Source organism: Scomber japonicus, chromosome 13, assembly GCF_027409825.1.
Source record: "Scomber japonicus isolate fScoJap1 chromosome 13, fScoJap1.pri, whole genome shotgun sequence".
NCBI lineage: Eukaryota > Metazoa > Chordata > Actinopteri > Scombriformes > Scombridae > Scomber > Scomber japonicus.
Genome location: NC_070590.1, coordinates 26,587,892 through 26,643,874, shown reverse-complemented (window position 1 = coordinate 26,643,874; position 55,983 = coordinate 26,587,892). Strand labels below are relative to the sequence as shown.

Genomic DNA, 55,983 nt, shown 5'->3' with positions numbered 1-55,983 from the left:
TCAGCTGTTATGTTTATCCCCTGTCAGATTAAAGCTGAACACATATATTTAACATGTAATGTAACTGCAGCAGATACACAGTCTGAGTCCACTTAATCATCATTAAGAAAATGTTTAATCTGGTGTGAAAAAAACAAAAGAATGAATGGACAACCCTCTCTACATCTACTCGATTAAAATGGAGGCTTTGCCTTTTATTTATCTGTTGCCATGGTGAATCGTGGTATCGGAGCTCCATTGATGATGGCTTGTTTCATTCATTTCCTCCACTCTTCACTCAAAGTGAACAGTAGTGCTGAAGAGCTTATTGAACTGATTAGCTGTTCTGGAAACCAAAACCTGGCTTGTTTGTGATTGCAGACTCGAGTTGAATACAAGGTGCTGTAAACTGGCTGTTAACTTGTTTTAATAAAACTGTAAAAAAAAAAAATATATATATATATATTAAATAAGAATAGCCTAACCAGTTTTGGTACTTTTATCACTGTTCATATCCTTCATGATTTATATATATATATATTTGGAAGATGTTTTATTTGTTTATTGGTTTTCCATGACCACACCACACCATGAACAAATCTGTTAAAGCATTAACTTATTAAGTGGGAAAGGGACTTCTGCTCTGGTTGTAATACACAGTGGTTTCATTACAAAATAATTCATCAATAAATCAAGTCTAACTTCAATACAACAGATCCATTCAATTATATATTATATTATATTATATTATATTATATTATATTATATTACATTATGAAAACTAATTTGCCTGCCTTGTGAGATGAAGATTAACTCAGTAACCCAACATCATAATAATGGAAATATATACCAAAATGAGTTAAATTAGTTTAATTATAGAGTTATAATTAAATATAAACACAATCATTTGTAGTAGATATGTATTTGAAATTAACTGCAACTGACTCTTGATTCAGTTTGCATTTATAATTGATAGAATGATTTGATGATCATTTAATATCCCTTTTATGAATAAGCGTCTACTTTCTGGTTGATTTCAGTTTGCTTTCCTTACATTTCACCCATGAAACACTCCAGTAATCGCTTGTTGACCTTGTACAGATATATTTTGAGCTCCAGCCCCCAAGTGAATGAACAAAGACCTTCAACTTGCCACTGGTTGAGACAGGAGTGCAACAAGGTTAGTGTTCTTGTAACAAATGTTCACTGAATCTTTCCTCTTTGTATTTTTCTCACATGGTTGCTCCTGGCTACCTTAAGACAACCATGTGAATACATCTTTGTCTCCCCCCTGACAAATCATTTGTCCTGCTGCCATTGTTTTTTTATATAGTTGTGCTTATAATGCCAGATCATATTAAGTGCAGGCCTGTAGCTTGTCCCCTTCAGTATACATAAGTGAAACACTCCATTGTTACCTCCTGCTCCTTACTGTATCTTCAGCTCCTTAAAGCAAAGATATATCGTTTGGCCTCCAGGAGGAGCTAAAACGGCAGGCACAAACATTCATTTAATTGTGGAACTTACACCATCACTAATACTGAGCGGACTTAACTTAAATCCATTGATTAATATGAAATTCTGGAGTAAATGTGCAGATTTAGATGCAGATCACTTCCATAACACACACAACAGAGACACCACAGATGATCATTTTAATCTGTTACAAATGAATAAGCAAACATTTGAAGATCATATTTACAGTGAATCCAATGCAAATATCATTCATATGTTAAACATGACTGACCACTACGTGCTAGAAGCCCTTTCAATTCATCTAAATGTCATCAGATATTGAATATTATGTGGCACTGGCATTTATTTATACCTACAAGCAGTTTGATCGTTGCTGTATGTTGTTAACAGTGCATTGTAAGTACAGGACTCACTGGTTTAAACAGCACAGGTTCTGTCATTTATGAAGAAAGGCACTAAATTCAGTTGTCAAAATTCCTGTCCTAATTATTCGGACAGATAAAATAACACCAGCATCCAAACACTGGGCATTCAAATCTGTCAGCTGTTATTAATTCAGTGCAAGATGGAAGCGAACAGTCCTCTCATAAACTGGGTCATCCTTTAGATGTTCAGGAATAGCATTGTTGTAATGGTTCTAACTGAAGCAGTCAGCGTGCTTTGTTAACATGAACTGTGTCATCTAACTAGCACATATAAATATTAATGGGAATCATCAGAACTTTATGGTCTTATTGGGGGAAGGATTTTAACAACAACAACAACAACAACAACAACTGGGATTTAAAGAGAGATTTCATCAAGATACATTCTGCAATTTTACAACAAGAAGAATGGTGATTAAAATCCTGCAGTGTGATTCATTTTATATGCACAAAATATGTATATTTAAAGTAGACTTCACATTCCTTTGTCATAGTCCCAATGCTTCATTCAAATAGCTGTTAAGTATTGCACCTTCTTTCTCCAGCAGATGGCAACATCCTCCTTTAGAGCACCAGCTTGCATAATAACAGACCTACACAGCAGGACTGTAGACAAGGAAATGATTCATGGAAATGATTTCACTTGGTAAATCAAGTAGCATTATGAATCACAAGGTCTGCTACCAATTTTCAGCACTGCAACTTGATCAATATTTTACACTTCTATCTGCGGCAAGCTGAAATATTGACTGACCACCAGAGTCAGTGTGTGAAGGTTACCTTAAGCAGCCAGAACGCCTCTTAAAACAGCCTTCGTGTCTGAGCAGACATCACACAGTTTGACCTTAAGGCAGGAGGTAGAGCTATCAGTCAGAGAATGTGGGAAGCTGTCAGGAAACCCAATCAGAAAATAAGTTGATGAATCAATTGGCAAAGTCAAACAGTAGCTGCCACAGTCGGAATAGATTCTTGGCTGACAAGCTGATATAAAGAGCTCAGACTTGATTGCAGAAGATCAAAACGGATCCTGAAAGTGAGCCTGAGGGCTGTATGATAATAGCTTCACTCACACCAGGACATCCAGTAAGCCCCTCTGCTCTCTGTCTGATTCACTAGATATGTTCACTATAGGAGTTCTGTTTTGAACATGCACATTTCATACAAATACATGTGACAGAGAGTAAAATGGCAGCACTTCAATTGTTTAGATTCTGTTTCATGTAATAACAAAGATGAATATCTGCATATAACTGGATACAATGTAGAAAACCTACCTGTTTATTGAATTGTGGCACATATTTGCTTCAGGGTTTTTATTTAGATTCTACGTTCATGGGCACATACTGTATATTCTGATTCAAATCTGAAAGCTGTTAAAATGTCAGATTTATCGGCAGATGTGTAGCTTATGAAGACTTTGATGATCTGGTGCTCCAGGACATAGACTGGCCCTGTGGCTAAAGCTGCCACAACAGTTCGACAGTCTGGCTCTACACACTGAATAAAACCGATATAAGTTGCTACTTTATTTTGCTCTGTGCATTCTTCAGATAGGCAGTGGCTGCTCTGGATGTCTGAAAAACAGTCAAATAAACAGTCCAAGTCCTTTCACCTATGATTCACGTTTTAGGAGCCTAATCCGCCACTAAAACAAGACCCTTTCCAGACCAACCAGGTGGAGCTGCCTCCATGGACACTCTCTGTGTACACATTATATTGCAACAGTGTTTTGGAAACAAAATCTTGAAATGCATCCATGGTCATCTCCTCTATGCTGCCCTCCTGAGTCTGTTAGTGCACTTGCCATATTTTTGCTCCCAGGGGTTTTAGAGACCAGACCAGACCAGACTCCAAAGCTGCAGACGGATACAGAATAGTTATTGTGAATAAAGCATTTTTTTATTATTAACTAAGGACTTGTGGCAATTGCATGTCTCTGAATTTGGCTGACGAAGCATCATCCAATATCATCCGCCTCGCTCTAGAACAGGCCATTGTGCTAGTCACTATATGAAATTGAGTTGTGATCATTTTTATGAGTGTGGTCTATCACGTAATGGCTTTAGGTCCAAATGAGTTGGCAAAGTCACTATGGAATTTGATATAATTGTGAGGATTTCTTCCTGAAACAGACAGGGTGCAGTCTCCTCTGAGCATATTGAAATTCATTATCTTTCAGCATTTTTAAAGGTAGCAGATGCTTAACTGGTAAATCTCAATACATGTGATCCAGTAATGGCATATTATGTATAAGGTTAGTTTCTATATAGGAAAATAAGATCTAACTTATCAATTACAACCATCATTTCTTACTCAGAAGCCACAGAGAAAGTGGTATCAATATATCAATCATTTTTTTCTAGCAGCGAACCAGCAGTTATTTTTTTTTAACATTGCAGGCTTATAGTTTCCCAGCAGGATATTTATCCGTCATAAAACATGGAACCATAAAAACGGATGCCTCATTTGAACGCATTTTTTCATAGCGCCTGGAACCATATATGAGGCTTCGGTCTTCATATAAGCAAGATAAGCCTCAGTGTGTTTAGCGGTCAGGGGAAATTAAAGTGCCACATAGAGATTTTAGTAGCTGATCCTCATATTTAATATCAAATGCAGACACGGACTTCTATCACAGATCTTATTATGTGATATAGAAAATATGAGCACAACTTACCTGAGAGGCATCGCAGCTAAGAAAGGTACAGTCAGTAAACAAATATCACTGTATTTTGTTGGAAACAGTCATGGCAGCAATAATATATAGTTCATTTAATTATAAACAACACTGATTGCATCCTTTCCCTTCACGGTATTTTTTTTCTCCCTCATATTGCAATATGAGCATTGATTTTATGACAGTATAAAGAATGAAGTAGCCTAGTTAAAGTCTGTTGTGGAAGACATCACCACTTCCACCATCCAGTCCCCTTAAGCAATAAACTGCATTTCACTTCTATTATGAATTTTTAAAGCTCATTTTTTCTCCCTACTACTGCTGTGTTAGTGCCCCAAACCAGAATTTGTCCAGAGGAATTGAAGTACTTTAGCATAAAGAGATGAAGTGTTCAAAAAGGAGAAACATTTCCTTGACAACATAGATTACACGCAGTAGATCCTTTGTTTTTGGTATTGTGTTCTTCATGTACAGAGACTAGTGCTGCTGAGTGCAAATGAGGCTGATAGCAATATTCAATATGTAATCAATAATCACTCAAAATGTAGGGTTTAAAAAATTAAAAGCTTAAAATACATATAAATCAAAAACACAGCAGTGCTTTCAGCTAAACGCTAACACCGGCATGATAACCTGTTCACAATGATAATGCTGATATGTTTATGTCAACATACTGTATGCTGTAAATGTTAGCATGCTGAGTAGCACGTAGCACAGCTGAGACAAATGGAATCATCATTAGTTTTGCATGTTTTCCTTCAAATATTGAGTAACAGCAAAGTGTGTCTCTTCCTCATTTCTCACAATTCGACTGTCCTTCTAAATACTGTATCACCCTGTCAAACATTTAACACAGTTAAGTGTTCCTAACATCCCCCCTTTTAGATGTAACTAAATCCCTTCTGAATGCCAGATGCAGATTTATTATTTTTTCTTTATGACTTCACACAGAGTGGAACATCAGAGCACAAACTCAACAGAGTTAAATTTGGCATGCTTCGTCTTAAATGGCCCTTAGCCCCTGCAGCGCAAAGTTCACATCCCAAGCTGGTCTTAGCCAGACTGGTTGACACTGAACTGCCCTTTCTCATTCTACCAGGGATTTTGAGAAATGTTTACTTGGAAAGTTCATGACCTCTCAGATCAACCGCAGAGTTATCTTTCTGATGAAACATAGAAGAAATGACTGAGAAATACATTTATTTATTTAACAGAAGGAAAGTGCACATTAAACATCAATGTGGATGTGCCAGAGTTAGCACATTTTCATCTGTCCTTATATCAAATTAGTGATCAAATGTCATGCTTCAACAAAGAAGACCTGCTTTCCTGAAGATTTTACACATGAAAGAGTTAAAAACTGCTGAGACTTTCTCTAGGTTCAAACTGGGAGTGAGTTAAAGCCAGAGTCAGGAAACACTGACCGCAAAGGGGATCTGCTTCAATCTTCACCAATCAAAACCTCCAAATGTATCAACAAGCACTTCTGTGTCAAGACTACTTCCTCTTCTGAGAAGATCCACAGTGGCAGAAGACATCGGCAGACAGGAGATTGACATTGCTAGCTCTCCCTGGCCAGTTTGTAAAACATTTACCCTTGTGCTTATCTGACATGGTAAATATCATCCATGTTCTTTCAGTGTCAGCCAAGATCCCTCAAGCTGACAGGCTGCTCTGTGGACCACAGGGACTCTCAGTCATCATGAATATTACATTGGGTCTGTTTACATGCTTGCACATGGCCATCAATAAGAAAGCTTTGCAAAATAGCTATCATTAACTTTAGCAACTATTAAAAAAACCCAGTCAGCTCTTGTACTTTATTTTACAACCAACGGGCTCACTGTTAAAGTAAGCTGCCTTTTCACTTTGACTCATTGTTTCCTTTCATTCTGCAAACTCCCTTCACATCAACCCTATTAGTCATTTATGAGTAATTACTACTTCATGGATGTTGACCTACAAGGAGGCCATGGGAAGCAGCAAGGGTCAAGAGGCTATCGGGCATGACTGCAGAAGAAAAGGCTTAAGCCACGCCGCCGCTTGTCATATTTACATGTATCGTTAGAAGAATAGCCTTGTGATTATAATGCCGGAGGAGGAAGGTGGGTGGTGCTGGTGGCGTGTTGTGCAAAGAGGGGGAGAGGTGGAGGAGAGGAGAAGGGATGAGGGGGGTGGGGGGGTTGCCACAGCTGCAGGCCAACAGTTGATCCTGTCCCGGGAAACAGGATCAGCCAGGTCAGGGCAGGGAAGGGGGGCAAAAGGTCATGACCCAGGGGGTTGAGGAACAGACTTCACAAAGAGGTACATCTTCAAAAGCAAAGGCCCCATCGGGGGAACCGGTATAAGGTTGGGAAAATAAACCAATTTGACCTCCTTTCTCAGTGCAGGAGTTTCCCCAGGTGTTTGCTTTAACCTCTTTATTGTTGTCTGACTTGAGGCGCTGCTCTCATGTGTTTTACACTCATGCAGGCACTGCAGCAGCCAGCAGTACTTAAAGGCAGCGTACAAACTGGTATCTTTTAAGAAGAAAGTCAGCTATTTTAACATTTTATTTATATATTTTGCCTTTATGCACTCCAAATAGGATCATGCAACCTATATAATGCTTATTTCATCATATGTGTGTGTTCATGTGCTTGTCTTTCTATCTTTGTGAGGACCAATTACTTAAAGACATCATAGTGAGGACATATCTGCATAGTCTGCATTCATCACTACTTCAAAGGGATGTTTAAGGGTTGAGACTTAGTTTAAGGTTAAGATTAGAATTAGGCTAAGGTTAGAGGGCTTGAGACACATTATGTAGGCTAGATCACGGTCCTCACAACTACAGAAAGACAAGTGTGTGTGTGTGTGTGTGTTTACATAACATGTGAGGTCAAACCATGTGCTCAAAGTTCAAACACTTGTATGAGAAGAGGGTGATTGAACATCTGTGAGCATATTTATCACACCAATCACCATGACAACTAGTGACAAGTGTTAGCTCTGTATGGGCTCCATGTGAATAAACAAAGCACCTAAAAGTAGCTCGCTCACAGATTTACAGAGCACGCACAAGAGTCGGTGGTGTTTTAAACAGTTCATGTGTTCCCATGTAGATAAACCCTCGACTGAGCAAGTTAAGTACCGTCATTAAGTTGTTTGTCAGAGAATAAGCATCTGTATCGCCAGGAAATAGTTTTTGGAGGTCTCATAACTATGAAATGCCTGTTGTGTGACTTCCGAGTCCTTGGCCTCTATTTGAGTCACTGGTGGTCTGGTGTGCAGCACTCACATCCTTTTGGCCTCATGCTGAGGTCAGGAAATCAAAGAGAGAATCCACACAGACAAACAGCCGATTGTCAAGTTTTACACCTTGACCTCAGCTTAAACTTGTGACTCCCTCCTTTATGTTTGCTGCTGCTTCAGCAATCAGAGGAAATCAAGAGGTTACTGGCGGTTCAGCCTTGATAAGAATCTTGAAATGGAGAAGTTCACAGAGGGGAAAGGTTGCCGGGAGTTTAAAGAGAGTGCAGTCAGTCATGGGGAGGATTAAATAAAAGGGAAGTCGGGGCTGAGGAACTGCACCGCGATTTCAAAAGTGCACTGCAGACAAAAAGCCGTCTGTTTGCTCACTGGACTTCATATTTAAACCCAGTGCAAGGGAAGTTTAGCTTGAACTCGTCTTCACCTTTAGGAAGTCTCACGCTAAAGGCTGCTTCTTCTTTTTTTTTTCCAAGGCAAGAAAATGATTGCAAAATGGTCACAAAACTTTAGAATTTAAACAGTCTATAGACTGTATATTGAAATTTATTTTGGGCTTTAAATCAAAGATATATGTTCCATTTTCTAAGGCACATCCTTCAGGCGTTCAGTGTACATCTGGTGACCTCCTCGTGTCCTCCCTCCTTTCAGTCTTTCCTGCCTTTGTTAAGATTCAGCACTGTACTGAGTGGCAGCCAACTCAGAAGCAGAAGTTTTTGGGCAAATACAGGACATCCTCTCACTCTACTTTAATAAATATCACAGTCTTTGAGTACACAAAGTGCTGCGTGACTTTGATGTCCCTTTGGATAATAATAATCTTTATTGTAGAGGTGCAAGTGTAATATTGGGATGTATGGTTCCAGTTTCCCTGTTGGTTCCTTTGGTTTATATTAATAGGATTTGTAAGAGTGACTGATCATGCTCATAAAATGTAATGATAGTTTGTACTGTACTGTACATGACCACTGGACAAGAAAATGTATTTAAATATTTTAGAGTCATTTAGAGGAATGTAAATGTGGTTTATAGTAGTATCTAAAAGAGTATTAGCATAATATCTAACATACTCAGACACATTACTGATTTGCGCTTTACACCGTCAAATGTAAACCAGACCTGTGAACTGCAAACTAGAAAAAGAGGAACACATTCATACTAGGTCATGCATTTTAGTACTTTATTTTTGAGATATCAGTGCAAATGAACACCAAAAAATGAAAACATAAAAAATGAAATTATGTTTCAGGTCTTCACATGAAAAAATGAAACATCTTCTTTTTTTTTTGAATATTTGCTGCTACAAATGTATTTAGATGCACAATGCAGATCTATGATTGTACGTCAATCCCCCACTATAGCCCCGAGCTCTTTCACAGAGCCTTGTTAACCAGTAACAGAAAAAGAAAAAAAAAATCACAAAAATATTCAATGCACGTTTATTTTTCACACATTTTCATCAACTTGCTCGACAGTCTGTGGTTATTTAAGGACTGTTCATATTCTAAACGGACCTCTCTCTGTGATAAAAAAAGACCTATTTTAAGACTTGACATTTTCCCCCATCACCAGTAGGGATACACAGGTAGTTCCCATGCGTCTGCATGCAACAGGCAGCAGTGAGGAGAGTCAGACATTATTACACAACACAGCGCAGGATAGATTATCATTTACCACATAGAGACACATGCAAAGAACAAACCAACCAAAAAAAGATGGGCATAGCATCCTCTGCCTTTGTATGTACACTTGTACGCATATAATTCATATTTACATATCAGGGCATTAAAAACTAGGGTAATATCTTTTCTTAAACATTACAAAATAGTCATCTTTCATACTGAAAGTACTATTTACACAAATATATTTAACCATTGTGAAAATGTATTAATAATCGAAGAGACGTACTTCATAGGTATATGTATTAAAAAGATCACAAGACTAAATGGATAAAGCAGTGTGTTGAAATTTAAAAGAAGGAGCTAGATAGCAGATATCCCTCAAGACACCAAAAGGTCTTGGTGATTATTGGGGGGCAGGTACACCTATCCAGCTGCTTTGAAAACAAAGATGTACCTGTGGTCTTCTCTTTATTATCATGCAATTCTTTTGACATTTTATGAAGAGACTGCCACGAAAAAAAAAAAAAAAAAGATGTCCATAAACCACAACAGTTAAGAAATGATGAAAACAAAACCACAAACTGTCAAATTCTCAACGGATAACAATACTGACATTTTTTATTACATGCCTTTAAATTATTCTGAAAAAGGACACAGAGGACTCAGCTTCGACAGTGCAAACTCCGGGCGCTCCTTTATATGAAATGAAGAGAGAGAGAGAGAAAGAGAGAGAGAGAGAAAAAAAAAAGCTGTGCGCTTCACACTCTTTTGTGCACATGAGGGAAAGTGGTGCGGCTTTAACCAGGGTGCTGAGATAAGTTTCACAGACACTGCAGCCTTTTAACTGTTGCTCTAGAAACCTGTTTACACACAGTTGCTCAACTGTAAGCGCCACACACACTCTGTTGACCCATCTGCTCAAAACTGCACAATCTGCAAACACATTACCCTGAATTTGCACTGTCGAATATTGGCCTTGCAAGTTCAATTCAAATAAACCCCCCCAAAAAAAACAAAAAAAAAAATACAATGAGTTGTGACCATTCAAACCTCTGTTGATATATTCTCACTCCACCGGTAATTACATTATACCACACGTGAATCTTGAGGAAAAGCAAGACAAAGTATTCATCATGGTAAGAATCCTGACTGAAGCTATTGCATTGTGTGAATATTGTTTTCAAGGTCCTCCTTTTTGAATGAGTGTATTGTGTGTTATTGTTGCAATAGACCGCCGTGAACTCCCCCAGAATGACTTTATTTTGAATCTTATTTAAAATTGATGGGACTCTGTCTGTCTGAAAATGTTCTGATGGATATAAAAAAATAAATAAATAAATGTCCACTGGAACTGAGTGCTAACATTTTTGGAGTCATCAATAATAAATGTGGCTTGAAATGTTCTTTCTGAATGTTTCATGGCCAACAACAAAGAGGACGGTGGAAAAGTGATATGTTAGAATTCCGATACAAATAATAACAATAATGTGACCGGATTGTAAAAAGGAGGACTTTGTAATTGACAGAATGAAATGTGTGCTGCATGATTATCACCCTTGGGAGAAGTTAACATTGTGATGTTTGTGTCAGGTTCTTTTTGGCTGTGTCAATTGGACATTTTGCTAAGATAGACCTGTGTTGTACCATTCCATGAACTAGCTACTTAAAATTGAGAAAGCAATGCATTTGAATTTGAACTTCATTTTTCTTCATTTCTGCATTCTTTGTTATTTGTCTCTTCAAACCAATTTGGCAAGTCATTAAAAAAACAAAAACAAACCAAAACAGAAAAAAAGAGTCAATGAATTCTTTTCCACTTTGTATTTTTCTGTAGTTGATACAACTTCTAATCAGATGATTGGCTCAGCCCTTGGCTCTCGTGGCTGTGCTTGTCATTGTGGGGGGGTGACTGCGGTGTGGAGCTCAGACTGTGTTCATAGGCATGCATGTCACTGATTGGCTCTTCTTTTACTCTGACCACAGACTGGGTTCCCTCTGCCTGATCCCTCACCTCCTTCCTCAGCTGAATGCTGCCCTTCTGCAACATGTAATAAAGGATGGGGTTGGAACGTGACAGCCGTGGAGAGTCCGGGTTTGAGTCACAACCCTCCTCCTCCTCGTTCTCCTGACTACTCCATCGCACAGGGCTCTCTGGCTCCTGTTTGACTAGAGTAGGCGGGTCTCGTTTTTGGGCCACTGGCCACGGAGCTGGATGACGGCCCCAGTGGGTGCCGATAGGGCTGTTACTCGCAGGGGGGGTGGGCAATGGTCTGAGATTACTCGGAAGCCCTGAGTTGAGGGAACCATGAGGGTGCCAGCTGGGCAGGTGAAGGAAGCTGTGATTATGGGCAGGCTGACTGAGAATGCTGCCGTTGGCTTTACCATTGGCCTGTAGGACGGAAGGGCTGTGTGCCCCACGGGGCTGCTGGGACAACTCCTTCAGGCAGTTGTCAGAGAGCAGCAGCTGTTTGAGCACATTGAAGCCCCGACTCTCTCGGGTGAGGGTTTCACTGGGTGGGCTCCTGGGAGGAGCCTCCTCCTCTTTCAGACTCTGATGCTCAGGCTCTTCCTGAACAGCAGAAGAAGAAAAAATGTTTGTGTCCCTACTGTCCAATGCTCTTGGAGAGCTGGTATTATTCATATTATCAGTCCGATCAGAACAGAGGCGTCTCTTCTTAGGACTGGGGCTTGGATATTCTCTCTGTTCCTCTTTCACCTGTCTGGGCTGTGACCCAGACTGAACAACAGAGCTGGTATAGTATGTAGCAGTCTGTTGTTTAAGCAGCTGGCTTAGAAGGCCATATTTTGCTATGACCTCTGTAGGCCGTGGTTCTGTTTTTAAGTCTTGCTGAGAATCTGAGAGGGGGCTACTCTTCTCATAGCTGCTCGGTCTTTTTCTGCCACTAAAGTCCTTAGACGCCACTGAGGACGGCCCCACCTCCTCCATGAGCTCCGTTTTGACCTTTACATCCAAAGCAGGTCCATTGGAGCTGTCACAGATGATGGAGGCGCCAGGGCTCTTTTCATAGCACCCCCCTGCCACCTCCACACTCCTCCTGCCACTCCCACTGGACCTATCTTTGTGGCTCGCAGTAGCAGCGGTCGAGCCCGTTCCTAGAAGGAGCTGAAGAACGGTGCGCCTCTCTAGAAGGTTTTCAATCTGTGAGGAAGGAGGAGAAGCTTCCTTCCGACTGAAAGGCGTGCCGCTGCCTGAGGGCCCGTCGGAAAGTGGAGTGGTGGTGGTCCTGTGGACCGGAGCGTTGAGCCTTTCCAACAGGGCAAGAGGCCTGCTGGTGTCGAGCTCCGGGCCCAGTCCTTTGGTGGGGGGGATGGGCGGGGAGGAAGAAGCTGTGCCACACTGAGCCAGATTCTGTAACAGTTTACTGGCACTGAAGGCAGACTCTGTAGCCTTCTCAGCAGGGAAGGCTTTAGACTTACACAAATCCAAAGGGCTGGACTGGACATGAGGGGAGGGGTAGGAGTATGGGGACAGTGCACCACTAGGGTCATGGTTAACTGGGTAGAGGGGCTGAGCTGCTACTGGTCTATCTATGGGGCTTTTTGTCCTGGTCTCTTCCCAGGGCACTAGTCCTTTTGGTTGGCCTTGAGACATGGTGGCCATAGTTATATCAAGTGGTGATTCTTGGTTACCTATGTTTTTATTAGCCATCTCATTATTTCTGCGCTCCAGAAGAAGCTGCATAAGTGTGACTTTAGAGTGGGATTTGAGGTCTGGACTCATTTCAGGCTCTTTGTTCTTGGACACCTTTGATCCTGATGGCTCTGGCTTCCACTTGTTTATTAAAGATTCTGTTAGTTTGTCCAGGGAGGAGGTAGAGATAGAGGAGGAGGAGGACGATGAAGAAATAGCAGTGGAGACAGAGGAGACAACCGTAGAGGATGGTGAAAAGGCTGTAGTGGAGGGTGGAGCAGAAGCTTGAGGAGAGAACGCAATTGCGGTGGAGGAAAAGACTGTTGTGGAAGAAGAGAGGGGAGGGGAGGAGAAGGAGGCAGAGGAGAAAGAGGAAGAAGGGGTTGTAGGTTTGGGCCCTGTGTCTTGTGTGTTGGCCCTGTTTCTCATGGAGAGGTCGATGGGAGAGCAACTCGAGTAGGAGCTCTCTGCGTCGCTGCTGTCCTTGGTCAGGCTCCTCTCCTGGGTGGAGCACTCGCTGTCTGATGTGACGGAAGACGAACCGCTCTGTGGCATTAAACCGCAGCTGTCCTCCAGGTGCCCGTTCTTGGTCAGCTGCTTCTGGTTGTTGTGGTTGTTGAGTAGCAGCAGCAGCAAGCTACTGCACGTCTGGGGCGGGCGAGTCGGGCGTGAGTCAAAGCCTCGCTTCTCCCTTGGCGGTTGGATGTGAGTGTGGCTTGGAGCATGTGGGGGAGTGGGTGGGGAGCTTTGGCTGTGGCCATGCAGCAAAGAGGGGCTCTGCGGACTAGACAGGGGTGTTCGAGGGAGTGTCGTCGTTATCGTGGTTGTCGTCGTCATTCCGTTTTGGGTTGTTAAGGAGCTTAGTGTGTCTGGGGCTCCGGGCAGATTCCCTCCCACGCTAGGCGGCCTTTTGTCCAGGCCGTGTGTCTGGTTGGCCATGGCGGCTAGTCTTTCGCTGGCAGATCTTCCTGAGAGCTGGGCTTTGAGCGCGTGCTCTCTGGAGTACTGCTGAAGGTGGGCTTCGCTGGACAGCAGCAAGGCCAGTTGACTGCAGGCCACGCTGGGCTTGGGTGAAGGTGCTGGACTAGAACGGATTTTCACCATGTTGGCCACTGCCTTCAGACGCTCTGCGCAGGAAACTGAGTCAGCAGTCGCAGGAGCGGAGGGCGGCGTGGCACTGTGTGCTGACCGAGGCGATTCTGGGGGTCTGTCCTGACTGTGTCCCCGTCGACTGTAGGGCGTGTTGCTGTGATTCTGAAGCTTGCTCTTCCTCATCAGGCCCTTCAAGCGGCTCGAGGCTGTCCCGTACACAGGAAGCGGCTCTTTGTCTGCGGATGGCGCCTTGGATGGAGAGGAACACTCAGTTGGGGGCTTATTAGAGTGCTGAGACATCGCCACACTCTGAAGGCGCGAGCTGAATGACTGAAGCAGGGAAGCCAACAGGGTGCTCTCCCCGGCATGAGGAGATCCTTCCAGGGACCCGTTTTGCAGACCCCCTCCTTGGCCATTCAGCTCCATTGGGGGTGAACTCATCCGCTGGTTCCCTGGATCATTCCAGGCCCCAGAGCGCAGCAGGCGGGCCTTCTTTAGGTGCTGCGAAGCACCTAGAGTGGGCCCATTGGTTCCAGCCTTGGGAGCTGTGGGGCCATGACTGGGCAGTTGGAAGGGCCCGCCCACCTTGTCAGCCTGCTCTTGGTTGCTGTGGGCAGCCTCAGACCTCCCGCTTGCCGTGGCCCCAGGCCCGGCCACCACTGGATGCATCAGTAAACCTTCCAGATAAGTTAGAACAGCTGAATCCTTGTGTGTCTCAGGGCCAGGCTCCTCCCCATGAGTCATGTTCAATACTAGGATCCACTCGTATGGTTCAGCACTGCTACAGGGGAAACAAATGTCCACTAGGTCATCTGGTTGACAGTGGCATGTACTTCCTAAACACAAAAAAGGGGGCAGGCAGTTGCACAGAGTGAGTGTGCAGGAGGTGGGGGGGCTGAAGGATGCACTACCTCGTTGAGATCTCTCTTTGTAGTGGGCACAGTCAGCACTACGGCGAGGCAGCAGCCATAGTTGGAGCCAATCTGGGGCAGGTGGGCCTCCCAGGCATTATTGTATGCCTTTAAACACTGTAGGATCCCAGAAGGCCCGGCTCGAGGCTTATGTGAGAAGCAAGTGAGGAGTCAGCGGGATTTCACCACAAAGATGTTGACACATTCCGTGGCTGTGGATGTTTGGGATGTCTGTCCTACGGCCTGGCTGTGGTTCTCGTCGGTGGCGCCTTTCAGCTTTGCAGATCTCACACGGACTGGGGGGGTGGGGGGGGGACCTATGGGAGCGAGAGAGAGAGAAAAGAAGGAGATAGAGGGAGGGAGAGAGAGAGAGGGAAAAAAAGGAGAAACTGTGAGAAGCAGGGATTTGCACGGCACTATATCACATTCATTTCACCACCTTGTCTGCCATCTCTGTTACTTAGCAACATTTCAGATTGACTGCACATGGCTCCTTCCCCTCTCTCTCTCTCGCTCTGTGCACTCTCCCCTCGCAGCCACCGAACAGACGACAAATGTAGATTAGGTCTGATTGGATCCAAATTGAAAATTCAAGCCCACTACCTTGAAAACATTCAGGTCTTGAGCCGTAAGCTCCTCACAGCGATGTCTTTCAAAAGTGAAGGGCCTTGTGAGAGCTGTGAATAATTTCTTATGCAGCTTGTCATTTCAGTGGATTATCCCCCCCCCCCCCACTCTCTCTACCACCATCACCACCACCACCTCCTGCTCCTTATATGCACTCGAGCGGCATTTCACACAACGCAAACCCTCGGTCTACACAAAGCGAGAGCCACCCACCCACTCAACCGCTCACCCACACAGGCGAGCATTTAAGCATTAATGCCTAGGCACAAGCATGAATATGTGGATGAGGATGTACATACGTGTACATGCATATTCTTAAATGTATACAGAATGAGTGAGAATCATTCTGATGGCGTTATCTTTATCAACACCTGGCCAACAACAAGCCTTCATCAAGCTTATCTCTCTAGAGCTTGAATTGGTTTTAAATGAGAAGGCAAGAGCAAAACATGGAATGATTTGATGTTTACAGGTACAGTACAAAGGCAGTGGAGAATCACAGCAAAGGATATAGCTAACAGACATGCTGTACTCCACTGTCAATTGTGTGTGTGTGTGTTTTTGTGTGTGTATTGAGGGCTGTGGGGGGGGGGGGGGGGGGGGGGGGTGCGTAAGGATCAGGTGCACCTGTCACACCGCACCACTGTCAGGAGGGCAGAGCCGGTGACACCGAGGTGAGCATTGTGCCAGTTGCCATGACAGTGTCAGTGGCGCTGCCCTGGGAGACCTCTGCTCTGAACCCTGTCAGCGTGGTTTCCGTGGCTACAGGACACCTCCGACAGTCCTGGCCGCATCCCATAAAGGTTAATTAATACAGAGTTTCCACCTCGCCTCAGCTGCCGTCCGTGTCCTTTCCCCCCGTCGCTGTCCTCACCTTTGGCGTCCGCCGAATGGACCGACATAGCGAGGTTACACAACAGGACGGCAGCGCTTGATTATGACGAAAAGGCCACGGCGACCCACGCTGCCACCAGCCTAAATACTTCACAGAGAGTAGCAGCGAGGGCCAAAAAAACAACGAGGTGGCGGGGCTTCTTAATCAGGCTGAAATCCATTCCCGGCAGCCAAAGTCCACAGGTTGTCATGACAGTGAGGGCAACGAGGTGCTGCTTTTAATTCCACCTTGAAAATGAGCCGGGATTAGAAGCTGGATTTAAGTTGATCAGTGAGCAATTAAGTCTGAATGGCGTTAAGGAAAACAATCAGGTTATCTATTTTGAGACCTCCTCGCGCCCGAAGGTTCCAAAGGTTCCAAAGGTCGACAAGACTCTTCAGAAATGTATCTTTTTTTATAGTTGGCCCGTCGGCAGCATCAATTACAGTTCAAGGCCATCTTTTAAAACTGCTGACCTAAATCTGACGACGACAACAACAAAAGCCAACCTGGTCATGCTGGGCCATCTGACGTCTGCTGTCATGCTAATCTTAGATGCTCCGGATTAGGGCTATTTTCCCGCCAGGGAGCTTAATGCAATTATAACAGAATGCCCTGTAACACCCCGTTTGATCAGCGCGGTAAACACGTACATGTTTACCATAGACGCAGCACGGAAAAAGAACTAATAAGCCAGTATGTACACCCCCCCCCCCCCCCCACCCCCCAACTTCCCTAACTCCCTCCAGTTAAAAAAATGTGAATGGAAAAAGAAACACTGACACGGTTCCAACATGGGAAATTCTGTTAATCTCTTTGCTGCTGGCACTGAACCTTTTGGAATTACAGTTGACCTTGTCTGTGTTTTTGCCCAAAGAAACTTCAATACAGAGCAGAGCGAGGGAGCACAGGGGGGACACTATGACACTGCACTACATTCGTTTATATGGAACCAAGCTGCCGCAGTCGCTATCACGCTATAAAGTACGAATTTGCTCTGTAAACAAAGGGGGGCTCTTGAGAGACATGTAAAGACAGAGACGTTGGATGTCAGAGAGTCCCCTTCACCCCCCCAGCCCACCCCCTTCTACAGCGAGGGCAATAAAAAATATGTTCTCTCTTCAGTGACAGTGCTCTGTTAACAAATAAATGACCTTAATATAAAGAAGAGCTGCCCTCTATACTGAGCCCCTAAAGCATGCAGCACCTCCTCCTTTATCCCCCTCTGTCTTTTAGATTGTGTGATATGAGCATTACTATTACATTATCTCCCCCGGTGTATACATTGAGAATGACCTTACACATCTGTTAACATGTCATTCTCATTGGTAGTGGCACCCAAAAAGCCTGACCTCCACCGACACACCCTCCCGCCCCCCTCCTCCCCCACCGTGGGACACCGCAGCACCAATGAGCTGCTCTATGGTTTCTGTGGTGATTATCCATTATCCTTGACAATGTCAGCCAATGACAGAGTAGGCACCATTCTAAAGTGATTTTTACCCACTACAGTCGGGTACATGTGAGAGAGGGAGGGCAAGTGATGGTGGATGGGGGGGGGTGAAAGCTTTATCATCCCCCTGGCTGGTGGACTCTTAGAGAGAGAGAGAGAGTTTATTTCTCTCTCTCTCTCTCTCTCTCTCTGTGTTTCTCTTGTACTTTAAAAGACACCAGGAATAGTGAAAGGTCACTGCACCCTCGGCCGCTTCCTGAGATACGTGGAATTACCAGAAGGCCGACATGAAAATGTGCCAATGCAGATGTCATGGATTAGATCTCGCAATGTGACCTTCATTCCCTTTCGCTGACCTTCCAGATAACATTCCCTCCACCTCCTCCTCCTCCACCTCCTCTCGCTGACACGCAGGCACGCTCGCCTTCTCTTTATCTTAAAAAAAAAAAAAGTTCCTAAATGACCTTCATTGTCAGGAATGGTAATCCATTTAAGCCATTTAAAATGTATGAGAGCAAACAAAAGAATTAAAAAAAGGGGAAGAGCCAAAGGAGCGGCAGTTAAAGTCAAGGTCATCCATGGCGCCAAGGCTTTTCCACTTGATGCAACAGCTGGTGTCCATGCAAAGCTCTGGGCGTTAATAAAAAGTGACAATGCTGCCCGAGCGGTGTGTATTACTAATGTCTGACACCAGCCTGGCAGATGTGTTCTCCCTGCATTTAAGGGGAGTCAAGGTTAAAGGAATTTAAAAAGGAGAGGCAATGCCTAAACACTATTATATCATGTAATCTGGAGCCCAGCCCTGCTGCACATACTCAACGGGGTAGCTCACTTACACATGCGGCGTGACCGCTATTTGTAAATTCAATATGGCCTGACATGATTAAATAAGACAAAACATAAGCTACCTGACCGAATGCAGTTGTTTCTCAGAGAGAGCCTCTCGCGAGTGAACGAGTGCACCGGAGGGAAAGTTGAATTAAAAGCTCTCGTTCACCTTGAGAGAGGTAAACAAGAGAAGAACATGCTACTCCCCCCCCCCCCCCCACAAAAAAAGAACAGCAGGAGAGCTACAGCAAGAAAATGTTTTCTTTTTTGCAGATAAGTCAATCAGGGCAAATAACAGTGAAATGCAATACACAGGCACATGCACGCCCCCACACAATGAGAACTAGGGCACTCTGACCCACTTCTTAGGATGCATTGACCAAACAAGTCATGCATAGCACACACGCCCCCGTATGCACACACAGAAAGCGGCGGATGCACCCCACATAAAGGAAATGTGATACATAAATGCTGCAAAAAAATTCAGACCTTTCGTGTTAAGTAGCACAGGAGATCCATTGGGAGAAAAAAAAACACACACAAAAAAAGCATCCTACTCAGAGTGAAGAACAGTGTGTGATGAGTGAATGCTAACATTTTAGACTTTGGACAAAAATGGGATTGGAGCGTTAAAGTTCTTGGCCTGTATCTGGCCTTGGACGAGGAGCGCGGGGGCGGATTTTGAACTTCGTCTGCGCTCATCGGTACACAGAGTTCTTGGGGTTGAGAGAGAGCGAGAGAGAGAGAGAGAGCATGGAGGAATTCATGCACGCTGATGATGAGTCATCTAAGCGGTTCAGAGCCCAGCTGACTGTCAGAGGACCCGGCCAAATAGCCGGTGCACTGTATCACTGCACTGTATCACAAACCCAGACAGCCTTTCACCCCCTCCTTGTCCTCCTCCTCCCCCATCCTCACCCCTCCCTCCCTCTTTACCTTACATGCCCAGGCGTGTGTGGATTTGCTTACAAAAATGTTTGTGTCCATAGTAAATATTTGTGTGCCATTTGGAAGACCCACCCAAGGGCCATTTCCTGAGTGGCTGCGAATTAGCGCATCAATTAAACACACTCACACACACACACATACACATTCCTTCTTAATGAGCCGTGGCTGCCATCAATCTATACCTGATTCATTTCTATTGGGCTCCCGAGGTAATCTTCTGCTTACATCGCCCGTCCAAAACGGTGCTCATTTCCCTCTCGAAAACAACACACATTTTCCATTTGTAAACACTGGGTGCTGGAAATAGGAACAGCTGATTGCCCCGTGGCCAGCGTGCCAAAAGGCAGAGCTGAGCCTTTTTTGAAGCAGACTGCAGCAGTGGTGATGTCTGAGGGAAATGGGCCACTTTGCAATTGAGATCAAATGTCCCACTGTCAGGCTGCCCTGGAAGCTGGATAAAACCAGCTAGAAAACCTTGGCCTTTAATGAATCATTTTCATAATATCCCTGGCATCAGCCTTAAGGAGGCTATTGCTGTGAGTCAGCAAGATGTCTGCCTTTATTGGGTTAAAAGAGTATTGCTTTCTTTTTTTTCCTCCCCTCTCCCTCTTTATTTTTTGCCGTGAATAATTTGGGATGTTTTGGAGTAATATGGTGTGTGACAGAGGTCTAAGTGACAGAGGAAGAAGAGGACATATCTCTGCTATCATGTTTTTTGCCTTTCATAATGCTCCCATTGACCTACTTCCTAGCTTTTAAATCATCCTGATGCTCGCTCTGAGTGAGGCCGGCAAATATTACAGAGCGGGGTAGCTCGTAAAGGGACGTTCCAATAAAAATGATCAAAAGTCCGACTCATATGTGCTTCCCCCCCCTACTTTTAACAAAATAATAATACGCTCCCGTTCAAAAGTTACACAATTAAAATCATCTCGTACACCAATTAGACACATTTAACCCAATAAAAATAATTATGTGTACCCTCTTCAGAGAAAGTTTCTCAAGCAGCACCAATCCCATTGGCAGGCTACAGCTGATTACATGCCAACCAACAGGAGACTTCAATAACATTAATCCTACGCCCTGACCCCGATGGCCCTGACCCCGATGGCCCTGACCCCGATGGCCCGACCCAGTACTCACAGAGCACACACATGCACACTAAATATCACAATTAGCGCCCAGGTTAATATCTCAGAGTTTAAATACAAGTAGTCTGTGACCTGGTCATCTGGTGATCTGTCTGTACACCTGCAGGCTGTGTTAGTAACCTCACTCATTGTGCAGCTACACTTAATGTTACGATGCAGCAATAAGGTGCAGATGGTACTAACATCAAGATAAATAAAGAGAACTGATAATTCATAACTAATAGTATACTTTCCCTATAATGCAACAGTTTTAGGTGGACACTGAGAAAGGAAGAGATACTGAACTGTTTATTCAAGTGTCTTAAAAGACAATTGTAAAGCAGGTGACGGTTTAAACTTTACTTATTATTTTTCTTCACATTCCAACATGTTTGAAATCTTTTAGATACTTTTTAGATACTTTTACTGGTGCTTTTTGCACTCCCAGTATTTTATTATTATACACTCTATACATATATGTGTTTTATTTGTACAACTTTAGGGGTATTTTTAGTAATACATTTTTTTCCATTAGATAGTCAGAAATGTGTTTCTATGTGATGTGATGAGTAGCTGTCTTAAGTGTGGCTGTAGCTGTAAACCAAGCAATTTCGTATGAAGGATCAATAAAGTATCTATTTATCTTTCTATCACATATTCTCAATGACAATCTCACCCCAACTCACTTTTTTAATGATTTTATGTCCATGTTTCTATTTCAATATTCTCTCTCTGTTTTTAAAAGTTTTATTTGATGTTGCATTCTGCAGCTTTTCAGTGAACTAATTCATCAAATCAAATGTGTTTGTGTGTATAAAGCGAGCAACAATGTGCCACCCCGTTACCCAAAAGGACCTCCTACCCACCGTGCTCTTACACAACATGGAGAAGACCCAAGTGTAAGCAGTAAACAGGCCAAAAAGGCCATTTGAGTTAATGTTACATGCTTCATGAGTCACTTTTCAAGCAACACACACACACACACACACACACACACACACACACACACACACTATTTTGGACCAATGATTAAGCTCAGATAACCCTGTGTTAATGACAACACCATCACTGCCCTATGAACAAAGTAACGCCGGATATTCTCCATTAATAAGTCATACATTGGTTCATTTATAAGCAAATGTGACTGTTATGATCACAGGATCCATGTTTTTATTATCTGACATTTCTTTTTTATAATTTTACAGCAGGTAAAGTGACACTAAGAATGTATGAGCTCACATTCATCACCTTAGTTAATCCACATGGTCAAGGGGTCAACAAGGGTGAAGATTAAAGGTGATAAGGTGGCAGGTGTCTCATGTACTAAAGTAGTGACAGTACTTTGGATTTCTGAATAAGTAAAACTGTGTGTCACAGACTGAAGTGAGCAAAAGTCATAATCTCCAGCTGATCTGGGGATAAACCCGTATTCTATAGACACCAGAGGGAGAAAAACATGCTTTACTTAGCTTCACCTCCTCCATATATATTTAAGTCTGTGCCTCACCAGTGAGTCTTAACAGCTAACAAACAGAACATTGGTCAGCACTACTTACTAACTACAAACTGTGGGGTGATCTGAGACCCTGCTGGGACTGTTGTCTGTCTGTCTGTCTGTCTGTCTGGTAGCTGAGGACTGTTAGGAGCTCATTATTCCATTTTCTTTAGATGATCATTTCCACCCACAGACGTTCTGTTTAACTGGGCAGAACAGTTTTGGAATTGAAAAAAAAACCCAAAACATTTAATACATGAATAAACTATTTGGTGGGTATGTATGAATATACTCGTGGTAATGCAATTTATGCAGCAGTGGTGGTCAGAGGTTATGATTCAGAGAGGGAATATTCATCATCTGTGAGCAGCGCAACAGAAGAGACGATTCAGGCGTGTGAAATAATAAAGCTACTTCTGTGTTTGGGCAGGGGTCTCCTTTAAAACAGGTGGGTTACATTAGATTGGGCTTATCCAACTGTCAATGGTCCTGTTATGTCAGTGAATGGAGAGCTCATGATTTTGGGGCGGTAGGGCTAAAAATCCACTGACAACAAGGTGAACTGACTGTCACTGTAATTGACTTGGAACTATAATTTCACAATAAAAGACAATCATTTAAACAATCAATTAGAATATTTTCTGTATAAAATCTGTACAATAAAAAAAAAAACTCATGTTCCAATGATGTGAAGTAGAGCTTGACAGATCAGCTGGTATTATCAGCTGATATTGACCTTTCATAGATATATCAGTTTCAGTGAATATGTATTCCCATATGTGTTTATATCTTTTTATTTTTGTTAATTGTTAAGTTATATAGTCAGCATTTTATGTATATTTAAACCTTTTTCTTAATTAAAGTTTAATACATGTATGTGTTTTTGGTTTTTTGTTTGTTCAGCAAAACTTTATAGCTAATTCTAATGATTCAATTCCCAGTGAAGTTCACACTGATATCATTTTATATGATAATGTTTAGTATTAAACTGGAAAATATCATACCTTCATTGCATTTGAAGGATCATCATGAAAAATGTGTTTATTTATATATTGTATACAGAGGCAAAATAACAAGTCCAATGTAAATACAATTTTACTTTAATGTCTATCAATAATGAATGATGATTAGTTGTTGTTTTTTTATTAACCTATGTTCTAATAATTCTTTAGGGCCCCTGTCAGTCACATGCCCTTACAATCATCCTAACCCCCCGCCCCCGATTCTATACCAATAGTATTCCTAGTATCTGTATCGGCCCTGAGAATCCAGTATCAGTCGGGCTCTAATGTGAAGTTGACTGAGATGGTCACAGAAGGATTGCATCTAAGTCAGTGGGTCTCAATTCTGGTCTCCATTAGTCAAAGTGCAGCTGCTTTTCTATCTAAGCTGAGGTTAATTGCAATTAATTGCCATCACCTGGCAGCTCAGGTGTAATCAGTCTCTGATTGAGTGGCCAGAATGAAAACCAGCAGGACTCAGGAGCCTGGCAATCGCATCTGAATCCATCATGTTAAATGATCAGCGCGTTGATGGAGGTTACGATCCAGGAAAAAAAGAGTTAAATAATAATAATTGAATCGTTTTATTGCTTTTGGGGTTGATCAGGTTGCTTTTACTGTAAGCGGAAAATTACACGCTAATTGTCATCAGAGGTGCAGACAAGCTGGAGGCCAAGGCTCGCAAGGAAATCAGTCTGTCTTCCCTCAAGACAGCCATTGACTATTAAATCAGAGAGAGAGAGAGAGAGACACAAGGCCAGCACCCGACTGCAACCGGCCTATTATTTCACTGTAATGAAGTACATGGAGGAGAAAGAAAACTATCCAACAGCAAAAAAAAAGTGCTCAACAGGGTGGAAAAATAAAAAAATAAATGAATAAAAAAAATCCACACTAAGCTAAATGCTAAAGCGCCCCTTATACTGCTGTGGTTTGTGGGGAGGTGAACGCAGACACACATCATGCTCCCCCGTACCTTGTCATCCTTTGCTGTGGAGGCTGATACAGGTAAAGTGCAGTAATCAATTTGCTCTACTGGCAGGAGTGCTCCTTGAGAATACTAATCAGGCTCTCCCACCCTCCCCTCTTCCTCCCCTCCACCCCGCCTCTCTGCCTTTCTCCTTCCTCGTTCACCTTTCTCATGACTTGACACCGCCCCCCTATCACCCCCTCCTCTCCTCCTCCCTCTCTCTCTCTCTCTCTCCAGTGCCCCAGACCTGACCAAATGCTAAAGGAGGGCAGGCTGTCTTCTGCACAGATAACTGCTGCCACTAATCAAGCCTACGTGCACCGGGGCGTGGGATTAAAAGAGCTTGCACAGCTTGACTCAGGCACTGAATGGTGTTAGCGGGCACACACACATACACATACACACACACTGACACACGAGGTCAAAATAAAATAAAAAAAAACCTATAGGGAAGCCAGCAGTGTCTCGTCCTAGAAATGAACACACACACACACGCACGCACTTACACACATACACGCAAGCCCTCTGACGAGCAAATAACACAACAAGGTCAACTTAAAAGCTGATGTTAGGTGAACATTCTCGGGCTATAAAAGAGCACACACACACACACAAGAAGATTAGATCTAAATTTACTCCGCCAGTCAAAACGGGACTCGGTGGCGAGCCACCCATCTCTATCTCTCAGAACACATGTCACGCAGGGAGCCGCAGTGTTGTGTGCATCTAAAAGTGAAAAGAAGAAGAAGAAAAAAAAAAGAGAGAGAGAGAGAGGGGAACAAACTCGACTGTGAATTGACAGGGCCTTAATTCCTGTTCGTTTTTCATTTGGAGAGATGGCTTTACAAGAGGAGGGGTGGAGGGGGTGGAGGGGGCGGAGAGGGTGGTGGTGGTGGTGGTGGTGGAGGAGGGGGTCTCTACACCGAATCAAACACATACCCGAGTTGCCTGGAGGCTATAACAGAGCGTCCTCAGTGTTACAGCATGCACGCACGCACTCAAATGTATATGGGCAAGCATGGAGGAGTGAGTGTGTGTGTGTGTGTGTGTGACAGAGAGAGAGAGAGAGAGAGAGACAACGCCACCCTATGCATCAGCAGGGATATTTCATTATGTACATAACGAGTTCCATTAATCGCTCTTAACAAGAGGACACAACCTCACCTTGGCAGTCTAACACGCGCAGCAGGAAGGTGGTGGAGGAGGGGTGAGGGGGGTTCGGTGGGGGGGGGGGGGCACGGAAATATCTATAGTGCGCACCGAAATTAAAATTCACCACGCTCAAGGATCCACTGCCTCTCCTTCTGACCAACCACGTCGTGGCCTGAGGGTGTGTGTGCCTATGTGTGTGTGTGTGGTGTGTGTACGTGTTTGTGTCTGTGTGTGTATTAGGGTGTGTGTGTGTGTGTGTGTGTGTGTACGTGTTTGTGTCTGTGTGTGTGGAGGCACGCCAGCAAGTCGTATAGAAGCTGCTCGTCTGATGGACACATAAAACATAAAGAAGTGGAAAAAAAAGGGTTGGAGAGGTTGAGGGGGCGGAAGGGGGGATGGATAGAGGGTGAGGAAATAAATATATAAATAAAAGTGTGTGTGTGTGGGGGGGGGGGGGTAAATGCCGCAGTGGCGGTTGCCAGCAGGGGCTCATGCCCTTGACATACTGACACAGGCGGGGGGGGGATGCTGTCATGTGACACTCTTGTCATTCGCTTGTCCACCCGCTTGCCCGCCCGCCCGCTTGCCCGCCCGCTTGGCCACCTGGCAAACACCCCCCCTCCAGCATCTCCTACCGATAACTCGCCCACCTTCATGCGACCTCATCCTCCGCTGACCTGACGCCGCCGCCGTTCTCTTTGCCTCCTCCCTCCTCCACCTATGCCCGCCGTCTCCCCTCCCACTCTGCACCCTCTGCAGTCCTAGCACCCCGTCCGCCCCACCCCTCGCACTCTGTCCCCCCCCTCCCCTCCCCTCCCCTCCCCTCCCCTCTCCTCCCTTTCCTCTCTCTCTCTATCGCGCTCTCTCTCCCTCCCCCGCGGCTGTGCAGCAAGGTCAGGCGGGTCACCGTGTCCTCATCTGTAATCCGCTGCCATTCGTCAGCAGCCCCGGCCCAGGCTGGAGAGAGAGAGAGAGAGAGAGAGAGAGAGAGAGAGAGAGAGAGAGAGAGAGAGAGAGAGAGAGAGAGAGAGAGAGAGAGAGAGAGAGAGAGAGAGAGAGAGAGAGAGAGAGAGAGAGAGAGAGAGAGAGAGAGAGAGAGAGAGAGAGGGGCGCTCCGACGAGGGGAGAATGCCCAATTAGGCAGCTGTCACACACACACACACACACTCATACACACACGCACACACACAGCTCAGCACAGCAGAGCAGGAGAGAGAAAGACAGGAAAGGAGGGGAGCGAGCGAGGCTGCAGAATCAGCCTACTGTCCACAGACAGAGGGGCGGAATTGGTGGTGGTGGGGTTAGGAGGGGTGTACATGAATCCTTTCAGCTGTGAGTGTCTGTGTATTGTTTTGGTGTGTGTGTGTGTGTGTGTGTGTGTGTGTGCGTGCAGCAGTTGAGGTGGTGGGGGTGGGGGGCAAAGGGGTCAACCACAGTTTAGACATGTATGACGACTATCTGAAGCATGTCAAAACAGGCGTGGGGGGGGGGGGGGGGTTCAGGGGGTGCGCTCAGACTTCTTGAGGACACGCTAGTTCAATGAAATTTTATGACAGGCAGCCGTTCTTATGCCCCCGCAAAAAAATGAAAGGGGGCACTGAATATTCTGCCGAGTGCCTCTCTTATCTAGCACGAGGAGATTGATGAGATGATGAGGGGAGAGAAGAGGATTGGGAAGAGGAGGGGTGGGTGTGGGGGGGGGGGGGGGAAATGAAAGAATAACCACAGTGGCCAGCTTCGTCTATTGACCATTTCAACAAATCCAAAAAGGTCGGGGTCAGCATGTACCCAGCCAACCGGCCGGAGTGGACTCTAGACTTTGGACTAGAGGAGGGAAAACACCACACTGGAATTCTTTACAGTCCCAGACTAGCAGCAGATATCAAATGGGTGACAAATATCCCATAATTGGATCATTCATCACCGGCGAACACATCTGTTTTGAGTAATGGGAAAACTAATCAGCAAAAATGATACAGAGACGACTCCACGCCAGGCAGCGGGAAGATTTATGCCGGAGCGATTCAGGACTCGAGCCTGTACCTATTGATTGTTTAGTCTAAATGCTTTTTCGTTTAATCAAAAGAAAGAGTCAAAATGGTACTATGCCAACCTGGAGAGGGGAGGGGGCGTGATGAGCAGGTATGATCGAACGGCGAAGGGGTGGAGGGGGCACGTTGGGTTTTATTTATTTTATTTTTTTCCCCCTTCGGAAAAGAGGGGAGTGTTTTTGTCTGCGCTCCTTTTTCTTTTCTCCCCACTGAGTCCCACTTTATATGCCAAAGTTCATCAGGGTTCAGTGGAGCTTCAAATCCAGCTTTGAGTGGTTAGTGTTCAAAAGGATTGCGTCATAAGTGCGAGGGACACTTATCCAGTAAATCCTGTCTGAGTATAAAGTACAGTTCATAGGGACTTAGGCTAGATGTCATACAGGCTGGATACATATGTTCCTCCTCCCCCTCCCCACCTTCCACCTCCACCTTCACACACGTGGTTACAGGTGTCTGGGGTTGGGTCCAACTACAGTTAGTAGATTTATGCTTGCAAAATGGAAGAGAGAAGAGTGCAGGCAGGCAGGAGGGAGACAAAAAGAAAAAAAGAGGTCCGGTTCCATTAATATAGTTAGAGCGTGCAGAGGGGATAAACAGTGAAATCCCCTGAGCAACACTCCACAGAAAAGGACTTTCTCTGCTGCAATTTGAATGTCAATTTATTATTCATCACTGGAAGTGACTTTTTCCAAGTGACTTTACCTACACTCTCATTTTCTATCTGTATGCTGCATATTCTGTATAAAGCTCTCTACTGTTAACACTTTCTGTTCATATATGTCAATACTAGTGAAGAAATAGTGTAAATATATTCTATACATTTTAATGTGTAGGGGAAAATAGCAGGTAATAATTCACATTGAGTCTCCTACTGAGGCCTGTCAAAATAATGACATTATCCACTTATCGTTCAATAACGTGATTATCGATATCATCGTGTCTATATATGGACTCATTATATGATACATGGATCTTGATATTATTATATTACCACACTTCATATTAGTAGCTAAGAGTCTATTTATGTCACATTAGCTAAACAAGTAGTGTCCTCCATTCCTCACTGTGTACGTCCTGAGTGGAGACTGTAGAAGAATTAAAGGGAAATAACTCTGACCTCAACCATAATGACCCACTCTCCAATCCCACCCCCCGACCCCCACTTGCATTATTATACTATTATTATCATTATATCAGTGGTATAAAATGATCTTCAAATGACAATAATATTGTGTATCGCAATTATTTCTGAGACAATATATCATCCAATAATAGTAGATATCGTCACAGGTCTAGTCTTACTTTTTAGAATTTATAAGCAGCATACAAAAACATTTAACAAATGGATTATAACACACTTTAATGTAGTAAGAAGCAGAATATAAGGACATTTTTAAGTGGCTATTAGTAGTATACATTGTTATTCATTATACACCAGCTTCTAATTATAGGCTATAGCTCTAAGTTATACTTAACCTTAAATCTGCCAACAACTACATTATAGTGTGTTATAACCATTTACACCTGCTAATTAATGCTAAATATTAGGATTTAAAGCAAAGTTTTACCAAACTATAGCCTATTTTTATATGAATAAGATATCAAAATTGACATTATAAGTCACCCTACCTGCACCCTACCTGCAGTGGTCCTTTTACTACATAGCACTCATTGATTGTAGTCACCATGGTGTGCTGGAGAGAATTCCAGTATTAATTGCATTTAGTGAAATACAATGTCAATGATTAGATTTTATGTAAATAAAGACGACTTTGAAAACTGCAACCTAATGCTGCTGCTAAACTTTGGAACACAGTAATATGAAGAAGGAATACTGAGACAAGAGATAGGCTAAAGTTCATGGAAGTTCACTGTAGAATCCCTCATCAAGTCCCTCAGACGCAGTGCAAGTCCCTGTGGGAACCCTTCAGTAATTTCTGTTCAGACTGTATCACTTTGTGGCTCCACCCTTCTCTCTGATTGTTATTATAATGACTCAGTGTTTTGTCGGCCAGCTCTCCCAGCACTGAAAGTACCTAAAGTGCTCCCAAAGTCTACAGATTGTAATCTGTGATGTCATATTGATGCATAGCCCGAAGCTGCTCCATTAACGGCCTGCGAAGACTGACTTTGTGGGGCTCATACAACGTCTGCCTGTACTTTTACATCTACGAGGAAATTTAGATGATAGTAAGGCTATTAGTTCTGTTCCAGAAAACACACACACACACACGCACACACACACACACACACACACACACACTTATCTCTTTCCAAAAATCATCCACTTTACATTCACCTTGTACTTCTTTCCCCGACTCATTGTGTGTGAGAGGTATACTGGTGTAAAAATCATAGATGAGGACATATTTCTCATTTCAGGCTGATAGGTGATAAAAAACTGCACTGGTCCAGAGGAATAACACATTCTCATGTTGAAATGCAGCTGCATAAAATAATCATTGAATTATATTATAATTTGATACATTATTCAGGGGAAATCCTCTTCACTTGAGAGTCAGGGTGAGCTACATAGAGCAGAGATCCCTGGACTGCTGGAGGTAGAGGCGTAGGTGGAGGTGGTGGTGATCCAGTGTTTCTCTTAATGATAATTCAGTGCAGCAGAGTGGAGCGTGCTGCCAAAAAACATGGAAGTGAACCCAGGTGCTCCAGATAAAGGCTGATCACTGACCTATCTAACAGCTACGTGTGCTGCGGTAGACGACAGGATGACGAGCTCGCCATGTAACGGGCACCGCAAGCTGATACCTGACTGACCGACAGACACATGACCATGCTGTAAACACAGCGTGGATGAGCAAGTCAGCCCACGGACACTAGATACTACCATCTATTATCAGATATTACACATTTTACAAATATAATAATAGTAAAATATGATGTTGTCGTTATATGTTTTTATTTATTCATTTATTTATTTATTCCTGGTCTGATTGATTATCTGACAGCTAACTGTGATGTAAACATTTATAAATAGTACATCTTATGTATATCATGAGACAAGTAGATCCAGTTTCATAACATGAAACAAATGAGCTACATTAATAGACGCCCAAGCATACTGCACATTTGTACTGAATGTATTTTTATATGTATCATAATAATAATAAAATGTATCATCATTCATCATTCATTTCTTTATGTTGTGCTCTGTGTACACTTGTTCTGTCTTATGAGCAGCGTGTCAGTCAACTGTGAAGCACTTTGAACTACATTAACCTGCATGAAAGCTGCTATATAAATAAAGTTTGATTTAATTTGGATATATTATACTGCTGTTTCTAACCTTTTTACCTATTTTGGACGTTGATGAATCAGATTGGATTGTGCTGAAGGCTGGATGCAGCTACAAGTTACAGGTAACACAATCGCTGATGTGCTTTTCCTACTGTGACATGTCCAAATGTCTCCTGGGCAGAAGGACTATTGTCAGTAATCTCCAACCCCCTCCTCCTCCTCCTCCTCCCTTCTGACCTGAGTCCAAGTATATTTCTGACTTGTGGGAAACACTGATGCTAAATGAGCACTTCAGGAACCCACTGGGAAAGTAGGATAATTTAGTTGTATGGGCTTGGCATCATTAAACGCTAAAGTAATTGTACACAACATATTTATTGCAGGCTTTTAGCTGCTTGAATGAATCAATGTGACTTCAAATAAGAAAAAAAGTTACAAACATTAACCTCCTGGACCTGTGAGTCTGTCTTTACTATTATTTGAAACCACCTGCTGATGCACCGCAGTGGCCTTATAGAGTACAGTCTGCTCTTTGGTATGAAGGCTGATTGGCCAAAAAGAAAAAAAAAGGTGTGTGTGTGGGGGGGGTGAAATTCACCTCAGCCAAAATTCACTTTAGCTTAAACCCTCCACAAGACCATTTGGAGGCGACTGCCATTGGTTTGCTGTCCCTTTAAATAACTTTAAGACCCTTTTCTCTTCTCAACATCCCTCCCCTGAGGTTTATCACTGACTCTTCTCTCTTCCATTTTTCCCCCTCTCTCCCTCACACACTGACACACACACACTAACACACACACACACGCCTGTATGTGTGACTGGCAACTACAAAGCAGTTAGCCAAGCATCTCTTGGCTCTGTGCTGAGAGAATAAGACACTCTCATTACTGCCCTTAAAAAGCTCCTCGCCCTCACAAAATCCACTGTGGACCCAGACAGCGGTGCACAAAGTCTCAGGAAAGATTCGAGGAGTTAAAGGCTACTTTTTTTTCTCTTCCCCCAACTCAATTCTCTGTGTGTGTGTGTGTGTGTGTGTGTGTGTGTTAGTGTGTGTGCGCGTGTCTGTGGTTGATGGCTTTCTGCCCCCCTCCTCCTCCCTCCTCTCCTTCCCTCCCTCCCTGTTCCCCTTTCCTGTTCCTCTTTAATGTCACAGGGCTGGCTCATATGACCTTGAGCGCCAGTGTTGGCACGGCAAGAGCGAGAGCTGCCTCGCCTGCGGGCGCCCTTGAACTGGATCTGCAAGACAAAAAAAAAAAAAAAACCCTTCATGCGGCCTGATAGACATCTCAGCCCTCCTCCTCCTCCTCCTCACCTATCCCTCCACCTCCTCCCCTTTTCTCCTCAGCTCTTTTATTCAATCTACGCCACTCCTTATCTGTTCCCCCTGGTGGGAAGAGATTTATCAGGATGCTGTATCTTTAACCTCTCTATCAGACGGAGATAGAAACAGAATTTCAAAATGTCTGACCGGCCTGTGCGGATTTATTTTTAAAACCCACCCACCCCCCTTCTCCTCTCCTCCTCCTCCTCTTCTTTCATGCCCTGTGCCATTTCAGGAAAGGGTATTGGAGTGGGGGTTTGGAGGAGGGGGGAGGGGTTGCTTTATGGAATACACCTGTGCGATGAGACGGGCCGAGGTGTTGTTTACGTACAAGGAAATTCCAGACCGAGTTTCCTCTCTCCCCCGCTCCGCTCTGAGCCATATTGGCACACTGACCTGTAGCTTCAAAACAAATATCCCAGCGTCTGGTCCAAGGATGAGCGCCTGGGCATACTGGCCCTATCAAGGATTTTGAGAGAAGGGGGGGTGTGGGTGGGTGTGGGGAAGGAGAAGGGGGAAAAAGGGGGTCTCAGCTCCTCAGCTCAGCGCCAATGTTTTGACAGGTTGATGATGGCCTGCTGTGTCCCCGACGAAGACCTCTGATTTTCCAGAGTAAACACGGGCGGAGTGCGAGAGTCCAAAGTCTGCCTCTGTACTGTCAAACTCTGCTTCTGCTGTTGCATGAGCCTATACTGTAAAAGTACAAAGCTTTTGAAAATTATCAGCATGCAAATACTGCAGCACCCTGCCTTTGCAACTGCGACTCAGGCCACCGAGGTTCAAGTAATACAGTAAATATTTGCATTGCCCTGTTAGGATGTTAGGAGAAATGTGTTAGAAAATTCAAAGAAGACCTTTTTTTTCTTTTGAACGTAACACACAAAAACACACACACACACACACACACACACACAGAGAGAGAGAGAGAGAGAGAGGACAGTATTGGACACTCAGAGACCGGCCGAGCCCTCCTACTGCTTCTCTTCATGCCTGACCTTTCAAAACTGTAATGTTATCACATGTCATATGCAGGCCTGCTGGAAACCATCTGCTAAAGGCGCTGTGGTGGCTCCCTATCACCAAAAAAACAACACACACACACGCACAAAAAAAACAACACAACACTAGCTTGGGTGGCCAAGTACTGGTTCTGACTGGTTTACCGCTCAGCATGTCTCACCTTCACTTACACACATACACACACACACACGCACGCAGGAACGCAGGAAAAAACAGACGGTCCCACACATACGCCCCCTCAGAGGCTGTTGTTGAGCGACATGAGCCATGAACAGTCTCCTCAATTAGCGTTAAGGGGCTTTCGCACAGAGACACAAAGTTCTGGGGCTAAGAATAACATGAGACAGGTCCGCTGCCCGGCAGTGGCATGGCTCTGGAGCAGTGGCACAGAGCGGAGAGAGCCGGGCATATGTGTGTGTGTGTGTGTGTACTAACCCGAGACTCGCTGCTAATCTGATCCCCCGACATGTTTAGCCCCACCCAGGGATAGTATGTTAGGTTTGTTAGTGTGACACAGAGAGGGATGACATGGCTAAAAATGTTATTACAGTATATTTTGTTTGATATTGATCAGTGTCTGTAATTATTATGATAGGTTTAATAATTATAATAATGCTCAATGCAGTTTTAAGACTGAGACTATTCTCCTTAAGACAGAACACTAAAGAATGCAGGTTTATTACGGTTTATATATTATTTATGATCAGAAGGAATATGTGACTAACATTAACAGAGCCGATGTGACTTTATGTTTAACACTGAATCAATAAAATAATAAATAGTCTCATAGAGCCTGACCGATATATCAGTCAGCCAATATTTACAGCCGATATTGCCGATATCACAGATATATCGGTATCAGTGTATATTTTGTCCGATATGTGCCAATATATTATTTTAAAGTTATATAGAGAGCATTTAATGTATATTTGATCTTTATTTTTCATTTAAATGTAATATATATGTACGTGTTTGCTTGTTTTTTGTTATTTAGTTAGTTATGGTCATTTATAATGATTACATTCCCTGTGTAGTTTCCTGTTTCAGAGCACTGCTGTCATTTCATACAATATAGTTTATTGTTAGATGCTAAAATATCATGTGTTTTTAAGGGATCAATGCAACAAAAAAAGAGGCATGTTTATGTATATATTCTTTATATATAAAATTATTGGGTGAGAATTTTTTTTACACCTCAATTCTACTATTGGCATCGGCCCCAAAAATCCAGTATTGGTCAGGCCCACTCATCACCATCATGTGCCTTGTTGCAAACGTTAGAGGTAGTTTACTGAACACTGAGTAAAGAAAATAAAATGCTACTGTACATTCTTTAAATATTGCATATTCTTGGTATCAATTGTTTGGTTTCTTCTACCTCAGTATCTGGCCAAACATGAAAAGAGGCCTAGATCACAACAGAGGAAGCAGTGGACAACTCAGTTCCTTTTTCAAATCTTCTTTTCTGATCTAAGTTTTCAGGTTTCAGTTTTCAGGTTGATAACCTTGAAAAAAAATCATAAGAAACATAAGATCCTTATTGTATAACATTAGTATGTTGAATTACATTTTAATTTGCAAATGAAATGTATTGATTGAATAAATGATATTGAACAATTTCAATTAATAATCCAGTAAATTAAATGAATAATTAACATTGCAGCAATCATTTTCAAACTCAATCTACAAGTTACACTAAACATGGGCCTACACAATCACAATACACTCTATAACTACTGTATCTAACCATCACACAAAACCAACACTCGGCAACTACACTACACTACGTCTTGCTAGAAAGATTCATCTGCTGACAGTGTCTGGATTTTTTTTCCATCATAAATAGAAAAATCCCCCACAATTGGGGGCGTGGGCTTTTCTAGCACAAGTAACTAAGCTTGTAAGGTAAACCAGGGTACAGTCCTGCCCTCACAAAAGTATACATGAGGTACATTTTGCATGTAGGCTGTTGTTGGAGCTTATGAAACGTTTGGTCAGGAACTCTTCGGCATCCAGAACAGATGATATCCGCATTCTACAACCGCCTTCACTCGTGATGAGCAGTCTGACATCTTTGGGTTTTAAATCGAGGTTGTAGACGTCCCTTTGGCGACAGTTTCCTCGCACACGTTTGTGCTAACGTAGCCACTAATTTAATATTTTATAATTACTGTTTAATGTTTCATCTATTTATGCTTGATTATTATTTATATTGTGTCTTTGTGTATGTTATTCTCTTAATATTGTACTGTGTGAAGCAACGTGTGTATATCGGTTTTGAAAGGTGTTACAGAAAGTTTGTTATTAATAAGGTTCATCATTATCTTTTGATAGGCTACTCTGAATTGTTGTGAGTGGTAGGGGCCAGAAACATGCGTCAACCACATGCGTTCCTTTCTCTGCTGTATGATTGGCTGTTTTTTTGGGGTGGGGATGTTTATTGTGGGATTGTTTGTTTTTATGTAGCTTGAATGTATGTGTATTAACCTAACGACTGCCATACGGTGTACCATGAAGGACAAAAAAAATCTATGTATCTATAATTTGTGGGTAGAAGAAAACTGACTGAAAAATAACTATTGAAAATAAATAAATGTATCGTTATCGTGAGATTTTATCTCGTAAATTATCGAGAGCCTTTTGTCACCCAGTTCAAACGCTAATGAGCCTTGTGTCCATTTGCTGTGAACCCCCCTCACTCTCCTCCTCATCAAAGACTCAAATCTAGTTTTCATATCAGGGTGATAAGGGTGTTGAAATATTAAAAAGGCCCACTACAGACCCCCCCCCCCCCCCCACCTCCTCCATCCTCCCCCTTCCTCCCCTCTGTTTTACCAAAGAGCCAAAAAGCAGAGTGGGTTGTGGAGGCACCACAGTGTCCTGGGAGATTCATTACAGGCAGATTTGTTCCACATAGTGAAATATGAGTGAGCTCCACTGCCTGAAAATTGCATCGCTCCATAAGCGCACCCCGATGCACGAATAAGCCCAGATTTTCACTTCTGAGGTCTTAGCTGAGTACAAACAGCCACAGCAATTATTTGTGAGAAGGAGATCAAACCCAGTGTTTATCCCGCTTTGTCTGACACGCACGCACGCACACACACACGCACGCAAACACAAACACACACACACACAGGAAGAAGACACAAAAGGATGCGAAAGGACCAGCAGTGGCAGCCGCGTTCGTGTGAAATCGATATTGAAAAATATATGTTGGCTAAAGGTAATTTCTTACCCGCCAAAATAAAACCAACAGTAGCTAAATGTACCCGCCTTGTTCTAAAACGACATCAATTATCAGTCTTTTACTTTGAAAAGAACACAGTTTCACCAGAATGAGTTAAAAAAATAAACCTTATCAAAATCTGTCTGTATTTTTGTCAGGAGAGAGAGAGAAAAAAAATAAAACATCTCATGAGGGCTCATGTAAGCAAATTATCTATTCACATGTCTGGCTTTGGCACACAGATGATATGCAAAGAGGTCATTGCAGCTGAATAAGCATCTGTATTGCTCATTTCTAAACCACAGTTGAACTTGGTACAGTAAATAACCTGACCTGAATAAAGTCGAGCAAATCTGGGAGGAAGCGCTGCTATATTTAGACTAAACAGCAACCCGTGTGTCAGAGGAAGAGAAATGTGAAAAGATCCTTTACTTAAAAAGTGCGTGTGTGTGTGTGTGTGTGTGACTCGGGCTTTTGAGCTTGTCAGGTCTGACTGCAGTAATCAAAACGCTATTACTGGAGACTGAGAGAGGGGAAGAGAGGAACTTATAGGAGGTGGCAGTGCTTCAGAGACTCCTGTAAGCTACTGTAAGGCTTATATGTGAGCGTGTGTGTATGTGTGTGTGTTTTTTTTATTTGAAGTGCGGGGTGGGGGGGTGGGGGGGTAGTTGAGGAGAGACCTCAGTGCTCAGCTTGGGGCGTATAATCTATGGTTCATTTGCAGCTTTTCTCCCCAGTATGACAAGCCGTTTACAAGACGTAGCCTCTGCTGCTGACCCAGTTCTGAGTGGCTGCGTCTCGCGACAAGCCCTGCCTCCCCATCAGGCCCTGCTCCTCGTCTAACTGACGATAACACCGCCACCCTCTGCCTCCGTGAACTGTGGGAAAAAAAAATAGGTCGCCCTGACCCACTTTTCTTCTTCTTCTTTTTTTTTTCTCTTCTCTTCTCTCTCTCTCTCTCTCCCCTCTCCCTGAAATCGTGCAAGGAGTTCTGCAGAGCGTGATCGAGGGAGACAGTAAAAGAGAGGGAGAGAAGGAGAAAGAGAGAGAAGGAAAAGTTAAAAAAAAAAAAAAAAGCTTCTCAGTGTGATGAGTACGAGTATGAGTTATTTGTTAGTTTTTTTCTTTTTTATTAGTGATGCGTTTCTGCAAGGCAACCCCCTCCCTTTTTCGGAATTGGTGGCGACCTCCTTATCAGTTGAGGCCCTCCCATGCCTCTATACGACAACTACTCCTGAGGTTTAACACCATCTACAGGGTCTCACCACTCCACCATTATCTCATCTCTTACTCAGAATGCTAAATGGGATCCTCTGCCTTATTTAAACACAGGCGTACACAGACACTGCTTTTTTTGCGGTCATTTAACACCCCGCGTGAAGGTATGACATGTCATCCAAGCCGGAGAAATGATGAGCCTGGATATGGGAGGAGGTGGAGGTGGAGGTGGGGGAGTGGGGAGCTGCCCTAATGCTCGGTAGCATGACACCAGGCCCTCTTTTGAATGCATCCGTGCGGGTTAAGGCAGCAGCTCATGATACCATCTCACATCATGCATGGCGCTAACATGCAGACCCCCCCCCCCCCCTTCCCCTCATTAAGCAGCACTCGTTCATGTGTCGCTTTTTTTGTAATCCCTCCATTCCTCTGATGACAGCTCAGAGTCCCGTTCAGTTGTTTCCCGCTGTGCCGTTTGCGTGAGCGGATTTCTCTTTCACACACACCTTTTGGCTGCTCATTTAAATATTAATACAGCGGCCCAAAAAAAAAAAAATCATCAACTCAGTGGGGCCTCAGCGTCGCCTAGCAACCTTTGTTTAGCTTCTGCACGAGAGCTATATTTGTAGGTGAGAGTGACATTTAATTATTACCTTTTAAAAAAGCTTTAAAGAGTCTGAATGAACAATTCTTCAGGTGCACAGTGTGCCACCTCTTTCTTTCTTTCTAGAAAGACACTTGTCACTGTGTATTATACTCATTTTATTCTACAACCACTGTATGACTCATTTAAGCAGATGACGGAATTTGATCATAAGAATGGAATCAGCTGGAAAATGTGGAATATGTATTTATAAAACTGCATCCATAGTCATATCTAACATCTAACATCTATAGCATTATGAGACTTAAGCGCAGTGCATCAGCTGAGTGAACAGAAGTAACCTATGCTGAGAGCTCTCTGAACTCTGTTTTGTTGTCTGTGCTGGAGTGTCAGTGAGGGTGGGGCTCGGTTCCTCTAAACACACACACACACACACACACACACACACACACACTAGCAGCAAAGGTGAACACAGAGAACCAGGTGAAGTGAAACAGAAAGTTTTACTGGAGTAGACAACAACAACTACATTATTGAAAGTGCAGTGAAGGATTCAAGAATAAAAAGCCAATAAGAGTACTTTATCAAAACATCTGATCAATAAACAATGAACACATAATAAAAGTGATATTTTGCAGTGAATTGTTATGAACAAGCTAAAATGAATGCCATCTGCATGTAGCTTAACTGTTCAGCTTATTTTGCCACCAATCTTAAATGTGGTAAACTCCTGTAAACTCTGCTACTGCCCCTCCTCCCCTCCCTCTCTTCCAGCAGCAGAGGGAGGACAGAGGTCAGCAGGAAGCACTGATACTGACTGATACTGATGTCTGTAAACTTCACTCACTATTTTAATGCCAATTTTATCTATTTGATTGACAGTCTAGCTTCATTTCCAGTCAGATATTACTGAGTTTATACAGTGACTTTGCTGCCGCTGCTCTAGAAACAATATTTAGCTAATCCTGCTCTGAATGTATTCTTTTTTTAAAAGTAGTAATTAAAAAAACACTCACATTTTTAAATAATGAAAAGGAGCCAGTGAGACTATTGACAGTAACAGTATGGATCAGATAACATCCCTACAGCTGGTTAGTAGCTCCACTCAGGCTTTAGTATGATGAGCAAATCACTGTTGAAATCATTATGAGCCTCATTTTATTTTGTGATTATTATTGTTCACATTGCACATCACAAGCATGTGAATTACTTCCAACAACTGTGTGAATGTCCTGTGTCTGTTTCACTTGCTGATGTGTGATTGTACTGAAGCACTTTCTTTAATCTCATTCATCATCATTCCAAATAAATTGATACATTTAATTCAATATAGGATTACATTTTAAATACATAATATTGATCCATCACATGATTAGAGGCTCCTCCTGATGATAAAATGTGAACATTTTTTTGTAAAACACAGACTTTAGACATATTTTTGGGGGGAATTTGGGAAAGAATTCAGTATTCAAATGACCTTCCTCTCACAAACAGACAGCTCTCTGAACATTAGCATGCCTTATGTTAGCACCCCTGGTGTCACACACAGTTTGCCTATACAACAACATTGGTTTCCACCAGATGCCGGCGACTACATGTGTTTGCGTGTCTTCTCATTTGCATCGACCACAGTTTGACATTCACACTTTCACAAAAAAAAAGGAAACTAGAGGAGGGTTGACCTGCTGCTAAACTCTCACCAGCCTGGTGCTAAGCCCCTGCGTGCTAATGGTGACCTAGTGCACACACAGACATGTCGGTGCCTCTGAGACGAGAGTCATGAAGCCCACTGCTCCACTTTCCTCTGCTGCCAGCCACACGCTCCCAAATAGAAAAAGAGCTCTGCTGTATCATGATATTTAGGTGCAAAGTGCAAAGAATAAGAGAGAGAGAGAGAGAGAGAGAGAGAGAGAGAGAGAGAGAGAGAGAGAGAGAGAGAGAGAGAGAGAGAGAGAGAGAGAGAGAGAGAGAGAGAGAGAGAGAGAGAGAGAGAGAGAGAGAGAGAGAGAGAGAGAGAGAGAAAGAAAACGGCCATTGCGGACAGAAAAAGTAGAGTAGGGTGTCAGGTCTCTTTATTCAAGCAGGAGCTGGGGTGGAGGTTCTAGTTCCAGTTAAAGGGGGTGGATGTAGGTCAAGCCCTGCCTCCTCATAAGCAGCAAGGTCAATGCTGAATGGAAGGGGAAGGTGGCTTAGAGAGAAAAAAGAGGCCCTGGATAAAACCACATTCGTCTGGCTCTTGTGCCAGCGCAGGCCCCAGACGTGTAAACACAGTTACACAAGCGAGCAGCTCCTCTGTGTTAAGCCTAGGTAGGTGTGTGTGTGTGTGTGTGTGTGTGTGTGTGTGTGATAAAAAAACAAAACAAATGATCGCACAAGTTACACAAGCGCCGCCGTTACGTTTTATAACCCAAACTAGGCTTAATTTCCAATGACATACGAGTTAGTGACACTTCAAGAGGAGCCTGAAAGCTGAAAAAAAAAAATCACATGGAGAATCTAAAAATTATATAAGCTACAGGTTTCTCAACTCCAGTGCATGTACAAGATTTAAAAGAAAAAAAAAAAGGTGTATCCAAGCAGGCAGCGACTGATGTCTTGATTTTTAAATGTCACATCCTGGCAGGCAATCACCTTTATTTAAAGTACAGCCTAACAAGCCCATGCAGCAGGATCACAAGGCAGGAGATGTGCTCTAAAGATGCCAATTCAGGGATTTGATTTATTGTACAAGTCTGAATGAATAAGTGCTAAATTACACCTTTAATATTTATCCAAAAAACTCAATTATATACATGAGCACAGTGTTATTTGTGTGTAATAAATAGAGGATATGGTAGCATGTGCTCATGTGGATCATTCTGCATCCATCCACCCTGACAAATTGTGACCTATAGCAACTAATGCCACACTGCCTCCCTTGAATGATTAGTTTTTTATGAAAGCTGAAGAATACAGCATGTCTCAGCATGTATCTAATAACACTGTGTTGATGTGAGAGGAGCAGCATTTGAGAATTAGTGACACTTGGCTCCACTGAGAGTAAATAAAGAGCACATTTCAGTCTAAATAAAAATCTTGTTATGAAGGAGACTTCATGTCAGATGCGATATTAAATCCGTATAAAAAGAGGTTGTGAAAGATTTAACAAATGGTCTGATTAATTTCCTTATAATCATTGTTATTATTATCATCTCCAGCATTGAACGCTCACACAGTAGTTGCACTGATGACATTAAGGCTCTGTTTTTATTTGACGGAACTAACCTTTTCTTTCATTTAATTCAATTATGTTGCATTTTTGTGTTTCAGCTTAATAAATAAAAATATTATAAAAACACTTATTCAATAGAGCAGATTCAATAGATATTATGCTCTTATAAATAAAAAGAAGTAAATAAGTTGTGTTAAAAGGTGCAGGATGCAAGTCATTAAATCAAGTTTACTAACTGTGTAACAGCACTTTATAATGAAAATGTTGGTAATGATACTGAAAGGCAGGCTGAGATTTTTTAGGGAACAGACACACTGAACAAAAACACTGACATTTTCACGGTCACATGCGCTCTGTGGAAACACTGTATCATAATAGGTTCCAACTAGCCTGAAGGAGAGGGGGAAGAAACAGTGCCTCCCTCTGATTGTCCCAATCCTCCGACTCCAACTCTAGTGGAAAAGCCAACATTGTGACTCCTACACTCAAAAATCGGCAGTTTTTTTTTAAACAAAGTGAGCAAGGATCCTGATTTTTTACACAGATATAAACTGAAATGTTAACATACAAGCAGAAAAATCCTGGGAAGAAGGGACGGTGGTGTGCTCCAGAGAGAGAGAGAGAGAGAGAGAGAGAGAGAGAGAGGGAGACGGAGAGTAGGGCAGCTGTAAGGGGAGAGAGTGAGAGAGTGAGTGGAGGCAACTGCAATAACACAAATCCTAAGCAGCCAGCTCACAGTGGACATGAATCACTGTGGACATGAAACAACCTTTTCCCCCCTCTGACATACGCTGGTATCAGTGATTGAGAATAGAGAAGATGACTAAACCCAGCCTCCATTCTTCACATTGGGCGAAAAGCGGTGGGTGGAATAAAACTTGTGGCCACGCCGTTTCCCAAATTTAGATGCAGGGAGGCGAGGAGGAGGAGGGGGTCTCCTATCTGACATGACCTAGACCCCGTTTAACCTTGGGGAGGGAAGTGATTACCCAATTGAATGACGGGGCCCCTTGCTTTGCAGCTGCATGCGTGCCTGGGGCGAGTGTCTCTGACGATCTCCACCCTCCCTCCCTCTCTCTCTGTCTCTCTATCCTTCTTTCTCCCTCATCCTTGTAGACATACAAGGTCTACAGAGAGAGGATAGGGGTGAAGGGTGTCACATGATTGGATCTCCTTCTGGAGAGTTACTTAAAAAGCCTCCTCAGCAATCAGGTCAAGGTCACGCTTGAGCCCTAATGCCAAAGGAAAAGTCTGTGAATGTCTGTGTGTGTGTGATGAGAGAGGGAGAAAGGAGGAAGGAGAAGGGGGGGGATGACAGACGACGTAACATACATGTTCAGCACTCAGCTTCTTGATAACTTGAAAAACACATGCTATGATTCTATTAGCCGTATTAATCTTCCTGCTTAGTGGACACTTTTTTTTCTCCTCTTTTTTTCTTCTTCTTAAATTCAAAGTCACTTACTCGTTTATCGCTCTTGCACATCTCTTTTCCCCGTTTTCTACAGCTGGCGGTATTTACTGGAGGAATCCAGGTTAATTGCCTTCGCTCAAGGGCAGAGGGTGAGCATAAGTATGAGCCAGCAATCTCCTGGTCACCAGTCCATTCTCACTAAGTAATAGGTCATACAGCCGCCTCCAGTCATCTACCCATCTCCTCTTCAAATGGCCTGCTTCTTCTCCTCCTCCTTCATCTTCTTCTTCCTCCTCTCTCCTTCTAATACAGTTTACATGAGAAAAGCTGTGTGCTTCTGAACAGCTCTCTTTTCGCTCTGAGGACGCAGTGAATAAACGCCACCTCGCTAATGGATTTACAAGTGGGTTGGAAGTTCACAAAAGGAGAGGATGCTGCAGATATTCAAGAGGGCGCTCTCTGTGAAAGAGGAGGATGGAGGGTTATGCCAAATGTCCTCGCTCCTCGCTGGGCAGTGTGTGAGTGCGTTCATTCTTTTAATTTAGAGACGGGACACTTATTTGACCATGCTGTATCAATTGAAATCTATTGAAAGAGAGTCATTCATATATTATAATAGAAGGTAATACAAGGCAGGTTTTAATGGAATGTTATTTAAAATAATCAACCTTGGAATAACTGGAAAAAAATACAAGGTGTTTCACATGGAGGGCATCTCTTGGAAACCTGGATATAATAATGTGCTGCAGATCTATCTGAACTCACAGAGCTCTCCCCGACTCTCCGCGGCCACCCTCATAGGTCCCTTGTTGCCCGGCAACAATTCGGCTCATCACTTAGAAGCCAAAAAAGTTACACAATTACAGTTCAAGCCAAAAAGAGGATTTGTTGAGGGGGTGTGGGGGGGGGGGGGGAGGGGGGTTGCACCGGTGCTAGTCACATCAGTCAAGCAAAGCATCGCCGACTGTTAGGAGACTGGTGTCTGAATGAGAAGGTGGGGGAAGGTGGGGCTGGGGGTCCCACTTCTTGCATTTGTCTTACTCATCATCCTGCAAAAGACTGGTGATAAAGCAAGTATGTGTGTGTGTGTCAGTGGTGTTCACTGGGTTACACCTACAATAACCCAAATATTGACAGTAGAATAGCGAACTGTGAACTTTGGAGTGTTGTTGAGCTGGTGGTGCACGCACACGCACACGCACACACACACACACACACACACACACACACACACACACACACACACACACACACACACACACACACACGCACAAAAGAGCTGAACTCTCGGGTACAAAGTTTAACGATGGCTGAATTTCTCCCTCCGAACTTCCTTTCTTCCCCTTTTTTTCTAAAATCGCAATAGAAATAAATCTCAAGACGCAACCTCAGACCATATACTGCATATGCACCCCCCCCCCCCCCACACTCCTCACCTCTCCCTCCCTCTCTCCCCTGTCATCCCGTGCAATATATCCATCATTCATTCATAAATTCTGAAAACTCCTCTTTAGTTAATTGCCTGGGAAAATTTAATTTCAAACGAAAGCTTTTAAAAGAGAAAGATATAATTAAGTTGCAGGGATCTCTCTGCTGCGCCCCCCCCTTCCTCCTTGTCTATAGGAGTGGGTGGGTGAGGTGGTGGGTGAGGGTGAAGGAGGAGGAGGAGGAGGGGGCATGCCGAGGGGACATGTGCTGTGAGCTGTAGCAGCTCTGCACCGCACTGCTCCGTGTCAGGGAAGTCATACACCCATGTTTAAAGCAGAACGTTACGTAAAGCTTCACCCCCCCCCACACCCCCCCTTTCTCTCTCTCTCTCTCTCTCCCTCTCTCACTCTCTCTCTGCACAGGCTTACTGCACCAGACGCTGTGTCCTTGCCTGTGCTGCTCAAGGTTCCCAAAAGGACAGGCTGCTAAGAAGTTGGGAAGGACGGGGCCCTGTGATAGCCTGCAAAGAGGGGAGGGAGGGGAGGTGGAGGGGGCTGCTGCTGCTGCTGCTGTTGCTGTTGCCTGTGTGACAGCCTTGGACTTTGAATTCAGCGCCAGACAGGCTCATGCATCAATCCCTCAACTTACAAAGACAAGCCACTAACCTTGACGAGGCCGGGGGACTCTTCAGGAATGAGTGGCATTTTCACTTAGCCCCCAGCCTCTCTCCAACCAACCCCCCCTCCTCCTCCTCCTCTCCCTCTCACTTGCCAGATAACCTGGTTAAAATAAGACACAGTTGAATAACAGCGACCTCGAGTCACCGGACTTTGCGACCTGCCGTCCTGGCCTTCAACCTTTAGGCTTCTTAGGACCTTGCTGGGAACATACAGTATGGAATAATACGAAGTGGGAAAGTGGTGTAAATAGCGTTTAGGATACAAGGTGCAGTAGAGGCTCGGCTGTCGGGATCCGTTTTTGCTTGAATGACGCAAGCTCACCTCAATCCTGAAGATCAACCGACTATATCATCAGACTTAATTACATACATCTTCTGACTGATTAACTATTCCCAGCTTCAAATAAAAGCTACAAACATGCAGTCAAGTATCTAGCCTTTGTATTCCAGGCACTCTCTCTATCTTTCTTTCTCCCTCTCTTGTGTGTGTGTGTGTGTGTGTGTGTGTACATTTCTTTCACACACACACACACAGACACAGAGAGGCTGGGAATGCCTCCTATCTCTGAGCGTCTGTCCTCATTCCCCTTGCAGCCCGCCCACTCTGTCACGCCCGTGACATTGGCCCGCTTGTGGCAAACGCAGAGACCTTCCTCTCTGTCTGACTGCAGCATCCTGGCAGCCACGCTCGCTCAGCCACAATGGTGGTAGAAAAACCTTCCTACTGCACCTCTACAGCCCGGGGGCAGCAGCAGCAGCAGCAGCAGCTCTGCTACAGGAGCAAGAAAAGAGATGGAGGGAAGGAGGGAAGAAGGGAAGAAAGGGAAGAAAGGGAGGGGAGTCAGTTCTACTCGGCTCCTCTGCTGTGACCACACCAGCCCTGGCCGGGAGAGGAGTCAGCTCCTCTCACGTCACCCAGGAGGTCTGCTGCTGCTGCTCCACGCTACATCTCCTCACTCTTTACTTAATGTATCAGAGGAAAGGGAAAGGTGTGTGTGTGTGTGTGGGGGGGGGGGGGGGGGGTAGAGATTTCGGCATAGAGTAAGTTGGTAGAGCGGCACAAGGTTTCCCCCCTGCTCCGCTTCATTGATCAGCACAGTTATAGGCTTCCACAGCTGCTGTTTGTTTTTTTTTGTTTTTTTGAAGCAGGGGCCTCACTCACACTTATCCTATCTTTCACTTTTCACTAACCCCCCCCCACCCCCCACCCCACCCCGCGCCCGCTGTCTCCCAATTTAGCGTGCAATTTCAGCAAAAAAGTCTAAATAATTCACAGCAATTGCAATCAGCAAAGCGATCAATGGGCTGGAGATAATTGAAGGGGCCTGTCACTGCGCCAAGGCCAAGGTAAAGCGTGGAGGCAGAGGGGTGGAGAGTCGGAGGTGAGGGTGAAGGAGAGTGGGAGGAGGAGGAGGGATGAGGGGAGGTGGAGGAGAGTCATTCAACAGATGAGCTCTGGCTAGTATAGCTCTCAGGTTGGCGGGCGGAGCTGTCTCCATCTTTCTCCCTCTCTCTCTCCTCACGTTTTTGTCATCCCACAGCCCCCCCCCCCCCCCCCCACACCACCGCCGCTCGCATCACAGGAGCGATGGCTGCCGAAGACGCATTACTAGCGGTTCCTGCCTCGTCATCAAAATGAGTCCCATTGACTTTGGTCGCCTTCTGTTCATGACAGAGGCACCAACGCAGGAGCCCAAGTGATTGTCTCTGAACAAGATAGCAGCGCCGCTATAACGGAGAGCCATACTTACTAAAAAAATATCTTCTAAGCTGCACTCAGTGGGAAAAAAACTGCCCACACATGGATCTTGTATCAGAAAGCAGCAACATTCACTTCAGGAGTTCCGTGCCTCATTTTTCTGATGTGGTTTCAGGCTTCTGTGGTGGAATATTGGGAGAAAATACAATAAAAACCTTCTAATCTGTAAACAGTGCAAGTTTTCATCATGTCTGACTCATTTAAGATCAGTTAAGAACAGTGGAGCTGCGCTGTTTGCTTTTAATATCTGGAGTGTATATTCATCTATAGCAGTTTTTTATTCAATTTCGCTGGCTCGCATCAATGTGCGCGCTGTATATTTACACTTTAATCACTTAAAACCATGACTTTATAGCCTCCTGTCTGTCACATCCATTCAAAGGCATTTTCTATTCTAATTCTATAAGATCTGCCTCTGTCGTGTTTAGTACGACGTGTGTGTAGAATCCACTGATAGAAGAGAAAGAAGGGTTAAGATGATAACAAGTTCTGACATGTTTCTAATAAGTCCGATATTGAAAACTGTTCATTTCAGTCGTGTGTTTCCGCCCGACTCTGAAATTTACAGTCTAATTGCGGCGGTGTAAATCTCTGCATAATATCGGCAGCAGTATTATAAATTGGGAGTGTCTACTGAATAAACAAACAATAAACACAACAATAAAATGATTTGGCTTAATGCGTGACCCTCCTCTGCTCTCCCTGCACAAATATTACAGAGCCCAAACTATTAGAGAAATGAGCTCGTGTCCCGAAAGGTCTCAGGTTTGAATCCTCGAGTCGAGCCTGTGAGTCAGATGAGAAATAACGCTTCTGTTCCTCAACATCTACTGTCAAAGTGCCCTTGAACAATGTTCAGTGGCCAACAAAACAAGTGCTGGGCAGCTCCCAGGTCTATAATAAATCAAAAACTCTGCAGTAAAATGTGTGACACTTGTTCAGGTGGATTGCACATTAGTTTGGGTGTGTTTTTTTTTGAAGGTGAGTGTCTGTAATCAAAGAAAAAAAAAAGAGAAAAAGGGAAAAGTGTGATGCTATCCTTAATTTTTTTCTTCTTCCCCCCGTCCTGCGCCTCTCGCTGTGGTGACTGACAGATTTACAAACAGTGGGGTTTTGAGTTGGCACAGTGGTAGTAATTAGAGAGGCTGTTAGTAGAGATAAGTGGCTGGGCAGGTACTCCAGCATCTGTGGCTTCTTAGAGAAAAAAATACACTATTAGGTGCATTTGCTGCCATCCTGTAATAACTTATGTAATTCATTGTTGTTCACACTGTAACAAAACATGTTATCTGCGAGACACATTTGCAGAGCACACCTGCATGAGCGTGCACACTCAGACACACACACACGCAAGCGTCAAAACATGCTACTTCCAGCAGCAGCAGCAGCAGCAGCAGCAGCAGCCGTGGTGTTTTGATGACAGATAAGATTTGCTGTCATGAAAGGCAGCCAGTGGATAAGAGAGAAAAAGTGCAGAGTCCAGTCTTGTGACTGCTCATTTGCATTTAGCCATTTGAATGTCCTCTGGTTTTCTGTTGCAGGCTACTGCACATCACTCAACAGCAGCTCCCTGGACAATAGCAGATGGCTCAGTCAAATCAAGCTCCATCCAACACAGACGATCCTTTGAGTTACAGCGGCGTGGCCACAAGCCACTCAAACCAAAAAAAAAGTACTAATAAAGTGTAACTTTAAAAAAAGAAAAAAGTTGGGCTATAAATGTGGACGTTTTAGTTATCTATGGCAACAGAGGACAAGCTGAACTACCTTGAACATCTTGTGTAAGTTCAGGTCAAATAATTAAGCAGCTTAAATGCTCAACAAAAGAAAGGCTAAAAGGCAGACCCCCAGACACAGACAGTATTTAGAGGGCTTTAAAAAAAAGTTGGGACTTTTCCTCCATGTTCTATACGTTGTCAGTCTAAGTTACAGCGGTACAGTGAGAGTAGCACATTAACTCAACACTATTTCTTTTCAGCTTCATATTACGACAAACAGGTTGCTTCTGGGAATCTTTATTAAAAAAAATGCCCTTTAAAAAGAGGCTGAACTGGAGATGTACTCTGCCCTCTGTCTGAGCATAACTCACTACAAACTTCTGCCCCTGACCTTTTGCCTCTACCCTCATCCCAAAGTCCAATGAAGCAATCGGACATTTCAGTAGAGAGGAACACCTACTCAAAGGCCACTCACAAAAAAAAAAAGAGAAAAAAGCCTCCCTGCCAGTTACTGAAAACAATCCGAGTCTCTGAACTCTATCAAAACATATCTGACGTGATGATCTATGATGTGACAGGCTGCAACAGACCAACTCCAATGCGGACTAAAACCTTTTTGGGATGCAACGATTCCTCTGGTGACGGACGAGTTGATTATTTAGAACAGGGTGTAGTTACAAAGCAAAACAAAATGACCCTTAATGGGGATCATGAACTAAGCCATAAATCCAGATCATGTCTGTTTATAGTGCATTATAAAAGCTCCAAATGTCACCTCAATACTAAATGTAGACTTGTTTACAAAAAGCAGACAGCATGCCAATGCCTTGTAACATTATTATATACCTTTGTCTATAGTGTCTTTACTGTACATGCTCAGGGTTTAGCACCACAGTGGGAGTGGGAATGCTATGTTGGGAACTGAAAATCACACTACATACATCTACAGAAGGAGCATTTTGAGACATTTACACAATTTCATACCTATTTAAGCTCAAAATATTAAGCACAGGTAGAATCCAGGACACATCAGACACCTCATGTAGAGCTCAAGCTGAATATATTACAACACTTCGGTTCTTTCCAATGCCTTAAAGTTCATTCAGAACCCTTCCTCATCTCATTAAGCACCAGAAGAGAGCCAACTGTGAAGCGTTATCACCAATGGCAGTGCTTAAAAAAAAAAAAAAAAAAAAAAAAAAAAAAACTAGTGAGGAGCTGGAGAGGCTGTCTGTCTACTGTTTTGACCCAAACATGATGAACTACATCCACTGCAATAACGTTCCCATTACAGCTCCTCTTTGACATGGACGCCCCCTGTGCTCTATAGATACTGTCATTACATGAACCCTATGCGGTGACACGATTCATTCAGCCTGAAACACACATGAAAGTAACGCCACAGACAGCAGCACAGAATAGGGAGAATGAACAGGACGGAGTATGTATTGTGAAGAACTAAATGACATGCTTCTTTTTTATTTAAAAAAAAAAAAAAAGACAGGAAAACACCTCTATACTGGGGCCTGATTTACTGGTAGCCAGGAAATGCAGTCAGTGGTAGTTATTAGCTGTACTGAACGAGTTCGCGGGCTGAACACACACAGACATACATACTCAGAGGCAGGTTTATATTCTCCACTTCTGTATGCAGCGTTTTTAGCGCTACACTGTATATCCATATTAGCCTGTCGACACATACACACACAGCCTCTCCTCTCTTCGATAAAACACGCTATTATCTAGCATAACGCTCGACACCGCGTCTCCTATGGGTACCAATGTATTTTTCGCCCCCCCACCAAACGGTAATAATGCCGCCCCCCCCCCCCCCCTCCTCCTCTCCTCCCTAGATATGACAGTGCGTTTATGTGTAATAGGCTAGCACCGAGCTCCTTACCTGCGTCGTCCTCCCCACAGTCAGCCGGAGAGCAGCATCGTTCTTATTCGACAGGAGGAGGCAAATCCAATGAAAACGGCTCGCGTCTGTGTTGACACTTTCGGCAAGGAAGAAAGAAATGGCGAGGCAGGATTTCAAAATCAAAATTTAGTCCGAAAAAAAAAAGCCTCGGTTCTGTGTGTGTTTTTTTCCCCCTTCTTTTCTTCTGCTTCTTCTGCTTCTTCTCCCCGCTGCTGCGACTGTGACCGAGCGGAGGTGCGGAGCGTGTAGTCTGTGGGAATTGTTTATTGTCGGAGTCCCCCCTCGCTGTGTGTGTGTGTGTGTGTGTATGAGTGTGTGTGTGTGGAGAAGTGAGCGGAGACAGCCACACTCCTCCTCCTCCTCCTCCTCCTCTTTCCCCCTCCTCCTCCGCCTGCCGCTGACACCACCCTTAAAGGAACAGCTGCTGCCCACACACTGCCACTGCCAATAATAATCACTATCACAATCATAAACAATAAAATACATTTCAAGCAGGAATTGTTGTTTTATTTCATATGTTCCATTTATTTTAAAGGGACTGTAACTCTTTTTTTTGTAAGTTGTAACTGCGGTAGTAGCAGTTATTATAGCCGGAGCAACAGTAGGCTATACTGTATTTTAATATTTTAGTAAAGCATAGTGACTCCAAAAAGGGCTTTATGGTGAATATGAGCAGAACACAAGGATGTCAATGAAGGAAATGTAATTATTAAATGAATTAAAGGGCAACTCCAAAGATTTTACACATGAGATTTGGTTGACTCTCAATGGGGAGTTCTATAGCTACAGTCTGTGAAAACATCTGTATAATGTTCTATGCTGTTCCTTTCCAGCGAGAAGGGGGACGTTTAATAAAATATAGTGTTACACTGCATTGTGGGAAATGTAGGATCCAGTGTTTCTGGAGAATCACCCATTCTAGCAACTAAAATCAGAACGAAAGAGCATCTACTGCATCTATTTTGACCATTTTTAGTTTTTACAGTGTTCCTGACAAGTGTCCCAACTTTGTGGAAGTGTAGTATTAAATCACTGGAGTCCCCCTCCCCTAAAACTTCATGTATATGACATGTATCTAGCATGTATAGTAAACTGAATATTATCATATAATGTAAGAGGATAAACTACATGTGTCACCTTTGCTGATTCAACATAAAACCAATTGGTGGAAAATAGACATCATTTATTGTAGCACAGTTGCCACCTTTGTACATCATCTCCACATCTTTCCTTTTTTATAATGAAGAGTCTGACATCAATTAATGGGCAGTTTGATGTCAAAAACCTTAAAGGCAACTATGCGATAATTCCTCCACCTATCGTCTCAGAACAAAAGCAGGTTAATAAAATGGCCTTTCAGTTAAATGAGGGATTAAATAAGAAGTGGCCCAACAAACCATCTTAGTCTGCATCTCTAAACAAATCATTAAGCCTCTCCCTGGATCAGCTCCAAAATATGACAGTTAAAAGAATATATTTGCCACAGTACTGGAGATTTACTACCTGGCTCTGCACGCAGTGATCAAGTAGAGAAAATGAACAGCATAAACGCCATCGAGGTGCCCTTGAACAAAGCACCGAGGCTGCTCCCAGGTGTGAACGTGTGTCACCAAAGTGTGAAGCAGGGTGTCATTTGCAAAAACAGGAAGATGACCACATGGAAAGTTTCTAAATGACTTCAAATATGACGTCAAGATTTTTCAAACGGACACAATGAAGAGTTACTTTTGAAAGAACTTCATCAGCGGTGTAAATTGTGAAAGTGTCTGGCAAATGCTTCCAAACAACTTTTTTGTCTCCTTTCTTTTCTCACATCTTGTGCTAATCTGTGATATCAGGTCTGCCGGCCTGCAGTCAGTCATCTCAACATGGCCTTGAACAAAATGTCTCCGAGGACCTGGGGAACATCAGTGTTCTTGTGAATAAGAACACAACAATATAACCTACTTCTACCCATCTCTGTCTCTGTTTTCCTTTTCAAATCCAGCATTGGAGGGAGGGAGGGAGAGGGGGAGTGTGGTTTGTGTGTGTGTGTGTGTGTGTGTGTATGTGGGGAGAAAGTGTGTGTCAAGAGGAGGGAGGTAGTGGTGGTGGTGGTGGTTCCTCTCCCTTCTCCCACTGCTCTGCTATCACATCATGCTGTGTTATTGGCCACTTGTATTCAGCCAGTTGGATACAGTGCCTTCTAACCTGCTGTAACCCCACTGTGGTGTTAAACAGTAATTCAGTTCATTGCCAGTAGTATAAACAGAAGCGGCACTCAACATGTCAGTCAGGTAAATTGGATAGTTTTCTTTTACAAGGCTGTTGTTCACAATAGGTGTTACCTGCAATTTGCATTTTAAGTACAACAGCAGTTAAAAGTCTGATCAAAGTCCTCGCCAAAGTGGTATTCATAAAAAGTTGATGTTGGTGCGTTTATTGTTGTTGTCTGATTGCATCACGAGTGCCGCTCAGGACATTATTTTTGTGTCATGCTTCAGCCCGTTAACTTCAGCCTGGAGTTAGATTAGCACAACAGGCTCAGCAATTTGGATGGTATCTCACCTTGTAACCTCTGACCTGCAACGACCTTTCATCTTTGAACCCTGACCCAGAATGCCACATAAATGGAGATACAATATCCTCCCTTTCATTCCCCCCCACCCCACCCAACCAGAACATGTTGAACTTTGCCCCCCCGAAGCTTCACAGAAATGTGGTTCAGGGAACTATGTCCTTTGACCTGAAGTATGGCGACAGATTGTGGCTAACAAAAAAAAAAAAAAAAGTCAGAGGCCTTCCTTAAAACATTTTATTTATGTCTGCTATTTAACACATTCTGTCAGGCACTGCGGAAAAGAAGCGTGGGTACAGATGTTAACAGTCTGCTTGCGGTGATGCAGCTGTGGTCAGCGACAAAAGAGAAGGGGGAAGAAAATTGAAAAAGTGTGACGCATTATAAAAGGAAAGGTTAACAAGCGTTTAAAAGTCATTAGGAAACAGACTTTGACGCTTTACAAGAGTGACTTTTACTATCTTGTTAACACTGTGTTGTATCAAGTGTGTAAAACAGTGCAGGTTTGAGATTCTGTAATTTAACTGTATCAAAATAATTTAAAGTGAAATTGACAATAAAAAAAAATTATTAAGTACAAATGAATTCAAAACTTTAAAAGCAAACAAGAAATATCCTCATATAGAATATTGTTTCTCTAATTAAAACAAGAAAGTAAACAAGAAGCGGAAACGCCTCGGTTAATAAATACATATATTCCAGAGCTATGCTATTATCAGCTGTATGACACTACAATACAGCCAATTCATCTGTGACTCACCTTTCATGTCAGCTTGAGTTCACTGAGCGGTTACTGGGACAGATTATCATTCAAATCTTTGGATGGGATATGCGGATTTGATTTGTTTCTCCATCCAGGAATAGAGTAATCTGACCCCGACCCTCTATAAATTAGGTTTTTTTTTAATATACTCATACTGTATTTCCACTGAATATTTCAAGGTAAAGAAAAAAAAAGATGGAAAACAAATAAATAAGGGGGCAAAGGTCGCCTTTACAGCAGCGCTCTCTCGGCCCGGCAGCAAACACAAGAGAGTTTAGATTCAGACGCCTGATTGTCTCAGAGGGAGGGAGCCAGAGAGTCAGCAGACATTAACCCTCAACCTTTGACCTTTTACTCCTCAAATTTTGAGCCGTGGTGTCTCCTAAAGGTTGGCAGTGGAAGGGAGAGAGTCTCTCGGGGTGGAGGCAGGTGCGAGCTGCAGTGGGAGGGCCCCGCTGGAAGTCACACCATACTGTAACCTTTGAACTGGAGTGAGTGTGGGTTGGTTGTGACATTCCCCACGTATACAGCTGCAGGGAAGGATTTACTAAAACCATATGACGCAGCGAAAATCTGTGAGGCAGATGAGGAGTGTTTGTTTGGATTCTTCAACTGTTGTGCTAAAAAAAAACCTCCCTGTTGAGCCCACACACTGTATTTAATTCAACAAAAACAAAAAAAAGTGAAGTAATAAGCAGGTTAATCCACATTCTCTCTTTAAAGTAATTTGGATAAGGTTAGTGTCTGAACTCGTAGAACATATGACAATGAAAAGATATCCCTTCTTTTTTTTTAACAGACTCAACACAACCTTGTGATGTGTGGATTACTCATTAACGAGCGAAACTGTCTTTATTGGTGCGGCAAACGATGGACGGAGAGGAAAATGCTTGACCTCTGTGCAAAAATAAACAGACAAGAGTGATTACGACTGGATTATGGCAGACATGCTAAACAGCCATCTCAGTCGTCTTGGTAAATATTCCGCTTTTGTCCTTGAAGAGTGTCAGGCAGATGAAACTGTGTCTGATAGACAAGAGAGATAATTTCAGTACAACGCAGCAGCAGCAGAGAGGAGATACATGAAAGTCACAGCTGCCACCATCAGAAAAAGGTGTGCCAAACTACTGATTCAGTATGATGACCCCCGTCTCTCCCGTTTCACATTATTTTCCCATCTGACTCGCAATCAGTACATTCTGTGAGTTATTTAAATGTGCACTGCCAGGAAAAGTGCTCCAGGAAAGCAACATTATATTTGACTGAGGTCATCGTGGGCCGCTGAGAAATGTCTTCTGGGGTGTTGAAGCTTGGACAGCTGATACTACGGTCACTGTCCAGGTATGTCAGTGTTATTTAGCACAGCAGCTCCGGAGGGCCCCTGTGATCCAGCTGAAAAGATCCACGCTCATACACAGCGATCCACGAAGGGATATCATGATGTTAGGCCATCACAATGGGAGTGGTGTCTGCTTTCCCATTCAACAGTTCCTTCAGTCTGCTACGGGTGCAGGGAAGAAAAGGCTTCATAAACACCTACGGTTTGAAAAAAAAAAGAAAGAAAAAAAAGGCCATCTTGCCTGGAGCTGTTTTGTTAAGGTGTGACTCTGAAACTCCAGAGTTGTTATTCAATAGCCTGCATAACCTAAACACCCACCCACCAGCATGTAAAGTTTACTTTAATCCAAAAAAAAGAGAACATCCCCACTTATTAAAACTGTTCATTTCATCATTTCATCATTTCATCATTTCATCATATTGCTTTTACCACGGCAAAGCAAATGTTCTGCCAGGGAATCAATTGTAAGGCTGCTGACAGCAGTGGGAATGTTTACATCTCCCTACGCCTGTCCTCATATTTAATGCTTAACCCATACCCACTTGCTCTGAAACAGAAAAAATCAAGAGGAATTTTGGAGTTGTTTTTGGATAACTGTCAAAGTATGGGAAAACAGGTCACTGCGTAAGTGTGGCTGCTTCTGTGTGAGAGCAGCATGTATGTGTGGGTCTGTTTGTGTGTGTGTGTGAGAGAGAGTGAGAGAGAGACAGAGAGAGGCAATTCACGCGTGTGAATAGGAACGCAGGCAAGACTAGGCTGGCTCCTGTGTGGGTGAGTTGCCTCACGTCCCCCTGTACATGCACTGGCCCTGCATCTTGTTGACCTAGTTGGTGCTCTTTGACTAATCCCTGGCGATTCTGCGGGTGGTCTGGGAGGAGCTCTCCTCCAGTTTCCTCTGCATTTGAATATCAGATGGCAAAGGCGGGGCCTCG

General features: G+C 43.6%; 1 protein-coding gene across 2 annotated transcripts; it reads right to left on the bottom strand.

Moving 5' to 3' along the window:
• Window positions 1–8,962: 8,962 nt before the first annotated feature.
• nrip1b (nuclear receptor interacting protein 1b) lies at window positions 8,963–50,669 on the bottom strand. Of its 2 annotated transcripts, none has more exons than XM_053331408.1 (2): window positions 50,372–50,669; window positions 8,963–15,400 (listed from the first exon to the last, which is right to left on the bottom strand). In XM_053331408.1, the coding sequence occupies exon 2, from the start codon at window positions 14,914–14,916 to the stop codon at window positions 11,275–11,277; it is 3,642 nt and encodes a 1,213-aa protein (XP_053187383.1). In that variant the 5' UTR covers window positions 14,917–15,400; window positions 50,372–50,669; the 3' UTR covers window positions 8,963–11,274. The 2 variants fall into 2 exon arrangements, with proteins under 2 accessions (XP_053187383.1, XP_053187384.1); XM_053331409.1 differs by lacking the exon at window positions 50,372–50,669 and adding an exon at window positions 44,970–45,179 and having other exon boundaries at window positions 8,963–15,379.
• Between the last annotated feature and the right edge of the window lie 5,314 nt (window positions 50,670–55,983).

What these genes read in the sequence shown, in the direction of transcription:
- nrip1b (XM_053331408.1), bottom strand. Translation starts at nt 14,916, where the DNA reads ATGACTCATGGGGAGGAGCCTGGCCCTGAGACACACAAGGATTCAGCT.